General features: G+C 47.6%; 4 protein-coding genes and 1 non-coding gene across 7 annotated transcripts in view; 2 read left to right on the top strand and 3 right to left on the bottom strand.

Moving 5' to 3' along the window:
- Nucleotides 1-574: 574 nt before the first annotated feature.
- ppm1bb (protein phosphatase, Mg2+/Mn2+ dependent, 1Bb) lies at nucleotides 575-16,143 on the bottom strand. Of its 2 annotated transcripts, none has more exons than XM_076033492.1 (6): nucleotides 15,756-16,141; nucleotides 8,130-9,008; nucleotides 7,423-7,540; nucleotides 6,552-6,663; nucleotides 5,987-6,044; nucleotides 575-2,162 (listed from the first exon to the last, which is right to left on the bottom strand). In XM_076033492.1, exons 2-6 carry the CDS (start codon nucleotides 8,994-8,996, stop codon nucleotides 2,133-2,135), a joined length of 1,185 nt encoding a protein of 394 aa, XP_075889607.1. In that variant the 5' UTR covers nucleotides 8,997-9,008; nucleotides 15,756-16,141; the 3' UTR covers nucleotides 575-2,132. The 2 variants fall into 2 exon arrangements, with proteins under 2 accessions (XP_075889607.1, XP_075889605.1); XM_076033490.1 differs by lacking the exon at nucleotides 575-2,162 and adding an exon at nucleotides 2,726-4,618 and having other exon boundaries at nucleotides 15,756-16,143.
- A 3,572-nt stretch (nucleotides 16,144-19,715) lies between these two features.
- On the bottom strand, nucleotides 19,716-19,809 carry trnai-uau (transfer RNA isoleucine (anticodon UAU)). Its single transcript has 2 exons — nucleotides 19,772-19,809; nucleotides 19,716-19,751 (listed from the first exon to the last, which is right to left on the bottom strand). It is a non-coding gene; the product is annotated as a tRNA-Ile (tRNA).
- A 3,986-nt stretch (nucleotides 19,810-23,795) lies between these two features.
- On the bottom strand, nucleotides 23,796-52,497 carry mta3 (metastasis associated 1 family, member 3). 2 transcript variants are annotated; one of them, XM_076033488.1, is made up of 19 exons: nucleotides 52,225-52,497; nucleotides 48,483-48,550; nucleotides 46,415-46,508; nucleotides 39,948-40,074; nucleotides 39,796-39,859; nucleotides 39,087-39,204; nucleotides 38,613-38,715; nucleotides 37,411-37,510; nucleotides 36,564-36,752; nucleotides 34,912-34,986; nucleotides 34,196-34,254; nucleotides 33,912-34,030; nucleotides 32,687-32,844; nucleotides 31,746-31,968; nucleotides 29,531-29,623; nucleotides 29,238-29,399; nucleotides 27,817-27,848; nucleotides 27,605-27,723; nucleotides 23,796-24,468 (listed from the first exon to the last, which is right to left on the bottom strand). In XM_076033488.1, exons 1-19 carry the CDS (start codon nucleotides 52,250-52,252, stop codon nucleotides 24,297-24,299), a joined length of 2,103 nt encoding a protein of 700 aa, XP_075889603.1. In that variant the 5' UTR covers nucleotides 52,253-52,497; the 3' UTR covers nucleotides 23,796-24,296. The 2 variants fall into 2 exon arrangements, with proteins under 2 accessions (XP_075889603.1, XP_075889604.1); XM_076033489.1 differs by having other exon boundaries at nucleotides 24,346-24,468; nucleotides 27,595-27,723; nucleotides 52,225-52,494.
- A 1,247-nt stretch (nucleotides 52,498-53,744) lies between these two features.
- kcng3 (potassium voltage-gated channel, subfamily G, member 3) lies at nucleotides 53,745-58,655 on the top strand. Its single transcript, XM_076033487.1, has 2 exons — nucleotides 53,745-54,631; nucleotides 56,537-58,655. The coding sequence occupies exons 1-2, from the start codon at nucleotides 54,009-54,011 to the stop codon at nucleotides 57,180-57,182; spliced, it is 1,269 nt and encodes a 422-aa protein (XP_075889602.1). The 5' UTR covers nucleotides 53,745-54,008; the 3' UTR covers nucleotides 57,183-58,655.
- A 1,709-nt stretch (nucleotides 58,656-60,364) lies between these two features.
- Nucleotides 60,365-60,948, top strand: part of cox7a2l (cytochrome c oxidase subunit 7A2 like) — a 3,645-nt gene continuing 3,061 nt past the window's right edge. Inside the window, exon 1 of the mRNA XM_076033486.1 lies at nucleotides 60,365-60,524. Within this exon, the coding sequence (XP_075889601.1) occupies nucleotides 60,453-60,524 (72 nt within the window). The 5' untranslated portion in view covers nucleotides 60,365-60,452. The remainder of the gene's footprint in view (nucleotides 60,525-60,948) is intronic.

Genomic DNA, 60,948 nt, shown 5'->3' with positions numbered 1-60,948 from the left:
ATTAGATGATTTCTGACAAACTCTGTCACAAGTGCTGAACTATTTTTGGTATATTGGCCTGAACAGAAAAAAATGTTTGCGGTTGAATATTAAGCTTGAATGACTTCTGACTTCTCAGCCTAATGAGCCGCTCAAATTTAGCTGGATTATGGAGTTGTTTCAATGTATTTGCCAAAAGAATGATAACACTTTTAGTTTTAAAGAATCCTATAAAATACTTCTAAAACACTTGTTTACGTTACGTTTCTCATAAATCTGTTGAGCAAACACTCTTCTGAATTTCAAAACTCAAAAATGATTTGTGGCAAAAACAGTTGAAACACTCTTTCAAAACACATTCTGACTGAATTTCAATAGATTCCACTTGATCGGGGACTTCAGTGATCGCTCTCACATCACTGCTGAGGAACTTTAGACTTTTGGCAGTTTCAAAAGAATAAACTTTAAATGGACAAATAAATGCCCACATGTACTATTATTATTATTATTGTTATTATTATTATTATCAGGACCAACTCCCAGGATGCACTGCCTGGGCAGCCGGGCAGGTGAACACAACAGGCGGCCTCGGGGCTCCTTGATAGGTATTTTATTTCATATATAGACGCTTTCTGTAATCAAATGTGAGTGCAATCAAACAACAGCAATACAAACATTACCAATGCAGTCTGAGAACCAGGAACAGGGTTAAAACAGGGGGTTCACTCACGCTACATGGCGAGCAGCTACTAACCTCATGGACAACATTTAAAAATAATAATAATAATAATAATAATAATAATAATCCACCGTCAGGACAGTCCGCCGTCCGTCCGTCCGGCTGTCCGTCCGGCTGCACCTCGGACCGCGGTGAGGCGGGGGAGGGGGAGGAGGAGGCGGAAGAGGAGGGAGGAGGGGCTGCACATCTAACCCGCCTCCGGCTCCTCCTCTACCTCCTCCTAGCCCCGCCCACACCACACTCCACCCACCCTGCTGCCTCCATGAGTCCCGACTTCCTGTCAGATCTTGGTTGAAACAAGAGAACCTCCCTCTTCCCCCCGTTATCGTGATTATCGTCGTCATCCTCCTCCTCCTCTCAATAGTATCGACACCAAAAAGAAACAAAAAAAAAAAAAGGAAAAATCAAAAACCAAAAAAAAAAAAAAAATTTCAACTCGCACTTTGTCTTACAGCAGGAGCCAATCAGAGGTCCTTCAGGTGCGGTGGGCGTGGACACGCTGAGCCAGAGAGAGTCCTCATGCAGTGTCCTGCCAAGGTGGTGCGTCAACACACGTGCACAAGGTGGAAGCTGGGTGTTCACGGTGACCGTGTGTGTGTGTGTGTGTGTGTGTGTGTGTGTGGCTTAGTGTCAGAGACAGAGAGAGAGAGAGAGAGAGAGAGCTAGAGAGAGAGAGAGAGAGTGTGTCTGAAGGGGGAGGGGGGAGAAGCACAGGTGTTTTTAGGCAAAGTCTGATAAGATCCAGAAGCACAAAAAAATAAAAATTGAAAATGAAAATAAAAATAAAGAGTCCAGGAGCAGAAATGTTAACATACGGTCTTCATCCACCCATCATCTTCTCTCCACCCTCCTCCTTCTCTGAGACACTCGCTCACTCTCACACACGCACACGCACACACACGCACAAGCTTATAGGTCCTCCTGTCACTGTGAAGTCGGGCGTCAACATTCAAAGAAAAGAAAAAAAACACCTGGATGGTCAGAATCACAACTGGCTTCACTTCATTCAATCTGGACATTTCTGGGGGAAAAAAAGAAAACTTTCCTCCTGGTTTAAAGCAGTTTGCACGTGTGTGTGTGTGTGTGTCTGTGTGTGTGTGTGTGTGAAAACATGTGTCGTCTTTGTCCTGCTGCTGCAAACACACACGCACGCTCACTCACTCACTCACTCACGCACGCACGTACGTACAACCAACAAACGCACACTCAGGCACTCCAACACACACCACATGTCCTCTGGTTTTTGTTTCGTGGAGAAAAAGAACATGGCGCAATGGAGAGACTCCGCCTCCGCCTCCTCCTCCTCCTCCTCCTCCGAGGGCTGGGGGGAGGGAGGGGGAGGGTGGGGGTGGACGCACCGATCAGCGGGAGGGGTGGGGGTGGAGCGGGGGGAGGAGGGGGCACCTCGCCGCAGCTACCAGGGGTCCTCCATCTCACTGGCACTCTGAGAAGAGAGAGAGAGAGAGAGAGAGAGAGAGAGAGAGAGAGAGAGAGAGAGAGGACAGTCTGTCAGCGACGCAGCCAATGAGGGGCCGAGCAGTGAGGAGGGGGCGGGGCCGAGCGGGGAGGGCGGGGCCGCTTCTCTCGGCAAGCGAGACGCCGAGACAACGTCGGAGGGAAGCCGGCCAGTATTCATCTCTTCTTCCCCTCAACATGAAATGCGAATATTTCCATCAAATATGCGCTTCCTGTCCCGTTTTTGTGGCTAAATTTGATTCTTAGGTACAAAGCTGGAAGATGACATGCAATACGCTCAGACAGGAACAACTACCCCCCCCCAGTTGTTCCAGAGAAGAGTTCAATGTGGACTGTGGATGGTTGGAGCAGCAGTTAGGGCAGGCTAACTCGCTAGCTCACTGGGCCGTGCTGAGAGACGCTGCTGCTTTTATGAACACACACACACACACACACACACACACACACACACACACACACACACACACACACACACACACACACACACACACACACACACACACACACACACACACACACACACACACACACGAATCAAACCTGAAATCATCCTTTATTTGTTCATTTGTCACTTTAAACTGTGCAGCGCTGATGTGGCCCCATTGAAATTGCATTACAAATACAACTCAAACACACACACGCACGTACACACAGTTGATTAGACAGAAACTGATATTGAAGTGCCTCATATTGAACAGTTAAGTGCTGTACATGCTTGGGCAGAGTCACTGGCCGCTGCTGCACCGACTGACAACCTGCAGCTGCTTTCACACAAACTCCACACGGTTGGTCCAGGTGGGCTGAGGAACGCCTCCGATTGGTTAACACGACGGGACGAGGAAAAAAAAAACAAAACAGAGTTGACTCATTTTTTTTCCAGATGTCTGGCAAAAAAACAAGATTAAGAAACCAAAACTTCTGGAGTGGTTGGAAACCTTAAAGGTTGGCGTCGGCTTTGCAGACTCCGAGTTGGAAACAGCAGCTCTGATGTCACTCTGATGTCACTATTATTCTTCCTCAACGTTGACATTCCGCCATTATGTCCTCGCGGTGTGTGAAGTCCTGCATCGTCAGACCTGGTTTTAGTTCAGGCTGCTGGGTTTGGTCCACAGTCAGTCAGGTGCTGGATAAGAAGGAGGAACTCAAGCCTGGGGAACCTTCAGGACGTCCTGCGTTGCTCTACTGCTGCTTCGACTGTCGCACACTGCGGCAGCGTCGTCGCCGGCTCCCACAGCTAATCTCTTTTTTTTTTTGCGGGGTTTGGCAGCAGGGTGACAGGGGAGGAGATGCAGTGAGGTGAATGAGAAGCGCCCCCTACAGGCAAGAAAGCCACCAAGCCGCCGGCGACAGTGTGAGTGTCTGGGAGGAGCCCCAGCATCTCACACACACACACACACACACACACACACACACGCACGCACGCACACACACGCACACACACGCACACACACGCACACACACGCACACACAACATAGTCATATGTTTGCAGAAAGAGGGTTCCGAGTCTGTAGAGGGACTTGATCCAGTAGACGGTGCCGATGTTCAATACTGTGCAGTTGCAACGGAACCTTTGCTCCTTTGCTCCTTTTCTCCATCAGTCCATTAGCTGAAAGCAGGAAGAGGGGGCGGGGTCTGAGAGGGGGCGGGAGGGGAGGAGGAGTCAGCCAGAAGCCAGGAGAGGTGAAAAGAAGCCAGCACCCTGTGCCAAAGGTTTTCGATGCAGCTGGGGTTTTCATCTGCCACTTTTTTTCGCTGGAGCCGGTTGTGCGGGGCGGAGGTGTGGAACTGTCCAGCAGGGGGCGCCGCAGCAGCGCTAGTCTCTAACAGGAGGAGGGCGAACGCGTGGCTCGGGGGCCAGAACGTGAACAGACGGACATAAGAGGCGCCGCCGCGTTTTTTTACTCTTGGGCGAACTGACGCGTCGGTTCAGGTTCTGTGCCGGGAGGGGGGGGGGGGGTTGGAGGGGGAAGAGGGGGAAGAGGGGGAGGGGGGGAGGAGGCGGACACAGCTGATCAGCCTTCTGGGAGGGGGGAGGGGGGAGGGAGAGGGGATCAGGTGGACGGGGGGCTGGGCTCCAGGTCGGCCGTCTGCTGGCTGGCGTCCGGCTCCAGCGTGGTGGGAGAGGGCGGGGGGGAGGGGGGTGAGAGGGGGGAGGGGCGGGAGGCGGGCCACTCCTCCTGCCGGCCGTGGCGGCCGCCGCCACCGTCGTCGCTGCCGCCGTCCCCGTCGCCATCGGCGCCGTCGCCGCAGGTCCTCTCGCCGCCTTCCTCCCCCTGCAGGTGGTACGAGGCCAGGGACTCCTCCAGCACCGTGCGATACTGCCCCCGGTGGTGCAGGCGGAACTGCCGCAGAGCCTCCAGCAGGTGAGCCGCCGTGCCGCCACCTCCCTCCTCACTCTCCTCCTCCTCTCCCCCCGCACAGGCCTGGGGTGACACGCCAGGGGTCAGAGTCTGCAGGCAGGCAGCCACGCACGCACACCGCTGCCGCTGGCACACACACACACACACACACACACACACACACACACACACACACACACACACACACACACACACACACACACACACACACACACACACACGTATGGCTACACATACCCACTACCCTAAAGGTGGGAACGGCAGGTGCTTGAGCTGACCTCTGACCTCTGACCCAGAGTGTCTGTGTGTGTTGTAACTGGAGGGGGTAGCGTGTGGGTCGCATGGGTGTCTCCATTCAATCAGGCCACACACACACACACACACACACACACACACACACACACACACACACACACACACACACACACACACACACACACACACACACACACAGCTATGAAATGCTTTTCTTTGATTATTTCGGGCCAGAAGGTTTTGAGGGCCACCAGGTGGAAGCAGTGAGGAGTGCAGGTCGACGCGCTTGTGCAGAGTTTGAAGAGAAGAAAGAGTTGTTTTCACAGCAGCTTGCAAGGAGTAGGAAAGTTTGTCTGTTTTCAAATGGGAAGAACATGAGCGGTTTGAAAGAGCATTTCTGTGTTGAGGTCACGTAAATATGGACAACACGCCTGAGAAAACAAACTGGAATGATAAAAATAAAATATGAACGCTGCTACCAGGGGTGCTGGAGCTCCCGCCCACCAAACTGGTTAAAAACATCTGTTACAAACTGCAGCCCGAGCGCAGGAAGACGTTTGAAAGTGGATGGATGGATGTTAAAAAGTGCTTTTAAAAGGACCGTCGGTGAGTGATGGGAGGGGCCGAGAGACAGACAGACAGAGCAGCAGGAAGTGTGTTGACTGTGTGTGTGTGTGTGTGTTTCAAAGACACATTTGGCACCTGAGAGGACAACTAAACAGGATTTAAAAAATGGGGGGAGGGGTTATGACCTTTACGGCAGCCAGACACAAGGTGGCGACGGTGACATTTCAACTGCTGCCTTATGAAAAATAAATGAATCAACTGCCAGTGCAGTTAAACTCCTCATGGCGATTCAACTGAGAGGATTCCAATCAACTCAGACGGTCCGAGTTCTGGAGGCTTGAACTGAGGCGGTCAGGAGGTCCAGCTGGGATAATGGACAAACTCCCAGAGTTCCTCTGGGGCCTCGGAGGTCAACAGAAGGCTGAAAGCCTCCTGCTGGAACCCACGGAGGTCATCTCAGCTGACCTTCTCGCTCTGTCTCTCTCTCACACTCACACAGGAGTGACCTTGGCTCGGGCTGCCGTAGGTTTATGAGGTCAGACTGAGGCCGGGGGGGGAAATAGGTGGGGCTGAAGGGTGAGGAGGAAGTCTCGAAGAGCAAAAACTCACCCCTTCCTCTTCTTTGTGAGGGTTCAGCTTGTTGTACACGGCCTCGATCACACTTCGTCTGCAAAGACACACACACACACACACACACACACACACACACACACACACACACACACACACACACACACACACACACACACACACACACACACACACACACACACACACACACAGGTTGGGAGTCTAAAGGTGCAGTATGGAACGTTCAGGTATCTGCAAGTGTTGAGTTCAACAGCAGCTGCGTTTCCATGACGGGTTTTTCGCAAAACAAAAGCGATAATTTGAAGATTTGGGCAAAGTACAATTGTGATTTGCAGGCGTTTCCATTGAATGGTGCGAAGCGCATTAATTCCGTAAGAGCCGTAATTCTGGTAAATCTCGTCCCCCGAGAATTCTCGTAATTCTCGCGGGACGAGAACAGCGTTTGCTTTGGTTTGCTTACGTTTGTTTTGCCGTCAAGAACGGTTGTTATAATTTTGTGTTTTCTGTGCAAAGCGTTCATAGCACTTAACATCAGCCGTTCTGAAATATCTGTTGTGTGTGTGTGTGTGATGGCTGTACTTACTTGCTGGCCAGGCCTCCTCCAGGTGGGAGGTTGGGGATGTTCTCCGAGGCGATGCTCCTCAGGACAGACACCAGGTCGGGGACTCCGCCCTCGCCGCAGTTTCCCAGCAGCTCTGCAGCGCACAGAGGACGACACGACACAACGACACAGCAACACACAACGGTCAGTGCCTCCGACGTCCACTGGGGTGGGGGGAGGGGCGGGAGGAAGTTTCGAGCAGCCGCAGCTGGAGAAAGTCAGAGACTGCCTGCCGACCGTCAGCAGCAGCAGCAGCAGCAGCAGCAGCAGCAGCAGCAGCAGCAGACGCCTCTCAAATATTTGTTTTGCCTAAAGAATGTTGGTTTTGTGGCGGTGACGTGAGACTGAGCTCAGCGTGACGCCACTTCGGCTCCGTCTTGGTATCGGCAGGAAGTCGGAGCAGCAGGCCAAACATTTGCAGGCGTTTATATCACGAGGACTATACAGCCTCTGTCCTGCCATCATTCACTGTCTGCTGCTCGCAAGCCCCTTTCACCAAGTGTGGGCTGAGAATCAGCCCTTTGTGACATCACAAAGTGCACTGATAGTACTGCCCCTCTCCGCCCTCTGATACCGCCTTGGTTTTGTCCCCCGTTCCAAACAGGTGGGAGGTCCAACAAAGCTTCCGTTTTAAAAGAAGGCTGCAAACAGAGGGCTAAATGTGCTCAGTTCTGGAGATCTGCAGTGTTTTTGGAGAATTTATCATGTCTGGGATTTAAAGTCTAAGAAGCGGTTGTGCTTGAAATGTTTGTGGGTTTCACCTTTACCACTTCACCAGATGTGCGTGTTTGCCAAGTGAGGTGAAAAAACAGCGGATGAAAGTGGCTGCTGCCAGCCGGCGGTGTGAGCTCACCCTCCACACGGGTCTCCAGGTATTTGTCCAGCTCCTCTTCCTTTTTAACAGCCTCCTCGGAGACCTTGGGCGCTCCGGGGAAACAGACCACCACCACACTCATGTTGTCCCTGCTTCCCTGCAGGAGGACGGCGACACACACAGGAGAACGTCAGGGGGAAACCTCTGGCAGTCAACTCACAACCAGCTCAGCGAGAGGCAACGGTTACCGACTGTCAAACGTGACATCCAGCTTATTTCTTTATTTAGTTCTTACAAATTCAATTTATACAAAGATGTTCCTTTCAGTCAAATTCTGCCACATTTCCCATGATTTCGCACATATTTGCGATTCTGTCAGTAGCTGCTTTTTTTTTTCAAAATTAAAGCGATATTTCTAAAATTTTTCGACAAAGTGCAATTGCGACGTGCAGGTGTTTCCACTGAATGGCGTGAAGCGCATAAAGCGTAATTCTCGTAAAATCTCGTGGAACGAAATTACATTTGCTTTTGTCCGTTTCCGTTTGTTTGCTGTCAAGAACGGTTGTTACATTTTCCCCCTATGATTACTTGCAATAAATATTCTGCCTCCTCCGTCGTCCACGCTTCACGCGCCATTTTCACTTGATGTGAACTGGTCACGTGACCCACGTACGTCACGGAAACGCGGCTACAGTCACGCATGCGGTCAGCGGGGGGGGGGGGCAGCGGCGGGCGCGGGTTCTCACCTTGTGCAGGCAGGTGTCCACCACCGAGTTACACACCTTCTCCAGGTCTTCGCACACCCGCAGTCGCGAGCGCACAAAGTCACACAGCTCGTCGTTGGACATGACGTCCCAGATGCCGTCGCACGCCAGCACCACGAACTCGTCGCCCTCGGCCGCCCGCTCCAGCACGCACACCTCGGGCTCGGGGCTCACCAGCTGCTCCGTGGGGCCCTTGCCGTCCACGCATTTGTAGTCATAGTCGCCGAGGGCCCGGGACACGGCCAGGGAGCCGTTGACCCGCTGGATCATGACTGAGCCGCCGGCGTTCTGGATGCGCTCCTTCTCGCGGGGGTTGCAGGGCTTGTGGTCCTGCGTGGAGAAGCCCACCTTGGAGTCTCGACTCAGGACGGCGCGCGAGTCGCCGCAGTTGATGAAGTAGAGGTGGGAGGGGCTGAGCAGCACGCACACGGCGGTGGAGCCGCTGCGGTCCAGGCCCTGCCGCAGGTCGGAGAAGCTGCGCATGTACTCGTCAATGTTCAGGAAGCCCGAGCGGATGCCGTCCTTGACGCCCTCCACCGAGCCCGAGGCCGAGCCCGAGCCCGAGCCCGATCCCGAGCCCGAGGCCGAGCCGAAGTCGGCGCCGCCCGACAGGATGTGCTCCAGCAGGTGGCCGGAGCAGTAGTTGGCCACGCGGGAGCCGGCGTGGCCGTCGTACACGGCGAAGAAGGACCAGTCGGCCAGTCCGTGGGGGAGGCCCACCACGGCCGTGTGGGCGTCCTCCATCTCCACCCGCCAGCCCTGCATGGAGCTCAGGCCGTAGCGCAGGCCGTTCCCCTCGCCGTGGGCGCTGTGCTTCTCCGTCTTCGGCTTGTCCAGGAACGCACCCATCGCTGCCTACAGCTGGAGGGAGGGAGGGGGACGGACAGGCAGACAGACAGGCAGACGGACGGACAGGGTGAGACGATTGAACGGAGAATAAGACGGAAGACAATCGGTCTGGAGTTCAGCAGCTGAATGAGTCAGTAGCTGCATTTCCATTGATACAAAAATGTTCCTCGCCGTCCAGAAGATTTCAAGATTTCAGTCAAACTCTGCCACATTTCTCACGATTTTGCACATATGCAATTCTGTCAGTAGCAGCATTTCCATGACAGTCTATCGCAAAATAAAAGCATTATTTCTAAAAATTTCGACAAAGGACAATTGGGATTTGCAGGCGTTTCCATTGAATGGTGTGAACCATAATTCTCCACGAGAATTTGCCAGAATTACGTTTGCTTTTGTCTGTTTACGTTTGTTTGCCGTCAAGAATGGTTGTTCTATTTTTCTCTTTCATTAATTGTAAAAATATTCCATCTCCACCTCCTTCCAAACATAACACACCATTTTCACTTGAAGTGAACTGGTCACATGACCCCGTACATCACGTCCGGTGACGTGTAAATGCAAAGGAAAAAAAAGTGTTTCCATGACACTTCTGAGATTTACCTCTATATGGATACGTCTGAAAAACCACCTCATGAGAGCGTCAAAACCTTTTCGCCATATTTGAGAGGTTTGTCCAAGTTTAGCTGTTTCCATCACCAGTTTTTTATCGCAATATTTATGTTTAGCGCAATTCTAGGGGTCATGGAAACGCAGCTAGTGGTGTTTGAGTGAGTGGTTCAGTCGGCTGCTTCACGCTGGGAATTATTAAAGTTTTTTTTTGTTGTTGTTTTTTAATGAGTTGGCTGATACAGAGACCAGCAGAACCCCTTGGACAGCGAGACAGGAAAGGACCGCGTCGCTGTGGGCTCCTTTAACTGGGAACACAGGGTGAGTAATGCTATTAGCCGATTAGCCGGCTGGCTGCTCCTCGGCGAAACCTGGCGGACGTGAAGCTGCTCCGCCGTCGACCATCTGCAGACGACTCTGACCACCAGAGGACCATCTGTGACTGGTCACTACGACTGGCAGACAGACAGCCAGCTTTGTTTATCTTCAGGCCAGAATCAGAATGAGAAAAAAGCCCACTACAAACGGCGCTAACTGTTGAGCTGCCGGTCCAGGGAGTGGAGTCAGAGCTGCTCATTGATTGACTTTTCAAACAGAGCCGCCGCTGAGCTTATTCACAGGACTGATCCGTCCAGAACTGAGCCATCCAACCGGAGCACCAAACGCTCTGTTTCGGCCTCTCCAGAAATTCTGAGCGGCGCCGATCGATTGTGACCCAACAGTCAACAGCTGCTGCGGCAACGAGGCAACTGGCGGCGTGTTTCTGCTTCTTTATTTGGCACTCGTGAGCTCTTGAAATCAATAAAAAGCATTAAAATTGGAGGCGGCGCTGGCACATCCTCTCCTCCTGACGCATTGATTCCTCGCCGCGTGCGTTGCCTCCCACTTGGTCGCCCAAAAAAGGCTGCACCGTGCTCCCGATGATGGCGGCACTCTCCTGCGGAATGTGTGTGTGTGTCGGCAACGTGCATGTGTGAGGCGGTGGACGGTGGATGTGCGAGAAGACGACGCCCTATAAATAAACGGCCGGCTGGTCGGTGTGTGTTTCACACCGACCAGGGGCGGGGGGGGCGGGGGGGTTTGCTACGCCACTCAGACCTGCAGATCGCCGCTGATAGGCGGCCGCTCCGACAGGACCCACCCCCTACCGCACGCCGTCGCTCACATGGGGGCCCTGAGTTGATCATGTATGGAGCGAGCGCTGTGGCCACATATGTGAGAGTGAGAGAGAGAGAGAGAGAGAGAGAGCAAGAGAGACAAGCGTGTGTGTGTGTGTGTGTGTGTGTGTGTGTGTGTGTGTGTGTGTGTGTGTGTGTGTGTGTGTGTGTAACGTTCAGCGATTCTCGCTAAAAATAAAACAAACACGCTGCCGTCGCCTAGCAACCGCCCACCCTGCAGGGCAAACATCCAGGCTGGGCTTCATTCAGCGACATCCCCCTCACTCTCTCACACACATTCAGCTGCCTGGCGGAGAGAGAGAGAGAGCGAGCGAGAGAGAGAGAGAGCGAGGAATTGCATCATCCCTGCCATGGCGGCAGCAGCAGCAGTCAGACCCTGAAAGGAGACGTGCAGGCTGAAGCAGCACATGCAGCTAAATTTCTCCCGCTGACAGTGGTGTAATAGACTGAGGACAACAGAGCAACCCCCTGTACCACACACACACACACACACACACACACACACACACACACACACACACACACACACACACACTTTCTCCATTGAGATTTAAGACCAGAAGCCCTCGGCCACTTAACCTGCTTGAAATCTGCTGCTGCGCATTGAAGAAAAACACAAACGCCCCCTCATGCGAAGACGCACGCGTCTGCCAAAATCCACTGGCTGTGCAGTATGAAAAAAAAAAAGAAGAAGAAAAAAAAAAGAGGGAAGTGGAGGATCGCCGATTACGTAATCTCTGCAGAGAGGCCGAGTGGCGCCCGCACACGCTGAGAGCGAGGTTAGCACGCAGCTTCCGGCCGTGGCTGCCTGCAGCAGCAGCAGCAGCAGCAGCAGCAGCGGCAGCAGCGCTGGGACCCGACCAGCAGCTGTGACTGCGCTGGCTGTTACGGCACCGCAGCCAGCAGCGGGGACACCTTCATGAGCTCAGAGTGACTCCTGCTCGTCCTCGTGATGACATGTCAGGTGCCACCGCCACCGCCGCCGCCGCCTGGTCTTTCAATCACCACATCCAAGGGTCCCCGGAGAGGCTCCACTAACCTCCGAAACCGCATCACGTGCAGTTCGACGTGTCACTAGATTGACATTGCATCCAAACAGGGTAGGGAGGATAACAGAATAATATATATCCGCTGTTGCTACACAAACTATAGAGAGAAATGAAAAATGACAACCACCACTGCTGATTAAACTCCAGTGTCAGAGCGCAGCAGTGAGACGACCCTGCTGGAAGTCACGCTGGTGCCTCCTCTCACATCTTCATTTGGGATAAAATGCCTTTACACCCAACAAAATAACGCAGCATACACAGAAGACGACATGTAATCAACACGGAATGAACCCAGTAAACCAAATCAGCTGTTCCACTCCACTGACATCGGAGCAGATACTTTTCCCAGTACTGGGAACCAGTGACTGCACCAGTCGTCCCAGCTGGTCACAGTCAATCTCCCACTGACACTGAGTTTCACCTGCGCCTTGCTCTTCACACGGCTGCTGCCGGCCCAGATAAGATTATCAGCCCTGAGGCTCCCGCTATACCGCGCCTGGCTGCAACACGCTGTGATGTCACCTACTGGTCACCAGTTCGCCCCACCATCAGCTGATGGGGAAGGTGAAAAGTTCAGCAGTCCGGTGCAAATTTCCAAGTTTTCTCAGTTCAGCTTCACACAGAGCTGTGGCTGTGCATCACAGCCACAAGCAGGCAATAGAGTTGACTTTTTTTTTTGGAGGGAAATACAGGATTAAACATCTGATTTCTGTCTGAAATCACAGAACACTTTTTTTCATTGTCTGACGTGACCGTGGGAAGGAGGAGGAACATCTCTGCCTTGAGAGAGCGTTCCCAGGTTCCGTGCACATATTTCACCTCAGCAACAGCTGGGAAAAAGTTGCCAAAACGACAAATCTCTACATTTACGAGGTGCCCTGTAAACGGCCTCGTTAGATTCTCTCTGTAGATAAAAAAAAAACATATTACGGAAAAATATTAACCAACTAGTTCATTTGTTAAACTGTTTCACATTTGCGGAAACAACTCAATCAAAGTGCACAACAGATGAGAAAAAAATTATATTTACTGAGTGACAATGACACAGTGAAGACGGCAGGAAATGGTGCCTTAGCGAGCAGAGTCAGTAGCAGTAGCAGCAGCAGCAGCAGCGCGAGGCCTCCGCCCGGTGCGAGGGTCGACGTCAATCACCTGTTGCACCATGTGGCAGCCGTGAGGTCGAACTGAACTTTGGACAAAACCTGCGAGGAGCAGAGAAAAACCTCCAGAGGCCTCACCTGTCCATCCGGCAGTGTAACGCCTTCCTGCGCTAATTGAATGAAAAGATACCGCTCGAGACATTAGCCGCACCGCCGTCTCGAGCAGCACCCGAGCTAACGTCGACTTTCTCCATTTATTCTTCTTCACTTCCTGCTGTGTCCCAACACAACGCCAACAACGGCTGAAACCGTCGCGGATTGGCGTTCACTGGATTTGTGAACTCTCCGCTGTCCCACTGCGACGCAAGGAGGAGAAAACGCAAACCCAGATGCTGAACAGATGATCACACAGTTGAGAGCTGCATTTCAGAAGCAGACCAAAGAAACGAAATCAAAGAGCCGACGACCTCACGGCAATGAGACAACAGGCGGCATCCTCCACCTGCGGAGACCAGCAGCAGTGTTTTCATATTTACATGTGCGTCAAAGAGTGGAAAGAGTCACTCTGGGCCGCCAGTCGGCCCCTCCCTGGCGTTCAGCCTTCTATAGAAAATATTGTCACAAATGTGAAAAGAAAAAGACAAGGAAGTGTCGACTTCAACGGACATTCAGCCAACTGTGGCCTGACGTGTTAAACCAGAACATGGCCACACACACACACACACACACACACACACACACACACACACACACACACACACACACACACACACACACACGGTTGATGGTGTGGATCACAGCTGCGTTGAAACTGAGGGTTCCGACGTCTTCTCCAAAAGAACGTCACCTCACTTTGCAAGTGAAATGACGTTTTGCGTCCACCGAGGACGGCCGGGCTGAAGGCCCGATGAACGAGCGGGGACCCGAAGTAAACCAGACGTGTGAAAGTCTGAGTGGACCGTTTATCTGTTGAGCAAATGGAAAACGGAGCTGCCAAAACTTGGTGGCAGCTTTGTGCTATTTTCGCTGGCCCAACTGCAGCTGAAGGTGAAGTCAGGCATCAGAGGGAAATGTTGAGGAGGTTTCAGGTAATGACTAATAAAAACAAAACAAACAAAAAAAGAACCCCCGCTGACAACACATGACAAAGATAACAAAAACACAATCTAATAATCTTTTCTATCCGGCAATGCGTGGAAATGTTTCCGATCTCAGTTTCATGGTGGAAAAAGTAACAGACAGAAACTAACGTGCAGTCACTGCTGGAGCAGAGCTATTACACACCTCAGGCAACCTCCGAGGCACTGTAGACAGTCATATTCACAGTTCAATTTGGTTTACTCCCTAAACCTTCATTTATCTTTTGGCTTCAACCCTTTATAGAGCTGAAATATTTAGGAAATTAAAACTTTAACGCGGTATTTAGAGGTTAAGCCAGAACGTAGTTTTCTATTGTAACTTATCCTTGCTTTTCTATAACTTTTTTTTTTTTTTTAGGTTAGATGAAAGTGAAAACAGTTAAAATACAGTTCTTTTCCCATCTTGATTTTTTTCAAGTGATATAAGACAAAAAAAAAAAAATAGCAGAGAATCATCACTCAATTATGAAAACATCGATTTCCTTTTGAATATTCACACAGCGGTGAGAAACTTCGAACCAATTAAAAAACACATTTCTAGCAAGTGACCGACAAACTGAGTGACTTCAGATTCCTCGAGTCACCAGCAGCAAGAAAACTGTCCCAGTTGATGTAAATATACTCCCAAAATCACAAAGCCTCTAAATACTGACGTCACACGGTACCTGTCGTCGGTCACTACGAGGTGCTTGCAGCTACTTTGTGGGCAATATGTAAATATTTAAGAAGTGCTGTGACAAATGATGAGCAGCTGACCAGCTGGTGAAACCGAGGGAGCAGCAGCAGCAGCAGCAGCAGCGCACAAGGACGGGCTAAAAACCGCTGTGGCGGCTCCTGACAAACACTTTTCACCCCCTGCATCTCAGGTGAAGCGGCTGAGTAACATCACGGGCCTTAATAAACACACAGGCCATATGTTTATCACCCCCAGAAATACAGCAGCAGTCCACCCAGCAGGACTCGCTGCCTGCACCGCCTGGACACGAGTAACCGACACTTAGAAATAATCACATATTGCTGCTTCGTCTTCTTTTTCCTTCTCATTTCAAACTCTGTATACCTGCAGTACTTCTGTTCGACGCATCCGACCTCTTGACGACACATTTCAAGGATGAGCCGCTGGACTCGCCACCGCGGTGTCAGGCTAACGTCACCTCGCTAATCATGACCACCTGACGTGATATCGCAAAGTCGGGCTAAGATGTTTTTAGCTCGCCGCCGCTACGTTTACCTCGTTTTGCACCGAAAGCACAGCGGCGAACCGTGCTGCACCGTTTGACTGCCCGTGGCGGCATTCGCGTTTGCTTCCCCCACCCGGACTGTAGTTAGCGGCGCCGGTAGCGACCAAGTTACTTCGAAACTTGGCGTTGCTCGACAAGATTGCGCTATTTTTTTTGAAGACACGGTTTGTTTAAACGGACGTGTCGTCGGGGTGTGATGACGGCTGCGTGGACCCAGCTGGCTGTTTTTAGAGAGGCGTTTCTATGTTAAATACCGATCCACTGATCACATGCCCCAGTCCACTTCACAATGGTCCCTCTGCCGAAAGGCCTAGTGTGCCTGTGTTGACATGAGCTAACGCTAGCGGGCTAGCTGCTAGCCACCGCTGGGGCCAACGCAATCCCCCCTCCACCCTGTCAAACTCGTGCTAATGACGTTAGCACACGCACACTAGCATGGTACTTACGTTCTCCTGCTGCCGCGAATGTAGATCCACTCTCGACTGTTTGTCGGAATCTGCCGCTGGCGTGAAGATACGTCGTTAGCCAACCTGTCTGGAGAGCTAACGTTAGCTAGCTTAGCTGTGTTATGTTTCCTTATTTGACAAAAATGACAGAGATTGGCCTCAGAAGATCGGCGATAATTCCTTTCTTGGTGGTTCCCTGCTTGGACAGCGTTGATTTTTACGCATGTTTGACGCCAGTTCTGTCTCTCGCATTCAATCGAGACAATTCCGATCGTCCCTAAACAAGTACGGTCACTGAGAATTGGTTATATTATACAACACTGACTAATCTAGCACTTTCTTCAATTGAAAGGCCAGAGCTATCCTTCGACTTTGGGTGCTGAACAAGAGGAGGTGTTATTTTTGGCATACACTCTCTGATTGGTTGTCGTGGCGAGCCATACCGCCTGTTAATTGGCTAGATTCGCTGTCAATTAGCTATGCCCCTTATCCAAAGGTAGGTTCTCATTGGTCGATGACCGAAGTTGGATGACGCGATGTTCCTTTGGAATACACTTCAAAACTGTCTTGGCGTACACCGAAGCCAGCGCAGAGAGGCGGAGTTAGCGTGTAGGACGTGGACGTTTGGCGTCCAGTCGACGGTCCGTAGCGCCCAAAGAATCTTCGCAAATATTTAATATTAGAAATAAATAGGGACATAAATTTGCGACGGTGATGGAATATTATGATCTCATTTCCGCTTCTTTTTTAGGTAAAATCTCAGCAGCAGCGGCGCGTTTGTCTCCCAATGAATAACAAGCGCACCTAATAAAACTCGACGTTGAATAGTTTTAATTGAGACAATGGTCGCGTGTTAAATTGTAGCTTCAATTTGATCATAAATAATCTACAAGGTGTGCTGTTATATTTATGTTATTTACCTATGTATATATATATATATATATATATATATATATATATATATATATATATATATATATATATATATATATATATATATATACATATATATATATATATGTATATATATACATATATATATATATATGTATATATATATATATATATATATATATATATATATATATATATATATACACATATATATATATATATATATATATTTATGAAAGCTGACGAATCTCTTAAAACATTTTTAATGTTTTATGACTGCTGTACAAGTGACATATTGAACTTAATTTTGCAATGTAATAGTACGTCCAACTGTCATTTACAGTGCAGTTTGTCGCTCAAATTTTGGAATTGAGGATAATTTAGGATGATCTGATACTAAATTGCTATTACAGTTATTGTTTTGAGATACACAGTCGTAAAGCTCAGAGTCTGAGCTGATATCTTCATACGCAATGCCAATATTTTTAAGATGAAAAGTCAAATATTAAGATTAAGTTTTATCTTTTTTTATGAATTTTCATAGCCATGCGTCACTGCAAACTAGCAGACTATAGCAGACACTGCTATTCCAGTGTTGCTTTGAATGCATTATCAGCGTCAGGTTGCATGAGTAAGAAATATGAACCCTTTGATTCACATAAATAGATTCAAAGACAGGAAGACGTAGGGATGAAGACTGGGCCAAGACTTACATCACAGGGGGATATTTTAGTCTCTCAAATAAATGAAGTCAAATGTAGTCTGCAGTAAATACAAGTGGGGTGAGAAGGTTGAACACAGTGGAGAGATTTTTAGTCAGATAGTGTGTGTGTGTGTGTGTGTGTGTGTGTGTGTGTGTGTGTGTGTGTGTGTGTGTGTGTGTGTGTGTGTGTGTGTGTGTGTGTAAAACCGGGGTTTATCCGCTGTCATTTTGTGTTTGGCCCTCAGGATTAGACCTGTGTCTTATTAATGAAAAACTCATCATATATCCGAACAGCTCCCCAAGGAACCATCCAGGGTTATGAGACACAGTTTGGATTAAGGGCCTGTTGAGACGCTTTGTGTGTGTCTGTGTGTGTGCGCACACGGGCGCACGAGCATGTTACAGACAGATAGCCAGTGTGAGTGAGCCGAAGAGCTTCGGCAGAGTGGTATTTAATTTTCCAAGATAGGGGATTATCACCGGGAGAATTTGATCATTCTGCCCTGATCACGATGTTCAATCGCAGCTTATCCCAAATATTAAACTCTCTGCCTTTTGTCCCCTTTCCCTTCAATCCCCTACACGCACACACACACGCTCACACACACACGCATGCACACATCACACTCCAACCGGCAATCTTCTCATTGACTTAAAAGTGGCCAGCTGAGCCATTCTGCCAGTAACTGTGTGTGTGTGTGTGTGTGTGTGTGTGTGTGTGTGTGTGAGTGAGAGAGAGAGAGAGCGAGAGAGAGAGAGAGAGTGTGTTCAGCCACCAGCCACCTGGTGACCTCAGCGTATGGGTGAGGATGGACACTGGAAGGGATGGGCCGGATGGGGCTGTCTGATTGGCTGATGCTCGGCTTTAGCGTCTTATGGCAGCAGCTGAGGAGAGTAAATTAAAAAATATAGAAAAAAAACTGTTGGGTCTAATCCGGAGTGCCAAGAACAAGAGCCCCACACTCCAAAATCTGATCCCTCGTGTTTACATGGATCGGATGAGCTTAAGCACGCACACACTTGCACACATTCCCTCAAATTATGCACACACACACACACACACATGCTTACACACATACACACACACAAGTCCGACCCCCTCTGTTACTAAGTGCTCAATGATTGTGTCCCAGCTAGATAAGAAGGAGGGGGGGAGGGGGGGGGGGTGACGGGAGGTCCGAGGCCCTGATCTGCACTCTCATTTTCAGCCAGGAAGATCTGGACCCGAGACATCTGGGTCACATAATTACAGCAATCTTCCGCTTGTTCATTCCCAGCTTTAAAGGGCTTAACAGGACAGATACACACACACGTAAATAGGAGATAAGAAAACACACACACACACACACACACACACACACACACACCGGACACCAGAGAGGAGAGAAGGAATCAAAGAATTAGGTCTACCAGAAAGATTTATCGGTAGAAAGTGTATTTAGCGACCCCTGGTGGTTGTGGATCTGTCAGTTCAACAAAACTAATGCAACATGTCGGCAGACTGACCAAGTTGTAACCCAACACTGCAAGTCTGTCGCCACAACTAACCGAGTCGAAAATGTGATTGGCGTAGCTGGAGCGCCCTCCAGCGGTCACAGGACTTGTTTTCTTTTCCTCCCTACCTATAGCAGCTGCCTTGTGTCCTTTGACTGACAGAGGGCGCTGCCGGACCACACGTTGAGAAAACAGAGGCGAGTTTTGGTTTTTTTGCTTTTTAAAACATTATTGTGGTCAATTGTGTTTGCCTAAGAAATGTATTTTTTTCTTGACCTTACGTAAAAAAGAAACAGACAACGAAAGAAAATATAAAATGGGAAGAATGGGAAAACCAGAGTTACCACCGAGTGTCTGGCGGACTGATGACGTCAGTAAACGGTTTCGGCTGGCAGCGCGTGCCTCAGATGTTTATGTTTACTCATACAAGGAAGTAAAATGTCATCCATACGTTCATATGCTATTTTTTGCAGTTACTCTCAGCTGAGATTGTGAAACAAGGGGGAACCTTCGTGTGACGTCACAGCTGTGCCATCTCCGGTGTGCCCCCTCTGTCTGATTCTCCTGCAGTTTTCCGGTCAATATATATATAACATTATTGTGTTTTTTTTTGTTGTTGTTGTTTTTTTATTTTACTTTACTTTAATACCGAAGCTAAACTAAAGGTCGGGAAACTACCGTAGCCGCTTCTCGAAGGGCCGACTATAAACAATCCCTCCCACCACCCTCCGCAGCCGTTGTTAACGCTCCACGTTGGAAACAGAGAATTTGAAATGAAAAAATGACAAAGAGAAGCCGGAATTAAGACGTGTGTGTGCAAATGTATTGTTATTAAACATTCATGTGTAGCGGTTTCGGCGGCAAAAGACTGCTCCAGGTGAGGATCGAACTCACAACCTCGGCATTGCTCAGCAGAATACTGTCTTATAAGTACCGCGCGCTAACCGATTGCGCCACTGGAGCGACTGGCAATGTTCATGCGAAGTGTAGATATAATGGCTCATTCAGGACGTGAATTCTAAGACCTTTCTCTTTTTTCCCCCCAACACTCCGTAAAATGTCACGGATTATTAGACGTTTGTAGAGAGATGGGATATTGTGGTGAGCGGAAATAAACGTCCCCGGTCGATGACTCGGTAGAACACAGAGTGTTGCGTTCAGGGGCGAAGCGAACAATACGGACTTTTGAACAGCCGGTTTTTACGGCTTTAATGAAAGGTCAAAAGACTTGATCAATCATACAGGCCGATTACCGATTAACTGAGCCACGCGATTGTTATATTTCTATGTGCGGAATTAGTTTAGCGTTTTAAGGGCCTTTTATTCCGACATTTTAAAAAAAAATATATATATATATCTTTGTTTTTCATTTTTAGATTGTAGTGAAAGAGAATTATCTGCGGATGTCCAGAAAACAGCATGTTGAGCCCGGTGTTTAGTTTAGTGAGTTTATTTCGGTCGTTTTCAATATTGTACACGCTTTAAACATTAAACATAACAATGCAATAACTATTTATTGTGTTTACATCTCCCTGATGAAACTGACGTTTTGTTTAACCTACCCTCATGTAGTAGGGGACTAAATAATCTCTCGGAAGATGGACATATGTATTATTATCGTTGTTGTTCTTGTTGTTGTTGTTAAAGTTGCCCACTCAAATTTGAATTCAATGTCTGAAAGTCAGAGAAACCTCAACTTTAAAAAAATGAAACACAAAAATGTCCTTCCTACCTCTGAATTCTGCCTTATGGAGGAAAATGGAATCACTCGTCATCACCCTGCCTGGCTGGCAGTATTTTTGTTGTTAGTTTTTGAGCCTGGCTCGGGTGTGGCTGCTAACTTGAGATGTGACATCGCAGACAGTTGACCTCCAGCTTTGCACACACACACACACACACACACACACACACACACACACACACAGACAAATGTGGAGCAAATAAAGGAGGTGGAGGAAGGACTTCTCTCCTCTCTGAGTCTCCGACAGGAACACAGAGCAGACGGGTGATGTAAATTTTTCATAAAACGGGACATTTAACAAGCGTTCCTGCACCATGTTTCATGATCTTTACGTAAACTGAGTTTTCATTACATTGCTCTCGGGCCAAAATTAGAATATATACACACACACACACACACACACTGTCTGGGCCCCCCCAAAAAAGTCGCCACCAAAAATACAGGTCACACACTCTAATATATGCCTATTTCACACACTAGGCATTATGGGTGCATCACTTCATCTGCCTCTCTTCTTACCCTGATGCGCCCATCACTCTGGAACAGGGTAAACCTGGACTCATCGGACCACATGACCTTCTTCCATTGCTCCAGAGTCCAATTTTTATGCTCCCCAGCAAATTGAAGCCTTTTTTTTTTCTCCAGATTTACCCTGTTCCAGAGTGATGGGTGCATCAGGGTAAGAAGAGAGGCAGATGAAGTGATGCACCCATCATGCCTAGTGCCTACTGTACAAGCCTGTGTGGGGTTTCTGCAGTTGGTCAGGTCTAGGTTCAGCAACAGTATGTGCTCAAAGAATGAGGTCAGCTGACCACCTGAATAGACTGAATGACCAGGTTATTCCATCAATGGATTTTTTTCTTCCCTGATCACACGGCTATAATTCCAAGATAACAATGTCAGGATTTATCGGTCTCAAATTGTGAAAGAGTGGTTCAGGGAGCATGAGACATCATTTTCACACACGGATTGGCCACCACAGAGTCCAGACCCCATTGAGAATCTTTGGGATGTGCTAGAGAGGGCTTTGCGCAGCAGTCAGACTCTACCATCATCAATGCAAGATCTTGGTGAGAAATGAATGCAACACTGGATGGAAATCAATCAATCTTGTGACATTGCAGAAGCAATGCCACAGCGAATGCATGCCGTAATCAAAGCTAAAGGCGGGCCAACAAAATATTAGAATGTGTGACCTGTATTTTTGGTGGCGACTTTTCTTTTGGCCAGGCAGTGTGTGTGTGAGTGTGTGTGTGTCTGTGTGTGTATTTTTTTGGTCTGCGGGGTGTTGAAGGAAATAAACAGTCAAACAGACTAAAATCATCAACAACACATTTGGTGGCACAGCTGTGGAGGGGGAAGGGGAAAAACACCTTCAGGCGGCCTACAGGCTTCCCATGAAGGTGATGAATGTTGTATGAAGAGCCCTCATTCTTCAGTGCTGCCTGACTTTAGTGATGTTTATTTCTTCCTCTGTGTGTGTGTGTGTGTGTGTGTGTGTGTGTGTGTGTGTGTGTGTGTGTGTGTGTGCGCCATATATCACCCCCCCACACACACACACACACACACCAGCACAAAGACTCGCTCAGACTGGACACCAGGGGACGCCACTGCCCTGTTCTTGTTGCTGTTTTTTTTTTTTTATTATCATTGTTATCATCATTATTATTGTTCTCAGCATATTCATAGTTCAATACATGACATACAGGAAACACTAACATAAACATTCTGAATGAAAGAGAAGAAATTGTTGTGCGACCCGAGCGGCCGCTGCCACGGCCTCTCAGACATGCGGCGGCGAGGCCGTTTTCAAAAATCATGATGTCACACCTGGAGGCTGGACACGACGTGGCAGTCCTCCGGGTAGAGAGGACCACGTCTACAAGCTCGCTGACCTTGTGACCCCTTAAAGGCCTTGACACAGCGGATGAGGGAGAAATAAACAGGGCCAAAGTGAGAAATGTTCCTTTCAAAAGCAGTCACGCTGGCTGCAACAGAAACATGGACAAAGAAATTCACAAGATGATGGGGAACTTTGCGGGTTTGGCCTCCGATTACAACAAGGAATCACTTGAGAGAGGCAGAATCTCACCGTCTCAAAAAAAAACAACATGCAGAAGTGGCCACGGCTGCTCCTGGATGTGTCTAGGGTCTTTAACAGACGCCGGTCGTGTGGCGTCGTCCCCGTTAGTGTCAACAAGCAAAACTTGCAGAATTCAAAATGTTTGAGCTCATCAGCCACTGTTGATTATGTTTTTGGAGGTGATGTGAAAACACGTCCACACAACCTTTGTGAAAATTCAGACAAATCGAAATTCATCTAAAAAAAAAAAAAAAAATGGAACGATTGCTTTTTGCAGCATGTTTCTCACAATTTTAAGCGAAATTTAAAAAAAAAAAATCAATCAGCATTTTAAAAATGTGATTTTTAAGACAAATTATTCATCCGGTTCGAAAAGGCCTTTAATTCTGCGTCCGTGGCCGTGCTGATTGGCCGCTCAGCCAGTGAGAGTCCGACTGGTTGGCTGGCCAGTTCAGTGGGGTTCGCTCCACCTCAGCCTGAGGCCTCGGCGTCATCCAGCAGCAGCAGAGAGACCGAGGGAGAAGAGAAGTGTTGCAGTCCGGCCCTGAAGACCACACACCGTCCCTTTTTTTCCTTTTTTTTACACCTCTAAATGTTGCAGGTGCAAGTCATCCGCAGATGAGGAGGGGGCGTGTCCTCTCCTGCTGCAGGAAGTGCAACAGTCAGCAGGGTCGGGTCGGGTCGGGTCGGCACAGCCATAAGAAACAGGATGAGGAGATTTACAGCGGCGTGCTGAGATATACAGTATAATACAGAGCGGCGGGGGAGGGGAGGGGGAGGAGGGGGGGGGTTTCTTCTGGAGAGCTGACAAGGTTTCCCCTTCTCGTTCAGTATCTTTTTCCCTGCACACGATGGATTTTACAAAGTTCAGGAGGAGGAGGGTGTGGAAATGGCCGCGAGTCAAAAAAACAAAGATTTCAAGCAGCCGTTTAAGGAAACAAAAAGAACGAGGGGAGAAAAAAAACGAAAAGAGAAAACGAGGCTGCCGGGGACATTTTTTGTAGTAGTGCATATTTCCGCTAAGTTTGCCTCTTTTACGAATCTCTGTCAGCACACAATCAATCCCGCCCCATCCCACCCTGAATCCCCCCCCCCCCCACCCGCCCACCCCCCCGAAAAAAAAGTCCATACAAACTGCTGAAACTTCACAACAATTCACGATCGACACAAAGTTCACACAAGGTTTCCGCTTCCGTCATTTCTGTCCGTATCTCTGAGAAAAATCAAAGAACAAAGAAAAACAGGGAGGTCTCTCATCAGCATCCACGCAACCAACACACACACACACACAATCTCTCTCTCTCTCTCTCTCTCTCTCTCTCTCTCTCTCTCTCTCTCTCTCTCTCCCTTACACACACTCTGTCATTACATGTACAAACGCATTCCGACGACAGGTAGCACTCACACCTGGGGGAGGAGGAGGGGAGGAGGAGCAGGTTAGGTGGGGCGGGGGGGGAGTTCAGTTCTATTGCATCACATCCTTCCGGTGGTGAAGGGGCGTGTGACGGGGGCGCAGAGTGTCTGCGGAGCAGGTGCTGAGGGGGTGCGAGGTGGCGGTCGGTCGGTCGCAGTGAGCGCTGCCAGGTGGTGGCGGCGGCGGCGGCGGCAGGTCGGCCCTCCGGAAGGTCAGTCGTGGATGACGATGGGGCCTCGCATCCTCAGGCTGGGGTGAGGGTGAGGAGGGGCCAGGACCAGCCCCTGCGGCGGCCCCTGGGAGGCCCTACGCAGGGTGATCTGCTCGCAGGGCTGACGGCAGGCGTGCCTCAGCTGGGACCGCGACAGCATTCGCCTGGCCCTCCTGGAGGCGTGGACGACGGGGCGGGGCATGCGAGCAGCAGAGAGAGGAGAGGAGGAGAAGAAACAGGGATTCAGAGCAGATTTCGGCTTCGGCGCTAGTGAGACGCTCGTCGGGGTGGAATTCAGCGGCGTCGAGCAGGAGTCTTTGAAAAAAGAAACTAAACAGGAGCACCGCAACCACAATTTACAGCCACATGATGTTTTTTTGAAGAAAAGACATTTTTACATTTTTTTTAAGGTGCTGTATAAATAAGCTTTTCACTGCAATTTAACCCTGTTAGCAAACTTCAGCATTTAATCGATTAATCGATTCCGCCAAAATTTAACCACGTGCGTCTCAAATCTCAACTGGAAGCTGCTGGTTGCTACACGGCAGCTAGCAGGCTTTCTACTTTGCATTTCTACTTTTTTTTTCGCCCAGGAAATCACAGCGGGAGGGCTACACAGACAAAATTTCACCACAGCGCAACCGTCTGATTACATGTGCAGCCACAGCCAACGTTAGCATGCTAGCAAATACTAACATTAGCCAGCATGCTAACATATATTACCATGTAAGCACTGAATACAAATTTGCAATGTGTATATATTGTTATTTGTTATTATTATCGTTATTAGTGTGATTATTATCATTACTTTGCACTTATCAAGCGGGAAAAGCGCCATGTGTTCCAGGGAGCCGAGAAGCTCGAGAAGCTGCTGTGTAAGATCATGAAGTCTCACTCGCCGGCTCCATCCAACAAAAGGAGGGTCATTGAAAAATGTTCATTTCAGGGCAGAAGCAGAATTGATTCTGCTGCCGAAATGGAGCTCCTGACGTATAAATATAAATGTTACGAGGCCATGGAGAGTCGAGCCGTGACAGGATTTGCAGGCTTGTAAAAGGACTTGGAGGTGCTTTCCAGACTGAAAGGACAGGGGGAGAGGAGGAGGGAGAGACAGGAAGCCTGATTTCACAGACAGCGGCAGTTAACATGTTCAAAACATCACTGATTAAAATTTGTCGGAAGTGGACCGTGGATGCTTTAAAAGACAGTGTTTTAGTAGTCGAGCTTGGTCTTGGTCTCAAGGCCACTCTTTAAGAGTCTTGGACTCGGAGGCATTTTTACTGGGTCTTGTCTCAGGTGTCGGAACGGGCGCATTCAGGTTTTTTGATCAAGACCAGTCAAGACTCAGTCAACACTGCAATGACAGATAATAGTGGGAAAGAATCCAGCTGCTGCCATTTTACGCTCTGTTTGTGACACCCAGAGTGACACCCTGCCCCCTTAGTCCTGGTTCATTTATTTTTTTTTTTTTTATGAAGCAATGCCCAAAAAGGATTTTTTTTTTTTTCCCCCACAGACCGCAACACAAAATTAAACTTCAGGACGGCTCCAACCCGAAACACTCTTCATAATAATCTCTAATAGTCTCGGCTCATTCTGATTGGCTGATGCGGCATGTGGGTTACAGATGCACGATGGGAAGCGACAATGCGGTTGCTTCATGCTCTGCAGGAGCAAAAACGTGGAAGTGACTCAGAAGCCGGAAACCTTTATGTCTTCATGCACCTGGGGAGCAACTGCATTGAAAAAAAGGAGCCACCCTGCTGGATCCTGGTCCGAACACACAACACCTCACCAGGTGTGGAGGTGATCCTCCATACTGCAGCTGCCTGCTGTGAGATCCCTGCAGCTGATTGGCCGCAGCGCTCATCGGATTTACAGCGAGAGCAAAACGCTCCACAGAATTCTCTCTCTCTCTCTCTCTCTCTCTCTCTCTCTTCTCCCCCCCCCCCCCCACTCTCTCTCTCTCACACACACACACACACACACACACACACACACACACACACACACACATACATACACACATACATACATCACTCAGCCAAAATGGGCTGATGCTGATTGGTTCTCAGCATGACTGAGAGAGAAAGAGCAGCAGCAGCAGCAGCAGCAGCAGCAGCAGCAGCAGATTTTCCTCCGGCGGCACATTATCCAAAGCCGGGGCCGTTTGTCAGCTCAGCTGGGCCGCAGGGGGACGAGCAGCAAACAGAGGATCCACAGGCAAACACATCAAACTGTCTCATCTGCGCCCCTCTGCTGCCTCCCCTCCTGTTTTCTAATGTTCCTCTCGTGTTCCCGCCGCCAGACGCTGCTGTTTGCAGGAGGCGTACCGTTGTTCTAGTTCTGCATCAAACAGCCGACGGTAGTTGATGATTATTGGTTCCTGTTTCCCAATGTCTCACCTAACCTCAGGATCTCACCTGGTTCCTTCTACCTGCTGTGATGTCAAAATGTTAAAATCAGCAAACCCAGAGCAGACCCCCCCCCCCCCCCCCCGCAAGGCTCTGGTGTAACTACACAGAGACAGCAAAGATTTCCTGCGAAATCCAGAGCTGAGATCTGGACGGAGGAGCAGCAGAGGTTTTTCACCTGGAGCCGCCAGTCAGCTGACTATCCGGCTTCAGAGTCAATGAGGGAATCAGACGCAGTTGTTCAACAGCCGGATTATTGACCGCGACTCTCCTCTCAGAGCGCATCTGATGCTGCTCTCCACTCCCAACAGCACTTAAAAGTCTGGAGGACAATCACTGGCCGAGGCGACCAATCAGAGCAGCGCTGCTGCTGCTGCTGCTGCTGCTGCTGCTGCTGCTGCTGCTGCTGAGGGATCCGATCCATGAGAGTGCACCCCGGCCTGGACGGAGGTGTTGATTGTGTTTCCAGCCGGGGCCCAGCGGTGCTCGGCTCCCGGCTGCCTCGCCTGCTCTGGTTAGCGGCACTAATTTTAGCCTTGATGGTCGGGGGTGGGGTAGAGGCGAGGGTAGGGTTGGAGGGGGGGGCGGTGCCATGGCTCATCTAGACACCAGCCTAATGGAAGAACATCTTTCTCTCTCTTCTCACATGCAAACACTGAATCATTAGCAGCTCAAAGTGTGTGTGTGTGTGTGTGTGTGCGTGTGTGTGTGTGTGTGTGTGTGTGTGTGTGTGTGCGTGTGTGTGTGTGTGTACTCGGAGGTCAGGGCAGCATTAAAGATAACTCTCAGTCAGCTCTCACACTCTCAGCTCACGTCCTCGCGTCCACCGCCGTCGCTTCACACTCGCTCACACAATCAGCCAATCAGAGGTCAGAAAGGGGTCACCTTTGCTTACCTGGTCTCCCGGGTGACGAGGAAGAAGCTGTCGTCGGGGGCGTCGATCCAGTTGGGGCGTCTCTTGCGGATCATGACTCCGCCGCGGGTGCTTCCGCTGCCGCTGTTGCGGCCGTTGTGCTGCAAAAAACAAACAAAAACATTTGTCTGCAACCTTTATCGGCAGAGGCCGAAAAGCAGCGGCTCACTTCTTTCAAAGAGGAGGAGACCTACCAGGAGGGATCCAGCAGTTGTTCCTGGGTTCTCTGCAAGGCAGAGACAAAAACGCAAAAGTCTGCATCATGGTTCTGAAATGAGTATGAAAAGTGCTGTAACCACTAAATAAAACAAAACATTCGGATCGGGGTCCCTTTGCAGATTCATCTGTTTGAAAATGTGTTGTCATTCCCTCCAGTCAGCTGGTTTTGGTAAGAATCAGCAGAACCTCTGACCTGTGTCCACCAATCACACACACATTACTGCGCTGGATTTTTATTTTTTTCCAGTGAAGTTGCTCACAGGAGTTCAAATGCTGGCCCCAATCACATTTTCCATTTCCGTTGAGTGTGTCAGTGTCTGGCGACAGAGATGGAACAGCTCCTCGAGAACAAGTTCCATCATCATAATGGCGGCAGGTGTGTTTTGAGTGGAGAGCCATCAGAGGCTGTAGCTCTGCACTGACTGTGTGGACTGTTGAACAGCCTGCAGGTCAGAGATGGGAGGTAACAAAGTACATATACTTTGTTACTGTATATAAGTAGATTTCTTTTTTTTAAGGATCTTTTCTTTACTTTTAATATTTATTTTTCTGATGACTTTCTACATTGACTCCCTACATTTGTAGAGAAATATCTGTACTTTGCGCCTCTTACGTTAGAAAAACATGCTGGTTACTTTTGTGTTTGGAAGTGTTTAAAAGTTCAAGGTAATTCACTATTATTCATTCTAGTTGTTGCTTGAAGTGGAGCTATATGAACTCTGCTGTTGTGTAGTTCAATATCTAAGTGGATGTTTTTATTTTTTTATATATATATTTTTTTTTAAGGGGAAATTATTTTTACCTTGGCTTTGGGGTCACTGTTCAGTATGTTTTGAGTACAGAGGAAAAATAAACGTGTGGAAAATAAAATTGGTTATTGCTATTAGAAGTGTCAACATCCAATAATAGAAGTTGAAAAAAACATTGTATTGAGAGAAGCAAAGCTGTTCAAAATTCTGCAGATGCTTGTCAAGACCTCTGACCTCTGGTCAGTTCAGTCCAGATTATTCTGTTACAACATTTTACTTCTTTAAAAATCAACAAGTGTATTGTCTCATTAATGGCATTTAAAAATAAATAAAATAAAATAAATAAAACTTTTTCCATAAGTACATTTCAGAACCTGTACCTTCTTACTTTACTTGATAAAAAGAGTACTTTTACCAGATTATTTGTTTTTTACACAAGTATCCCAATTTTTGAAGTACAGAATGTGAGTACTTTTGCCACTTCTGCTGTAAGTAGAGCCAAATTCAGAAGCTTCTGGTATGAAAGGACACAGAACCCTGACGTTCTGACGCTGATCTTCTACTGGTGATCAACGCCATCAAGTCAGATCAAGTCTAACCGAGCGACGCGACCCCAGCAGCGGCCCTGCGGTTGGCGTGTGCACCACCTGAGCGCCTGTCCGGCTCAGTCCTGCTGTGGTGGTGGTAGCTGCGCTTTCCCAGCATGCCGTGGGGGCCGTGCGGGAGAGAGGAGAGGAGGCGTCTCGGGGGGGGCGTCTGCAGGCCGGCGGTGCGGTGGGAGCGAGGGGCGTGGCTGGCCGGGCGAGACTCTGGAAGGAGAGACAGCAGACTGGAGCTGCATCAGCTGACTCCCACCTGCAGCCTGGCGGCAGCCATCGGGCAGGGGGGCTCACGGCCAGGTGTGTGAGTGTGTGTGTGGACGTGCATGCTGCTGGTTTACCTAGGAACTGCAGAACACTGGTCAGAGTGCTGCGCTGGGCCGCTCTGGTTTTGGGCAGGCGTGTCCCCTGACCCTCCGACACCCTTAACATGTCTGAACACACACACACACACACACACACACAGACACACACACACACACACACACACAGTTGACAAATCAGTGCAGGGCTTCTAGAGGCTGCAAGAGAATCTCACTGTGACCCTCATCAGGTTTTCTGGATGCTCTCCATCAGTTCTTGCCGCTAATGTAGAGACCTGCTTGGAGACAGAACGGTGGATGATGCGTCCAGCCCGACGTTGACAGTCTGAATGAAAAGACCTTCAGGGTTTAAAGGTCATCACATTCAGGTCTCCCAAACTCGAAAGTGGAGCCACTGCCTCGCATGAATCTCTATCCAAAGAAAAAACTCTCTAGAGCCTCAGAAAAGAGCATATTTAGCCCTCTGTTTACAACCCTCCTGCTCAAACGCTGGGTACCAGCTTCCTGCTATTGTTGCTTTTGTGGAAGGGGGTGAAAGAGGGCGGAGCCACCACCTGGCCACGGGTGTTGAGAGTTGTTTTGCCCTCTGTGACATCACATAGGGCCCAGGTTCCTGATTCTGTTTAAGTACGCACTTCCTGAAAAGCAAAGCGAGCCAGGGTTCGTTCGCTGACGGGCTAAAAGAGACGGGTTATCATTGTGAAATATTGAAACCGCAATTTTTTATTTTTTTTTGCTCAGAACAGGACCTTTAAAGTGTGACAGAGTTGCCTGACGTGCTGATTCGCTGTCTTTCAGGGATGAAATCTTGCCCCACATGCACGTACATGAAGATGTGAGTCCATGCTGGCATGCACACAGACATGAAAAACAAAGTGCCGTGAGCATAACAAAACCAAAAACCAAAAAAATCACGATATGGATGTGGCGTCATGACAGCAGGCACTGGAGGTGGAGCCAATGTCCCTGTGAGTGTGGTGGAGTTGATGGACACGAGAAAACACGGGACACATGAAGCACAAGGACTCGGAGGAGATGCTTTCAGGTGTGACTTTATTCGAAGTCGACTCTCACATTCACACAGTGATGAAAGAGAAAGAAAGAAGGAGGCAAAACAAATGGAGGTAGAAGATGCAGAGTGTTTGCAGCAGCAGCTGTTAGAAAAATGAGGGATGTGTAGGGGGGGGGGGGAGGAGGGAAAGAGGTGGGGGGGGGAGCGGGGGGGGGCAAATGGCCCCTGAATGGAAAAATCCCCCCGCAGGATTTTACACGAGGCGACATGATGGATTCGTATGAATATTGCATGATCGGGACACAGGAAGGCGGAAGTGGGGGCGGCAGCGGAAGGGGGGCGGGGGGGCAGGGGGGGGGTTGCAGCTGATGGAGTCTAATTGGACCACCTGACCTACTGCGGCGGGGGCGGGGGTGGGGGCTACTAGAAGGTCCTGACATCATCTCTCCGAGCTCCCTTCTCTTCAAGTTGCGACAGTCACAGTTCGCCTCGCCTCACAGACACCACGGCGGCGGACATGGATGTGCAAAAAGGAAATGGAGGTGTGGAAAACGAAACAGAGTGAAAGAAAAAAAAAAAGTGGAGAAGGGCTGCGCAGACTGAGGCTTCAGTCTTTCCTCACAGAGGCGGCACGACCAGACGCCAGCGGCGCTGCGCAAAAAAATAGAGCTTTGTCCTAACAAAATACACTGCGTCTCTGCAGCCGACCGCTGCACAGACTGGACTCACACCACTGCCACTGGCTCCTGACACCGTGCACGTGTGTGCATGTGTGCGTGTGCGTGTGTGTGTGTGTTTGTGTGTGTGCGTGCGTGCGTGCGTGTGTGACGTGAGCAAACTGAGGATTGGAACAGATGAAAAGAGTGAAGTAAAGCAAATCAAAACACAAATGAAAAAAGATGATCGGAACTCAACAGTTATGAGGACAGGCAGTCTTTATTGGAAACGGGGGGAGGGGGAGAGGGGGGGGAGGCGGGAGAATACAAAAAACCCAAAAAATATTAATAATAACAGTAACAATAAAAACGGAGACAGACGAGGGGGGAGGGGCTGATGAGGGGGCAGGCTGGGTGGGTGGGTGGGTGGGGTTGGGAGTGACTGTGTGTGTGAGTGTTTGTGTTGTATCTGCAGGTGTATGTGTGTGTACATGTGTGTGTGTGTGTGTGTGTGTGTGTGTGTGTCCACGTGGCAGAAGTTAGGAGGAATTGAAAGAGCTCTTACACTCTGCCTTTATGGCCCCACAGTTAATGGGCACAAAGGGCCGGCGCGCGGCGCGACGCAGCCTGATGATGTCACGACACATGTGCCGGGCCAGCTTGGTGAGGCGGGTGGCCTGCAGCAGGAAGGCCTGCTTGGTCTTCATGGAGGACTTGGGGCTGCCGCTGTTCCGCATGGGCACCAGGTGGTTGGACTGGCGGGGGCCGTGGCTCCGCGAGCGCGGCTCCTGGGCGGAGACGAGAGAGAGGTCACGGCACACGATCGATTCAAATCAGAGGGTTTCTCCAGTCGGAGCTCTTCCACTGCCGGCCTGATGAAGGAGGAGTCTGAAACACTCAGTGGATTTCTTCTGATCAAAACGGGACGTGACTGCATGGATGCATCGTAAGAACTGCATACCGGACCGCCAATATGGCGGTGCAGTGATTTGTCTTCTAGTGGCCACGCGAGGTACTGCAGCCAAAAGTCCCATGCAGCCCAAAAGACCGAAATACAAAATTTAACGCCTGTAAAACAATTGACAGGGCACCTCTGAACTAAAACGGTTCATAATAAATATTTCTTTGTAGATTTGTAAATGATGGACTTTCAATCTTTCTAAAAGTCCATAAAATCAGCAGAAAATGTTTTTATATTCCCAGCATGATGTCAACTGCTGCTGTGTCTCGGCTAGTTCTGATTGGCTCATGCATCCTGATGCATCACGTGAGTTACAGAGGCATGATGGGAAGTTACACTACGGCCACATGCTCCATGGGGTCGCATGGTGCAGATGTAACCCAGAAGTTACTTTAAAATGGTGGAATATTTCAGCATGTAATGAAACTAATAATAATACATTTTATTTATGAAGCCCTTTTAATTAGGATATCTCAAAGTGCTACCGATAAAAACAAAAGGCTTGTTACCAGCAGGACGTGCGAGACAAAGCCTGCCAGACTTACGGTGCTGGCCGGGCTCGGGGAGGTCCTCTCCTCGGGGGCTTCCACCCTGCTCGGCATCTTCAGCCCTCCGTACTTCTTCCAGTACATCCAGCAGGACACACACAGGCGGCACTGCATGTTGGGAGGCCCCCACGAGTACCACTGCGCCGACTGCATGGCTGTTCATTTGCAGAGAAAAAAAAGGGAGGCATCAAAAGGCAGTAAGAAGCAGCGTGAGGGGAGAAATAAAAGACGCTCGTCCTATTGATTTCTGCTGCGAGGTCTCCTGCGTCTCACTCGACCGCGGGGTTAATGTCGTACATCACAGTGTCGGGCCGCTCACAATCTGCTGGCTAATGAGATTACAAGTGTTTGTGTTTGCGCCAGTCCACTCAGTGCCACACTCTCTCTCTCTCTCTGTGGACACCAATTGTTTCCTGAACTCAACGCAGGATTTTTTTTTTCCCTAGGAGGAAATAGAGATAACCACGCCCCAAACTCTTCTGATTGGTCCCTGCAAAGTCTCTTCTTCTTTAGGGTCACAGGCCTGGTAGTAATTTAGAATAATGATTGACAACCTGCTGACACAAGTAAACAACTTGGGTTGTTGTTGGTTTTTTTTGCAAACTTTGTCATCATGCCAAGTTGTCAACACTGCAAGCAGCCAGGAAGCGCAGACTTTGAAAGTCCACTTATGGAGACTCAACTATAGCACTTTTCATTCCTTGAAATGCAGCTAAAAGGTCTTTACAGAGTGTAACAAAAGTAGAAACGATTAACAAAGAAGAAATGAAAAGCAAAAACATCCAACGATAAAAACATTTAAAACTTCACTATGAGAACGAAACACTTTGAAGACCGTGCTGACATGAATAACAGCATTAAAATGTAAAAACAAGAGTGAAGAAATGGCTCTGGAGCTGCTTTGTGTTGTCCACACAGGCTACAAATTGTTTGAAGTGAACTGTTGCCTCTAGCACGCATAATCAATATGATCATCGTCCAGCCACCAAAGGTGGCGCACTCGAGGTAGATATGTGAGAGATTCAGTGGCGACCAATCAAATGAGTTGGGGTGAGTTTGGGGCGTGATTATCTCCATTTCCTCCTAGGGAAAAATAAACCTTGCGCTCTGAACAATCAGCCACGTTGAAAGCCAAGAAGTGCAGAGGACTCCAGCACGAGCAGATGCTGGCTGGTGATAATGACAATGACGATAATACTAATAATAATAATGTAAAACTCACTGTAGCAGCTCTCGCAGGCTCTGCCGCCGCCCGCTGCGTGGTAGGCCACGGGGCCCGCCCCGTTCACCGTGGCCATCTTCCCATTGGTCACCGAGATCTGGTTGGGGTTGGGCTTGTTGCTGTCAGGGAGGAAGCAGGAAGCAGGAAGCAGATATTTATTTATTTATTTATTTTAAATAAAAAAGTATGGGATTGATTTGCAACCTGCCGAAGGCAATTTAAGATCAGACAGCTGAGTCAAGTATGAGCGGCTGCGGCTGCAGCTGCGGCTGCGTGCCACTTACTAGGTGGGGATGTAAACCTGCTTCAGTTTGCTCTCGGCCTCCGCTGCCTTCAGCCGCTTCTGCTCAGACACACAAAGAACACAGCATGGCGGCATCGTCAGCGACAGTGAGCAACGTGAGGATGGAGGAGGAAGAGGCGGAGCTAGAGTTGGTCAGAGAATCTGAGGAGGGTTTAAATCACCAGCACAACCAAAAATATATATATATTTTTTTTTTTTAAAGGCTGGGATGTTTCCTTCTCATTGCTATTGGTCCTATCAAACAGAGGCTTTTTCCTGCCACTTTCAGATGTTTTTCCTCGCCACTTTATTTGTCCACCATTTGCTCATTAATCTGATCATTAGCGTCATGCTACATTGCAACAACAGCATAGAAATTACAAATACAGCGAATGTGGTTTTTGTGTTTTTCACGTCGGTTTGTGCTGAAGAGCCTGTTAAAAAATGTTGGTGGCATCACTGGTTTCTTTCTTTCCATAGAAGACAAAAAGTTCAGGATTTCCAGAAGAGTACATTTTTTTCATTCTACAGACTAAAAGTTAAGAGTTTTAACTCCTGCAACATTTTGGACTCTCTGCAGGACAGTTTGTGTCTTCCGCCAGAACTCGGTGCCACTTGGTGAAATGAAAACAGATTCAGATTTGAAAAAACAACAAGAGGATCTCATTGCACAAAAACGAATGTAATCCAGTTGAGGTGTGGCGAAAACCGTCTCACCTGCTGCACGTATCTGTCTGTGGTCTTCCACATGTAGTAGTACTCTATGATACTGGTCAGTGACTTCCAGGGCAGCTTGGCGGTGGGAACAGGAAGAGGAGGAGGAGGAGGAGAAGAGTGGACAGAGACACACAGGCAGCAAATTAATGACATTAATATTCGGGTTCTTGCCATCTGGGTGCAAAAACACGCATGTATATTCATTAGGTGCAAAATGGCAACAGGACCACAGACGCTGAACACTTCTGACCACACACACACACACACACACACACACACACACACACACACACACACACACACACACACACACACTGATTCAATCATCCAATAATATTCATGAGCACCTGGTTCGGACACACACACACACACACACACACACACACACACACACACACACACACACACACACACACACACACACACACACACACACACACACACACACACACACACCCCTTCCTTTATTTTAAAGAGAAGCTAAATAGGAGGAAGGAAATGTTTTCTTTAAATGAGAGTGTCTCCCCCTGCAGGCCGGGAGGGCGGCAGTAAAAATGTATGAAACACTTTCAGATCCATTTTGGAACAGCGAGTCCCTCCGACTTAAAGTTAATCAGCGTTTCCATCACGAGCGCTTCCCGGACCTGCCGGGGGATTCCAAAGCTCATCACAAACTTTTTGGTCGTATTTCATGTAAAAACCTTCCAGGAGTGCTCAGCCAGACCTGCCGCCCGCCTGCAGCGGAGGAGGAGAGCTGTGTGTTTATTCAACAGGCGTCGGTTGGACTTAATCCTGGCAGCACGGCGACTTTCTCAGCCGACGCAAACAACAAACTGGATGTGAAAATGGCGCGGCACGTTTTTCCAGTTCTCCCAGTTGTGCCAGTTCTCCCAGTCCTTCCAACAGTTGGGACCAAAAGAACAACACTTTCCTGCCAACAGGTGCCGAGGTTCACGCGACGGCTTCGTGTTGTTGGAGTTTTTGTTTTTTTTAACCTTCTGCCTTTTTCCTCATTTTCTTCTAGTCGAGAAAACTTGGCGCTGTGTTTCGGGCCATGGGACCAGCAGCTCGAAGAATCTGACGCTTCAATCTAAAGAAATTCCTTCTTTTTTTTATTTGAAATGACTGAAACTGTCTTAGGGAGTCGGCCGTTGATTTGACATCCGTCTGACCTCCTGCAGGCACGATCAATCAATCAGCTTTATTTATATAGCACATTTAAAAAATCATGGGGAGCCAAGGTGCTCTGTGTTGATCCATAAAAATACATTTAAATTTAAGTTAAAAAATAAATAAAAGAAGAAAATAAAGAATGATTTGTTGTATTTTTACTCTAATTTTATGTCTCCTGTGTCCCTGTTTTTATATACAATGTGTCCTATTTGTGTGTTTTTAATGGTTTTTAACATCAGGCCAGAGGACTGTGGTTAAAAATTAGCCTCTGGCTAACACTGGCACATTGACAGGAATGTAAATCAATGTGCATTGTCCTCTTCAAAAAATGTGATGTGCTCACGTCTCCCAGTCTGATGTTGTCTCTCTCACACACACACACACACACACACACACACACACACACACACACACACACACACACACACACACACACACACACACACTTCTAGACACGCAAAACATTTCCGCAGACTCACAAAGTCTTGTCGGATGTCGTTGAAGTCTTTGCCATATTTCTCTAGCGCTTCCTCGAACATGGCCGCCTCAGAGGCACTCCACTCCTCCATCTCGTCCCTGCAGAGGACGGGGCCGCCTGCCGGCACCAGCACGCTGAGGGCGCTGGACAGGTCGTAGTTGTGGCGGTGCAGCGTGTCCATGGCGTGGAACTGCATCGCAGAGAGAGAGGAAGGGTTGGGGGGGACGTTTGTCAAACAAGAGTGTCAATAGCAGGGTTGTAGTTTTTTTACATGTCCTGTGATATATTTTTTTCCTCTTATGAGTTGGGTCACCAAAACACTCCATCCATCTGCTTCGGCCCCCTATGTCACATTTTAGAACCCATTGTCGCCCACAGGTCAAAAAGTTTGCCCACCCCTGCACTAGTCACTTCCCATTATTCCTCTGTAACTCATGTGAGGCATCAGGACACATCAGCCAATCAGAACGAGCCAAGACACGGCAACACAAAGGAAGCCATGGCGTCTTGCCAGGAATATAAAACTCTGTTCTGGCCTTTACAAATTTACAAAGATTAACACTCAAAAAATATAAAACAGAAAGATTTATTATGAACCTTGTTTCAGGTCAAAGGTCATCCTATCAATCATTTTACAGGTCTGTTTTTGTACTACATTTTGTATTTGTTGTGGGGAAAAATACTTTTGGCTGCAGTACCTAAAGAGGCCTCTGGGGGAGAAGATTGTGTACAACAATGACGGCAGTCCGACATACAGTTCTTGCAGCGGCCTCTGTGTTTGTATGTGTGTTTGTGTGTGTGTGTGTGTGTGTGTGTGTGTGTGTGTGTGTGTGTGTGGCACAACTCACCAGTGTGATGTCGCGCGACGCTGCGGCTGCACTCATGTGTAAGCTGGGCTGTCGGACCGAACTGCTGCAGTCCAGCGCTCGGGCGAAGGTTCCGACCGCCCTGGAAGAACACAGAGCGATCAGCGGAGCTCTTCACTCACTCACTCACGCCAGCAACTACACATTAAGAGTCAATCCGAGCACGAGGGATTGGGTTCGGGTGGGGTGGGGTGGGGTGGTGGGGCAGATGAGCAGCTCATTAATTGAACATTGTCCACCAGCTGCACTAATTCAAACAGACAAACAGAGTCAATAGCAATAAATCAACACCGATGCTCAGCGTCTCTCATTAAAACAAATGGATGAATTTACATACATTTCAGCTGAACAATACATCAAAGTAACGGCTTTCACACTGAGGCTGCTTTGTATAGTGCGTCCAGTAATTTCTTTTAAACAATATTACTGTGTATTTATTAAGGGGAGCGCTTCAGCAGCAGCAGCAGACAAGATGTGCAGAGGAAGAGACTATTGGAACAATCAAACGGTCTGATTATGAATGAAGTGAGTCAGGAGGAGGGTTCAGTTGGTTTCCGCCTGATTTGTGCAAAGCGCCTTGAGACGCCTTTGGTCTAGCACTTTACAAGTAAAAGTTGTTGTATTTTTCCCTTCTGATGCCTTATATGGGAGGTCCCCAAACTCCGGGCCACGGACCCCGTCGGCGATTCTTCCGCGGGACTTCAACGCGATCTCCAACCAGCGCAATGTTTTTAAGGGGACTGCTGATGTTTTCAACAAGTACAGAAAGAACGAATGTGAGATGCAGATGTGTGTCAGTGTTGGGAGTGAAATTATGGAGTGGACTCAAAACTGTGTAATTCTCTTTTGGGAATTTAAGAAAGCCTTCAAAGCGTAAAATAATAAAAGACTACATGGCAAAGTGAACGTGAATGAAAACCTAAAGCGGTGAAAGTCAGTGCAGTTCATTCTTTTCCTTATTAAAAATGTTCTGGGTTATCCGTGATTATTAAAGATGGATGGTACAGGATAGGCACAAACAGGCCTTGGGCTTCAGCCCACTCCTTTTCTGGTTGCGTATTGTGATCTTTTATGTTTACCCTTTCCTTTTTATTTCTGTTTTGTTGTCACCGAAATAAAGTCATTCACTCAGTCATTCATTTATTCAAAGCTGATTGATTGATTGAGCAAATGAGGCGTCTTACCGTGCCACCACTAGGAACTGGTCGATCTGTTTGTTGGTGAGGGGACACTCGGGGTCCCACAGCTTCTCCTCCAGCTTGGCCTGGTCCCTGTCGTCCGGCTCCCCTGCAGGACGACAGAAGGGCGGCGGTCACCAACAAAATCCCCAGGAAAGCCGGAACATTTTCATCGACGCCCGGGTGTCAGGAGTCCAAGATTCTGGATGATTTATGGCTTTCATCTCCGCACTGGCTCCCCTCTCTGTGGAAGATCTCAGTGATGGAGGCAGTTTGAGTCAATCGCACCACAATGGTGCCGCTTGTTCCCGTCAAGTGCGGACAAAGGCCGGACCTTTGACGGAGCGTTTTTGTTTTACCGCCACGAGGAAAACAGCTGTGGCATTAATCTCGGTCGAAACACGCCGACCGTGATGGTGTCAGGCGGCGGCGGAGAGAAGAGATGATGAACGTGATCAGGGTGCAGTTAGTAGGACCGACCCTCCTGCAGCATCTCCGGTACGTCTGCCTGGAACCGCGGCCCCACTCGGATCTCTCCTTTGTCCGCTAGCAGCGTCTTCTGTGTCGGGTCGTACACCAGCGAGTAGAAGAATGTATCCTGAGAAAGAGGTAGGGATAGAGATGGAGACCTTCCTCTGTCACAGTATTCTTTTATTTATTTATTTTTAAGAAAGACACTCGTGTTCCCCTCGTGATGACAGCACAATAAAAGTCTGCAGACATTCAGCAGCTCATTCTGTTCATTCAGCCTGTTGTCAAACTGAAACCATCTCATCTCTCAGACAGAGAGACAAAAACGAGAACATGTCTGGTTGGTGGATCAGCAAAAAAAACAATACAAAAAATCTGAACAAACATCGTTTTGATAAGTAACTGAATGCTTTAGAAGATCACAGCTTTGGGACGCATTTTTGCAGCTTTATAGAATTTTTTTCTACATTTCAAGGACCAAAAAAAATAAAAAAAATAGTTGACATTCTGAAATGTTTCTGTGTGTCTGCATGATTTTATGTGTTTAATGTGTTTTTTGTTTCTTCTTGGTTAAACGTAATAATTGTCACATTTTGGAAAATCTAAAAATAATAATCATAAATGTTTATAACTATTTTATGATAATACATTCATCACCATAAATACCAGTTTTCATTTATGTATTTATTTCTATTTCACACTTTCCACTCTGACTTACCTCTTTGTCAAGGTATGAAAGCACTGATTCAGTCTCGTTCAACAGAGCCACGCTGCACTTCCCCCTGGAGAGGTGAAGACAGAGAGGGGGAGGAAGTGAGACACAGGAAGTGAGGCGTGCAGGGGTCTGAGTGGTGGACGGCCCCGCCCTACCTGATGTGGGTGGCGGGGAGGCTCTCGTACTGCCGGGACAGGAAGAGCTCTCTGTGGCGAAGCTGGTGCTTCTGTTTGTCTGTGAGATCCGCCTCCGCCGGGCTCTCCTTCTCCTCCTCCAGCTCCTCTGCGAGACGACAACAGACCCACGCGGTTAAAACGCTTCACAGATACAGAAGAGAAGGCTCCGGCTTGTCGAGGGGGCGAGCGGAGAGGCGACGGGCGCAGCAGAAGCCAGGCCGCTTCGGATGCATCGGAATCTGATGATCGCTGTAGATTTACGGCCAAATCAGCTGATTGACCCACTTGTCCTCCGGCGGGGTGGCGCAGCATTGAAATGTTCCAGGGCAAGTCTTCAAATTGGAAAACGATAGAGTTTCTCTCTCTCTCTCTCTCTCTCAGCAACTCCAAACTGGAGCCGCCACTGTCGCCGTCGCTGCCTGAAACAGAGTGATTCATATTCTGCGCAGGATCGAATCAGCAGAACGCCGTCTTACAAGCTGTTCTCATCAATAAACACCAGGCGACCCGCCCCAAGCGCTGCAAATTTCTGGATGATCATTATAATCACACGGCGGGCGTGTCGTTAAATGAAGATGAGGAGCCGGCGGCGCCTCCAGAGGCCTCCGGTGGCCAGCAGCTATCCAACGTCCAGAACTCTGGTCGCAGTTCTGCTCAGTGAGACTACGTGGACGGTTTGTAGAACCCTGCGAGGCCTCGGAGGTCACCGTGGAAAACCTCAGGCTTGATAATATCCAGCAGAGTGGAGTGTTTCAGTCAGTCGGACAATATAAAACCGACTTGGGTTTCATGAACAACACTCAGCTCAGGGCGACTGGAGCTCACGAGGTAGAGCAGGTTGTCCAATGACCGAAAGGTTGGTGGTTCAAATCCCACTCCATGGGGCTGGCAGCACCTTGGATGGCAGCAGCCACCCATTGGTATGAGTGTGTGAGTGAACGGATGAATGAGAGGCCACTGTAAAGCACGTTGGGGTACCATGAAGGTGCTGGAAAGCGCTAAATAAGTGCAGTCCAATTACTATTTTGGGAGAAAACCTGATTGGTAATTGGTGCAAACTGCCCTTCAGAAATAAATGCACAAGACAAGATACAGGAAGTGCAGCAGAGTCCAGCTAGTCTAGGCTTCAGAAGAGACCAATTGATCAGAAATGGTCCAATGGAAAAATACAACGAAAGATTCTCTCAGTTCAGCCAAAAGGCATCAGCACATCTGATCACACCAACCTGACAGATGCTGTGAACTCAACTCAACAAAACAGATCATGAAGATAAATCATCCGGGCCGTTGAGTGTACCCGTGGCCTCGTTCCACGACTGGTATGGAAGATGAGTCCAGGAAGAAGCCTTCAGTCTGAGGCACCACGTCATAGTTTTATAATGGCAGCTTGTTTCTAAAAATAACATCATAAAACTGCTGCATCGTCAAGCTCCAACACAAAAAAAAGCAGCAGCAGTTTAGAGTGGGTCAAGAATTGCAGGAAGTTATTTGCGCCACATCGCAGTCTGAACATCAGGCACAGTCACATCCGCCCCATTTTCATCCAAACTTGGACCGCAAATTGATCCACCGGCATCCTTAATGTCCCGTTTCTCAGCTGCACAGCCTCTTTCATTCTTGACACAGCTTTTCATCATTTTTTGCAACACAATAAAGCCATCAAGTGGAGAGAGCGGGAGAGAAAACATGGGCCATTATCCTCAGAGTAAAAATGACTTTGCACTTTAGCCTCTCCATTTCTGACTGATGACCACTTTCTTTTTTCCATTGGATACAATAGCAGACGTCTCAGGTTCCAAGCGAAAAATAAAATCATCAGCCGCAAAGAACGACCGACTCAAGTCCTGAACTTGAACCAAAGTCTTTTTGTCAAGGCGGCAGCTCCTAAACTGCAGAGACGAGTCGCTCGGTGTGAAAGAGGATAATGTCGGCGCTCTCTTGGTTGCAGTCATAGGCTCATGATGTATTGCTGGCTGGAAGCAGTGATGCTGGGGGTTGTTGTTTTGTTCTCATGCACCATGATGAATGTATGTTGGAAACCAGAAAGTAGAGCAGTGATGGAGCTGCTCTCCTCTCTGGACGAGGAGGCAGCGGCATGGATGGATTTCAAGAACTGGATAACAGACTGTGGCCACTGAAGGTACTGCAGCCAAAAAAAAACATTTTTCCCCAGAGACCATAATACAAAAAAATTAAATGCCTGTAAAATGGATGACCGGGGGACCTGACCTGAAACACAGTTCATAATAAATCTTCGAGCCATGTTTTAATCTTTCTAAAAACATTTTATAAAAGCCAGAAAATCACCAGAGAACAGATTTATATTCCTAGCGTGACGTCACAGCGTCATACGTGCTGCTTTGTCCCGGCTCCCTCTGATTGGCTGATGCGTCCTGATGCATCACATGTGCCACAGGATGGGAAGTGACACTGTTGCTACGTGCTCTGTGGCGCTGCATAATGCGGAAGTGGCCCTGAAGCCATTTCAAAATGGTGGACTTCATCGGCACCTGCGGCAGGTGAGCAACTCCATTGAAATGAATGGGAGGGCGTACTGGACACTGGGTGGCGGCTGCAGACAATGCATAGGAAGTTACTCTTGCTGTTTTAAATCGGTGTTGCATGTCTCCTCAGCAGCACAAACTGTAGCCAGCAGCACCAGTCGGACTCTTACACAGTACTGACTGACTGACTGACTGATTTGACCGAAACCTTTTATTGGCTGGTTGACTCGGCTGTCTGAGCAGCGACAGATAAGAGTGTGAAAAAGCACAGTCAATAAGAAACAACACAGAAGAACACAGAAGAACAACAGAAGGCATCAAACAAAAGCTGAGCACCCTCATCACGGTGGGAAACATCAAAGCTCCGGCGTGTGGAGGGGTGTCACTTCCTGTCAGTGAATCATTTAAAAAAAAAAAAAAAATAAAAAAAACTGCAAAAAACAAAGCATCTAAGTGCTGCTTAGCTTGTGGCTCAGCTCAGATCTTCTTCTGGCCTGCTACCGTTTCTCTTCCAAAAAAACAACACGGTGTGTTGCACGTACGTGCTGCTGTGTCTCGTCTCGTTCTGATTGGCTGATGTGGCCTGATGCATCCCGGGAGTTACAGAGGCATGATGGGAAGGGGAGTGTCACTTTCCCTCGTACTTCTGCTCCATGCGCTATGGTGCCTGCATAATGCGGAAGTAACCCGGAAGGCAAAATCTTTTCCGGGTTACGCGCCAGGTGAGAAACTCCATTGAAATGAACAGGCCACATTGTTGGATGCTGTGGGCCTGGTTAACACGTGAGAAACTAGTATTGCAGTCAAGAACGCACCAACCGAGACCAAGGGCCAATTCCAATTCCTCCCTTAACTCCTCAATCTCAACCCTCGCCCTTAACCCTCAATCTTGGCCCTCAAAAATAAGTGTAAGGGCTTAGAAATGGGACACCCCTTAAGTGCAGTTACGTCTTCAGACTGTGGGGGGCGGCTTTACGCCAAAGCTACGTCCAGTCTGTCAAGAAGACGACAACGACGAAGAAGAAGGAGAAAAAGAAAAAGACGGTGAAAAAGGAAGAAGTCCTCCTTCGCTACACAAAGAGGTATACAAGTAATGTGAAGCCGGGACCGCCAGTCCGGTTGACAAACCTCGTAAAGTAAAAAAAAAAAATGTTACGCAACAACGATGTAAATAATCCATAAAAAAGTCTTAAACTAAGACAATACAATGGTTTCGTAATATTTATATCTTTATTAACTCAGAAAATACTTCCATTTGTAGCTCGCTTTTACATCGCAATCTTTTTCGACGATGTCTTGGCGAAAATACGCAATGCCTTCTGGGTAGCCCTTACTCCCAAGGGTGGTGCCGGAGAATCTCAATATTGAGGGCGATACAGCCCTTAAACTCGTCCCTCAACTTGACGTTCTTAGAATCGGGACAGCACTTGCACCTCGCGGGAGCGCGCATTTTTGAGATTGAGGGTTGAGATTGAGGGTTAAGGGAGGAATTGGAATTCACCCCAAGATTATCATATGCACAGAATATCAAGATTGAGACAAGACCGAGACACTTGGAGTTCGAGGCCAAGACTTTATACATCAAAGAAAGAAAAAAAAAACAACAAAACAGAAAAAATGTTTCTTCTTTTATAAATCCAAGTTTGCAAGGTATCTTTTAATACTTTGCTTTACCATTTTGCGGCTTTGACAACTATTTGAATCATTGTCACTTTTTCCACATCTTTGCTTCATAAAATTAAAAAAGAAATAAATGAACTAGGAAGAAGAGACCAAGACCAAGACCATCATCATCATCATCAGCAGCAGCAGCAGCGATGATGTTGATGATGGCAGCCAACACGGACTTCTTTATTCTGTCGCTTTCTGCATTTGGCTTCACATCGCAGACGTGGGTCTGCACAGTTCAACCTCTGGCTCAGTAGAGTCGGCGTTAGGCTGCAGATCGCACCTCCATGTCCCACCATGGCGCCGCCGCTATTCATTATGAATGTGACCATTACGCTCGTCACCACAGGCGGAGAGCAGCCGATACATTTTAATGCATGACGGCTCTCTAAAGAAACATTTTCCCGCCTGTCAGTGCAGCGAGGGGAGGAGACAAACGCCTCCCCGACGCCTCCGCTGTTTGGCGCCGGCTGATTCCGGTTCAGTACATTTCATCCCCACCCACCCTGTAATGAAGTGCACTTTACCTGCGCGACTTCTCCTTGTGCCAGGGAGACATTCTCATTCCACTGACTTGAAGCGGCCAGCCCGGCGTAATGTGTGTAGTAAGGCACCGCGGTAAATGCATATAGGTTTCTTTCGGCAAACAACCCCGTTTCTTCTCGAGGCGCCAAATTGATTTTTTGAATTATTAAGATATGAAGGCAAAACACCAGGAGAGCTCAGGCCGTCTTGCCACAAGACTTGCTTCTCAATCGTTCCTCTGCAGGTCTGAGTCACAGTCAGGCTGGGTCTTATTGAGGAAGGTTAAGAAAAAAAAAAGTGTTCAATGAACAAAAAAAAAGTGTACTTGATGACGTTTTCTTTTTTTTCATTCTCATAAAAAAATCAGTGGAGGACACTGACTCAAGGCTTCCTGCACGGAGCAAATGCATTCGATAAGAAGATACCAAACGGCCTCAAATGGCCTTTTTATGAGGTTAAGTGGTTACCTGCTGAAGGTATGGGGAGACGGAAGTAAAAATATATAAAATAATAATGATAAAAAAAAAAAAAATCACAGAGCCAGAACATAGAAAATGTCAAGACACGACTGGCGTGCTGTGAAAAGCCCAGAATGACATTTTCTCCCCCAGGGCACAGCCGGAAATAACGGTAGCAGTGGCCTACAATTCCAGAACTTTGGTTCAAGACAGCAGTGGATTATATTGACTTAAAAAGCAGTGCTCTCTAAATATTTATTTTTGCATTCTTATTGCCAGGATATTGTAATAAATATGTTATAAACATGTGTGTCACATTGACATAAAACCTAATGAGTTTTTCAAACCCACCCACGAATCCATCTTCTATGCCCACTTCCCCCAGCACTCAGGGTCGCTGGGGTCATGGGATCAAAGGCAGGGCAACACCCTGGCCTGTCTGGGTGGCCGGTCAGGAAAACACTCAAGTATAAGTTCTGTTCTCTCATGAAGTTCTTGGAATAATTTTGCAGATATAATTGGCAGGTGTTATTTCACATGATCAAGTAAAACAGGTGCGGAACAGGTCCCTTGAATGGGTCAGTTAAAATAGACGAGTGAAGGGGTCAATGTGAAGGGTTTGAGTGAGTGGGTTTGGTGAAAGGGTCAGCAGAACAGAGTCAGGTCAACTGGTCAGTTGAAGGGTTTAGGTCATGGGGTCAAACTCTGGCCCGTGGGCCAAATTTAGCGCACAGTGCAATTATATTTGGCCAGCAAGGCAATACAAACTCACTACTAGAGCTGGCCCACCGGTATTATACAGCACATGTACCACTAATACCACAAATCCCAGAATGCTCTGCAGGGAAATTTGGCATGTCAAACGGGACAGGACGTTCTATCAAGGATATCATTATTATTACAACTTCATTGGTTGACTGTTACTTTATTTTTAAATGTATTATTATCCAGTGGAAAGGGTTACTGTTGAAATTTATATCAGAAGCGAATAAGTAAATAAAAGAGGCATTCAATTTTTACAAGTTTTATTACATTTGAAAGTCGATTTTGCATGTGTGCTATATGAAGTTATTATTGTATAGTATTAAGCTTTGCTTGTTCCATATTTAAATTGAAGCAGAACTTGTTTGGGTCCATTAAAAGGTTGACTGTTCTACCTGGAGGAAGATTTTTTTCAATACATATCAATGTCTAGACTTTGGCCCCACTATGTATTTGAGTGCGTCACCCCTGGTTTAGGTGAGCGGCTCAGTTGAACTGAGGCGGGTGTGTGGCGGGAGCAGCTACTCACTTGCATGCTTGTCGGCGAGCTGGATGAGGCTGTGCGAGATGTCTCTCCTCCTGTAGAAACAAACTACCTTGGCCTCCACGTTGCCGCTCGCCGTCTGGAACACAGAGGGAGGCAACAGGACTAAAATAGGTGCCAGCAGTCCCAGTCCCCCGACCACCACCAACACCACCACCACCACCACCACAGTGCTGCACAAACCCTCTGATTTCCCAGGAGAGCCGGCTCCTCCGAGCTGCCGTGACAAGCCCGCTGGGGCAGCAGTGCCACTTTTTGATCACATGATTGATCGACCTTCTGACTGGCTGAATAAACAGGGTCTGACGGGCTTAAGGAGTCGCCGGCTGTTCAGCACTTTGACTGATGGACGGTGAGTGGATGTGATGTGTGATTAGAAGACAGACGCGGAAGGTTTAGTGCAGGTGATAACCATGAAGAGCTGGACACCATTAAAGGAAAACACCACAACAACTGAAAGAAAAAAGGTGTGATGCACAGCCACCCACAACCACACATGGACTTCTGTGTGTGTGTGTGTGTGTGTGTGTGTGTGTGTGTGTGTGTGTGTGTGTGTGTGTGTGTGTGTGTGTGTGTGCGAGAGAGTGTGTGTGAGAGAGAAAGAGAAAGAGAGAGGCAGTTTAAGCATCCCGTATCAAACTGAGCATTTTTAACACCCTTTTTCCTTCTAATCCTAAGAAAACAAACATTTAACTGTTTCAGTGCTTTCTAAAATTATCTTAATCTCCAGCATAATCCATATTCAGGCACACTTGTCCTCTTCATTCAATAAAAGGAACCTGTTTATTTTAGTATATTCACAAAGACGTGACAAAAAGGTTTTTTTAATCAGTGATGACTTAAAGAAGTGGAAATACGTTTTCCAATACCCTTAAAATTTGATGATTAAATTACTTTAATTATTAAATCATCATGATTACATATTTTTCAGAAAATGTTTTTTTGTCTGTTTGGCTGCATCAGAGGCACATAAACAAATGATTTTGTTGTTTACAGTCAATAAGACAAAAAAACAAAACAAATTCTACTCTGGATGTGGCTGAATGTTGGCGACTCCACTGAAATCAACAGCACTGAAATACTTACGGTTGATTTTTAGGACAATACAACACATCACAAATCCATAAGGTGTCCAAAACATTTTTTCCGACCACCCTGTGTGTCTGTGTGTGTCTGTGTGTGTGTGTGTGTGTGTGTGTGTGTGTCTGCTTCAGATCAGCCCCGTTTCAGAAAACACATTGCTTTTGCAAATGAAGGTTCAGAATCTTTGGGTGTTTTCAGAGGAACGCATCGGTTTCCGGTGGAATGTTATTATATATTCTGACAGGGAGGCCCCAACACCTGAAGATCTGGCAACGGTCCTGCAGGTATAGGTGGATCTTTCAGTCTCCAGCGTAACAATGTAAAAATGAATGTTTCTTTCGCCGCCGTGTGCTCACTCACCACAGTGCCCTCTGACATCAGCATCAGGGTGGGAACCGTGGAAAACACCTGTCGCCCTTTTTCAATCTAAATCTAATCTCACACACGCAGTGTGTTTAAAAGGAGGGTCTCTGTGAAGAGAATTGCACTTAAGATGTAGCGAGTGCGGAAGTCCAATTGTTTTTGTTGGAGTGGCTGGCTGAGGGATGTCACAGACTCGATTAGCATGGAGCGCGCACCATCTATGCTGCAGGACGTGCACCAACTAGATGATCCAGATGGTCTGTGGACACTTATTGAGGAATATTTGAACATAGGAGATGCAGTCCAAGGACGAATGTCTACTTAAGTAAGCTTGCTGACTACTGTTTATGATTATGTCAATACAATGTTGTAACTCCTGGCCAATGTCTCCGTAGTGTGTGTGTGTGTGTGTGTGTGTGTGTGTGTGTGTGTGTGTGTGTGTGGTGTCTTGTCGTCTTTGTTAGATTTTGTAAAAATTCAAAGGCAAACCCCGGTGGGCTGGGGGCAGTAACTACCAGGAATCCTGGCTATTTGCCTTCAGGGTTCAAGCAAAGTAGTAAAACAGTAAAACACACACACACACACACCAAGGGGCTCCTCGCCTTACCTTGTTCAGCTCTTCTATCCGCCGGATCAGGTAAGGGTTACTGGAGGAGTTTTCAAAGAAGACGTAATCTGCAGAGAGCAAAAAAGGAAACAAAGCATTATCGTCACCGCGGTGTGACATCTGAGGCGCAGCTCCACATTGTTGTTCAAATTGCAGAAAATTCACCTTTTGAATGCATGTTTTCGCATTACTGCCGGACCAAATGTGGTCGTTTGTGAAATTTATTCACAGACACGTTGGTTTAAGAATAATTCATACCTCGTCCTGATTCCAGTCAACTTGCATCCTAAACTCTGTATCAGCAAAATGTTTTGCTATAATTGAGAGCAGAGTAAAGAACTAAAGGGACAAGCTGGTGTTGTATACTGAAACCACGACCAGGTTGCTGAAACTGACAAGCAGTGTGCATGTCTGCTTTATTTAACACCACCAATGAAATATGTACGTGAATCATTTCAGTCTCTACAAATTAGTTGGTAAAGATTTCCAGATGCAGCATTTATTGATACATATGAAGGTTGTTTTTTTTCTGCCACTGAAGAAATTCTTCAGTTTGAGCAATTTTATTTAATTCCATAACTAATTACTTTAACTTAAAGGGACCAATGTGCAATTGAATTAAGAGAAAATATTTAAATATGTTTTGAGTTACGTGAAATGACTATGAAATAAATAAATTTACTTCCAATTCACTCAGAAAAAGCACTTACAGGAGATGTTGGCAATAAAAGAGTGAGTCCCCTTGTAGAGGTGGCTTTCTAGGTCGGGAATAAACGTTGAAATGGTTTGCAAAACACTTTGTGATTTTGACCATTAGATGCTGAAATACCTTCCATAAAGTAACATGTGTCAGAGCTGCAATGACAGCAAATGAATTACTTTATCAATCCCACAGTGGGTAAATTGGCCTAATTACAGCAGCATTTACAGAGCATGAGAAAACAAAGGAAAACAATTTAAAAAAAAAAAAAGTGTATAAAAGAAAAGTAAATCTAACATTCTCTTTCTTATGCAGTCAAAATGTGATAGTTCAACGTGAAGTTGTCATACTGTCAGTCTTGCACCGGCTGGTTCCCACATCTGAGTGTTCTCGCTCGTTCGTCATATCGTCTAAAGCCAAAAGTGGCAAAAAAAACACCCACACTGGAGGCCACACGTTTTCTCTGAACTGCTCAGCAAGTGCACCACTATGTTGTTACTCGTTCACACACGCACGCACACGCACCCACGCGCACTCGCACACAAATTAACGTGCAACAAATCAGCACGATCCGCATGAAGCACAGAATAGCGTGATTGCATCACATCAGCAAAAAGCAGCAACAAATCTTGTGTCTTGTGTTCCAGCAAGCACATACGGTCATTCAAAGCTAATTGTACCCATAACAAATAAACAAATGCTCTATTCACATCGGTGGGGATTACTTGATTCTTCTTGAACGGAACCTTGTCAAAACGACACCACAAGTCAATGACAACAGGTTCTGGAACTTCCCCATATGTTTATTATTATTGGTTTCATTCACACACATTGACAATGTGCTTCAGCATGAATGGATTTTAGGTTCTCACAAGTTACAAGGCTGTCTTTCATTACTTAAGCAACACAAAACAAACAGTGAGGCATCGCTTAGCCACAATTAGCTCAATTGTGAAAAAGCAGCATCAATACAGCACTTACAGCAGGTATCTGCACTGAACTAAACAAAAAAAATCTGCTTTGAAATTTCAAAGTTCCGAATTTTGTTTTGTTTGGACAAAAATTATTGGCAACAATATTATTACTTAAAAAAACAACAACAACTAGTCAGCTCATGTAATCAGTCCCCTGTTTATTAGCGCTGCGACAGGAAACCTCAAGGTTGTCCGGCAAGTTAGGACAAAGAAAATTAACAACCAACTATACCGGTGCAAGCAGGTTTGTTTGGTTTGGTTTTTTTTAAGGCGTAAGAAACAATCTATATGTTAGAAACAAACAGAGGGGAGGCTCGCCTGAGTGACAAGTTTCTGGGAAAGCTCACCAAAATCCGCACCTTGCTGCCTGTGATACAGAGCAGTTTAACTAACTGGGTAGTAGCTGAAAGAACGCTCCCTTGAAATTCTCACTAAAACGCCCTTTAACTGGCCTGAGTGCAGACAAACATCTCGGAGAAGAGTTAAACATGATGTTATTGGCTTGTACCCAGAGGTGACAGTCGCTTCTGCTCAGGAGTTCCAGACACTTCTATCGCTACTCAAAGAGAATCCGCTCTGTCAATTCTTCATCTCGTAAAAAAAAAAAGTGCTAGAATGGACCGATCTCACCGCTGACCTAAAAGTTCACCCCGACTTCCACCTGTTTCTTGCCAGACAAGAGACCGAGGACAATCTACTGTGGGTTACACACCGTGTGGATCGCACGTGCTGCTTTTGTTGATGTTTTTTTTTGCTGTGCCATGTGAACACAGCATCCCGCCATACATTACACTGAGTTTGTATTTTGTAATCACTGCATAGTTTCAGCCCATCCTCCTGCCAAAAGGACTGCAAATGGAAATCGGCACGCTTTCATCTGGCACAAAGTATTAAAGTATAAAATTGGGTTGTTTTTTTTAATATATATATATGTATATATAATGGTCGTAGATAAAACAAACTAAATGCACTGAACTTGATTTGCAGAGAGCAGGAAAAAAAAAAGCACCTTTAGTGAGCAAAATGGACAAGGAAAAAAGCTGATGCTGCACACCGACACCAGATTAAACAACACCGATAAACAAAACAGGGCCAGCAGTTGTAATGTAGTAATAATAACTGGGTGCAAATGGCTTAAATCGATTTGAGTGCAAGCATGCTAGAATTATATACCGGCGGTGGGTTTAGACTCTGAATGGAGGTGCAGCCTCCGACCTGACGCTGCGACGCCATGAAGCGACGCTGCTGCTGCTACTAGCATTTACCTTTAATTTAATGCCGGACTGCAGTGAATTGCTAATAGGCTAGCTGGGTGAGACAATCTGCTAATTGATGGTTGTTGGTGGTGCTCCGGTGCACCCAGGTGTATGCAGTGTAACCACAACTGGCGGTACACCTTGACTCATATGGCAGGATTGTGTCTTTTTGAGTGGTAAAAAATGAAAGAGGGAAGGAGAGGGTGCCAGACAAATGGCGCTCTGACTGCTGCGATGTGGTGGTAATGAGCGGAGCCGTCGGTGATGCTAACGTTAGCCTCAATAAGGAGTCGCACTAATGGCTGCGTGCCAGAAGAGGCAAATACAAAGGCAGCCTCGCACTAGCTCGTGTAAAACACAGCCCGAAATACACGTCCGCCCCAGAGCCGCTGCTAAGCATCAACTACCGAACCAACCCCCCGTGTCGTTACCTCCCACCCCCACCTAAAAAAAAACTGAAGGCAAACGGGGACGGCCACCGTCCTATAAAAAAAAAATGTTTACATTGTGAGCTAGCCGCTTAGCAGCGCTGGCGGCTAACTGCCATGGCCACGGCAGACGCCAGGGCAGGCCTGACCCATTTTCGCTCCCAAATATTTGGTGAAAATTCTCACCTTCCCAACTGCAACCCGTCGCGGCTCTTCCGCCACGAACGGGCAGAGTCGAGAGCTCGGCGCTTTTGGGAAACGAAAAGGAAAAAGCGGGCAGCCATGCAACGGCAGACACGAGCGGCGGGATGCGAGCGGAAGAGCGAGTTTGTGTGTGCGTGTGTGAGTGTGTGTGTGATGGAAGGTCCACATTGGTATACATACCTCCGACCCGGTACATGTTGGCCGCCATTTCTGCCCTCCCGGAGCGTACACCATAAAACTACGAGGAATGAATAAATTAATTAAAAAAAGTCAGTTTGTTAAAAACGACCCGGGTGCGATGCATTAAATGCGTCGAGGCTCCGGATGTGTGCCCAGTCGGCAGTCGGGAGGGTTTCTCTCTCTCTTTCTTTTTTTTTTGAACGCCAGCCCCCCTCCTGCTCGGATTCACTGTTCTCTTTACAATACAGTGAAGTCACGGCGGCAGCCAAACGGCGTCGGATCAACCCGAAAAACCACCGACTGGTGACGTTGAGGAGGGCTCCCGCGCACGCGCACAAAAGAAAGATAGCAAGAAGAAGAAGGGGGGCGGGGGGGGCTCACGAACGGCCAGACACGCATACAGACACGCACCACGCAACTTCTTCGACTTTCCCACGATTCTGCAGAGCTCTGCTGAAAAGCTTGTGAAAAGAAAAAAAACAAACAGTTGTGTCATTTTGATACTGTTGAGACAATAAAATAAAAACAAAACAAAATACATGTAATGTGATGATTCTACCTTGTAACGTAATATTAAAATCACTTTCCCCCCTGAGATACTAAGTCATTTTTTCCTGAAAGTTGCTCATTAATGTGAGATATTGTGTCGATGGTAAATAGTTTGTTGACATTACACAGTTTGCTTTAATGTGTTTGCTTTGTTTATGTTTGGTTTTTTTTCGAACGTTTCTCTTTTTTTTCTCATGACAATTGCAAAAAGGTGTTTCCATGTGGTCCGAATGCCAGCAAGGCTTTGATCATTTTAGAAACGTATCAATTTACGTGATGAAACTGAGGAAAGTTGAGGTCACTGGAGAGATAAAAAACAGTTCACATTTTTGTATTGGTATTATATGTATGTATTTGTATTGGTATTATATGTATTGTTTTTTTGTTTTTTTGTTTTTATCAGACCTGGATTTTATCTCCTGGATTCCAGTGTATCAGACTTCACAAAATATCCAGAAATCATAAATTGCTCTCTTATTACAGCCTCCTGCTAAACTGAGCCTTTGTTGGAAGAGAAGAAAAACAAGGTGGTCTCTGAGGGCCAAGACAAGACAAGTGAGACAAGTCTAGGGGTGTTGTCATGAAGATGAGTGCAGCATCACTGATGTATAGACAAGTAAGTATAGAATAAAAACATTTAAAAATAAAAAATAAAAAATAAAAAAACATAGTGACCTTTTCTTAGAACAGGGACTTAAATTAAGTAAAGGGAATTTTGCAGGATGTTGGACCTTTAAAATCAGTGTCAGGCTACCACATTGAAAATGCAAACAATCCTGATTGACGCTTGTTGCTGTTTTCATTGTTCTGAAGCCGTCACGCATGACAGGAAAACACACCGCTGAGAAAGTTTATCCTTCTTTTACAGGCGACAATGTTGACGTGTGTCTTGATCCTTTTTTTTTTTTTTCTCCCCCTCTTGTCTCGGTTGAGTCCGTGTGTGTGTGACATCATAATGGGACTGGCTCCCCCTTGACTGGGGTGGAGAGCCTCCTCCACTAGGAGGAGGAGTAGGACGGAGGGACTCAGTCACCGGCAGACACGGAGCTGAGCGCAGGGCCACCTCCGCTCAGCGCGCACCACGCCCCGGGGACACGGACCACTTGGATCCCCATCAGCAGCACCAGCAGCACCAACTCCAGCACCAGCACCAGCACCAGCACCAGCACCAGCACCAAACATGCGTCCGAACTTGTGATTACGGAGATGTGACGCGGAGCTCGAATGTTGCCGACATGAAGTTTGGAAAGAGCATCTGTGTGCTCAACGTGGGGGGAACCCGCTACGCCTTCACCCGGGAGGTGATCCGGGATTTCCCTCTCCGGCGCGTCAGCCGCCTCCATGCCTGCGCCACCGAGAAAGAGGTGCTGGAACTGTGCGACGACTACGACCGGGACCGCAACGAGTTCTTCTTCGACCGACACGCGCAGGCGTTCGTCTTCATCATGTTGTACGTGCGCTCCGGCAAACTCCGCTTCGTGCCCGGCGAATGTGAGCTCTCCTTCTACGCCGAGATGCTCTACTGGGGGCTGGAGAGCGCGCACTTGGACTCGTGCTGCCAGAAGCGCCTGGATGACAGGATGTCCGAGATGGGGCTGGACGTGTCCGAGGAGGACGGCCGAGTTTTGGACGACCGGGTCCAGAGCCCAGACGAGCCGGTGCAGGTGGCTCCTCTCGCGGGTCCCGCCAAATGGTTGGAGAAGCTCCGCAAAGCCTTCGAGGAGCCCAACTCGTCGGTCGGGGCGCAGCTGCTGGCGTCGGTGTCCGTCATGTTCGTGATCGTCTCCATGGTCATGCTGTGCGCCAGCACCCTGCCAGACTGGGACACCGCCAAGAGGAAGACGGTGGAGGAGCACAAGTAGGCGCAAAATAAAATACAATGAATTAATAGAAGCGAGTCCTACGCGTGTATTACTCACGTATAAGTACTCTTTTATTTGAAATTAGATTATTTTGTTCAAAAGTAGCCATGTTGTGACATTAACATTACGAATGTGAACGATACGCAAATACAAAGGAGATATTGCTCAGTGAAAACCATTTGCCATTAATCATTGTCAAAATATTGGACCATTTTGGTCGGCTCAGTTCTTTCGAGCTCTTCCCATCCAATGTGTCACCCAAAAGGCTGAAACCTTTTTTGTTTTGTTTTGTTTTGTTTTTTTGCTTTTTTTTGTTTTTCCTTTATTAGCTTGTTAGACTGATTATAAATAAAATCAATGCCAAGCGGGATTCTTGTCCGCTGGGATGTTGTGTTTGTGTTAGGTGACAGGATGGCCCTTCATTACAACACAGGGGTCCTCACATGTCAACCGTGTTCCCAAAGAGGACTGGTCAATATATCTACCAAAAGCAGAGCGCTAATTCTATTATCGAACGTCCATCTTCATCAGCCTCCTCCTACACCTCCTTCACCTCCTCTTCCTCCCATTGATGTGAAAAACCATTATTGACTCAAAGACATCTGATTAATGTCATGTTCTTAATATTGCAGAGGATAATGAGATCATTGAAGGGGCTTAACGGAAGAATCATGTGATAATGCCACTTAGCCAAGCTCACCTTCTGTCTGGGTTTATCATTTATTGGACGAGGAGACCCTTTTACTTCCAGACCGTGTCTGCCACAGGTGGCATTTTATTCTGTTCTAGAAAATGTTGTTGTTGTTGTTGTTTGATTTTAAAGTGCAGTTTCCCCATGCATGACAGATTGAAGGGCTTTTCTGTTACCTGAAGTGCTCCAGTATCAAATCAGTCATATTAAACTTTTCTTTTAGTCCAGATGAAACTGCCCCTAGTGGAGCTGCTCTGGTGGAGCTGTACTGGTTGAGTTGCACTAACGGAGAACTGCACCGGTGCAGACCCACCTGGGGCCGTTTCGTCTAGCTTTAAAGTCTAGTCTGATCTCATAGTGAAGCACTCCGGGAAACAGAAAAAAACATTCTCACCTTCAGTTTCATAAACATTTCGGTTTTCAGTACGTGATAAAGTATAAATCTACACGCTGGCCATTTAAGAATGATGGTTTTGGTTTTTGTGAAGGACTCGCATTTGTCTTTCGTCAAAACTCTTACCCAATCAGTCTCCTGCTCTTTGCAAATCGTCACCATTTTGGTCCCTGCTCGGCACACTTGGAACCCCAACAGAGCAGGGACCAAAATGGTGACGATTGAACCAGTGGAAACGACCACAAACCGACCCTGGCTGAGCCAAGCCGAGCCAAGGTATGCTTGTGGAAACATTCCCTAAGATAGCTGCACTGGAGGAGCTGCACTGGTGGAGCTGCACTGGTGGAGCTGCACTGGTGGAGCGCTCCAGTGTGGTGCCGACTGTGTAGATGCAGTGATGTTTCCCCGGGGCTCTGGGCTATTTTCCCGTCCTGCCCGCTCTGGCTGTTGTGAGCGAGCACTGCCTCTCTCACTATAATTTGGTTTGATTGCCTTCGTTGCGCTAATCAATGCGCTAATCATGTGCTCTGCTTCTGTCACTCTCTTTCTCTCTCTCTCTCTCCCTCACTCTCTGTTTGAGTGTTAATGGTCTCACTGCCTTGTCCTGGTAGTTTTCTTCTCGTCCTGCTTCATCCTGTTCCAGTTTACTGGGTTTACGTCTCGATTGCATCAGATGTCATAAATATTTGATTTAAAGTAACATATCTCATCTTCTTCACACACTTCCTATCAACACTTTATATCTGTCTCTAGCTCCACCTCAGCTACTGTATTTCCTGGTTGCTCAATGTCCAACACCCTCCTCCCCCTCTGCAGGATCGTGGAGGCCGTTTGCATTGGCTGGTTCACGGCCGAGTGCATTTTGCGCTTCCTGGTGGCCAGGAACAAGTGGGACTTCCTCCGCAAGCCGCTCAACATCATCGACGTGATCGCCATCTCGCCTTACTACGTCACCATGGCACTGGCCCGGGCAGGGATGCCGGGTGCCAGCCTGGGAGCGGCCGGTGTGATCCTGCGCGTCCTGAGGATGATGCGCGTGTTCTGGCTGATGAAGCTGGCCAGGCACTTCCTGGGCCTGCAGACTCTGGGCCTGACGCTCACGCGCTGCTACCGGGAGATGGTGATGCTGATGGTGTTTGTCTGCGTCGCCATGGCGATATACAGCGCCCTGGCCCAGCTGCTGGAGCACGGACTGGACCTGGGAGTGCAGAACCCGGACTATGCCACCATTCCCGCCGCCGCCTGGTGGGTCATCATCTCCATGACGACGGTGGGATACGGGGACGTGTACCCCGTCACGGTGGGGGGCCGGCTTCTGGGCGGGATGTGCGTGGTGAGCGGGATCGTCCTCCTGGCGCTGCCCATCACCTTCATCTACCACAGCTTCGTGCAGTGCTACCACGAACTGAAGCTGCGCTCTGCCAGATGCGCACGCAGCCTGTCGTCAGAGATACTGCAATGAACCAGTTTTGTTGGCGTTTATTTTTTCCTACCCGGCAGTCCAGCCAACTTTGAGCAAAGCAGCGCAGCCGCTCATCAGCACAAAGCATGGATCAACTTTCCTACCTGTCCTGCTTCTGCGCCGCACCTGATTTTTGTTTGCCATCTCAATTATCCAACCAGCATGCTCTTGTTTGAGCAGATGAATAGACACACAAACGATTATTTATTTAAACACACACTGTCGCTGTCAATCCAGTTTCAGTTGTGGCCCCTGTTTACACTGTATCCCCATGGTTACGGTGGTGGATCGGGTTCTTTATGTGCTGCGGTGTGTCAGAGTGTGCTGCTGGTTTATTTACCCGGCCTATAATTTGATCTAAGCTTCGCACCCAGATGGTCCGAGCTACACAAGATTGATGTGTGACCTAGATGCATCCTGTTAAACCTGTGAAACACAGGAAGGAAGGGAGGGAGGGAACAAGTGGGTGCTTGGCTTTGCATGTGGGAGGGGCCGGAGTCCAAGGATAATGGAATATGGTCAGCAAGGACTGCGAGGCGGCCGATGAATAAGGGGCGAGAGTTGTGACAGGAGGAGTGGAGTGTGAAACGGAGGGTGACAGATTGCGGCACCAAAAAAAAAAAAAATAATAGATAAAAGAAATGACAGCGGCGACACAATGTGGAGCAGCTCAGCGGGAACGAAGGGACACGGCGTCGACGGCATCTCCGCTCATGAGTGAGTGAATGAATGAATGAATGGCATTTTGTGTTCCTGCGTCTCCAAGGCAACCTCATCCTTCAACATGTCAATCATGAAGTGGTTTGATTTGTGTGCAAATGGGCACGCACACTCGCCTCGGCAGCCTCCTGGTGGCATTTCTCCACTGCCGTCTTTATAGAATTTGAAAGGTGAGGAAAAAAATAGCGCTATGACGGAGATCATGGTTGTGACATGCATGATTCAGACGTGTTTGTCTGTCAGCGTGCCATGAAGAAGACACGTGATCCAAAGAAACAAGTCCACACCTCTCCCACACACAACAGTCTTTCTGTGCATTTCTCCTCCTCTTGTTCCTGTTGCAAACACACACACACACGCACTCACACAGCGGATGAGTTTCCGTTAGCGCTAAAATTTAAGTATTTATTATTTGTCTGACTGTTTTGTTTGTGTTTGTGTCCACATTTGTCACTGCCTCCTCATGAGCTGCACAGTCTTTTACTTCAGTTTGTGTTCTAGAAGGTGCGTATCTCAGTATCTCTGTTGTCATGTTATCACTGTGATTGTTCTATATTGTACATACAGTCATTAAAAAAATAAATGGTGATCCGTTCTCGATCTGGCCTGCTGTATTATTAGCTGTGTCGCCCCCAGACGGGTGGATTTTTGGCCCAGTCTAATTAAAACCATCAGTCAAAGCGTTTTTTTCATCAGTAGACGGTGGACCTGTCGCTCATGTGATCAATGTGTGAGCTTTTAGAATAAAATTACTCGCAGCAAAATGTATTTTGAATTATTTATCATGAATGAAACTGCACCGCAAAAGTGATTAAACTTTAATGCATTATTGAAAAATGTTTAAGAAAAAAAGAAAAAAAAAAAGAAACCTGGAGCCTTACATCTGGAGCTGATGACAACCCAACAAATGCAACACAGGAGTATGAGAAACACTCGAGCCTGTATGCAAGGAACCTCATCAGGGTGATAAAAAGGTGACTAGCTATTATGCTGGCAGTTGGCAAGATGCTGTTAATAAAGGAAAATCGTTGAGTGGGGTTTCGCAGCTGCAACTTATTGTATATCATTCTAAATTGGCCCACTGTTTTCGTTTGATGTTTCATATAACCCTGTGTACACAGTAGTCAGCAGGAGCCATCAGAGAAGAAGTGGGAAACCCTAGATGTTTCAATGAGGTGCTTCCAGTTTTGAACACTGTGGCACCTTGAGAAGAGACGTGATGGTGTTTTTTTTTTTTTTTTTGTAGTGCCTGAGAAACTGATTCTGGCAAACTGCCTGGTGTGATTCATCTTGAGGGGGCTGCAATTTTTCAACAAGTTTCAGGAAAATCCCTGTCATAGAAAAAGTGGTGCACAGAGCGACTCTGTAGAATATATTTGCTTTTGGGAAGTTTTGCGGCCTTTGTGTGACTCTCAGTATCGATTTTTTTTTTCATAGGTTTTGGTCTGATTATGTTGCTGCTCATTCCCAGATGAAGAAGGAACAGGTCACGAGTGCAGGGCTTATAGAGCCAATCCTTCAGAAAATAAAAACAAAAAAACTGAATTAAGTTAATGTTTACTCTTACCTTGCTCTGTCTTTCGGGATGCAGGTGCTGTAATGCACAATTGTGGATCCATTACTTTGTAATGTCACAGAGGGCACTGATAGCTTTACCAGGGTGGTGACAACATCCTTAGACAAGTGTTGGTTTCGTTCCCTTAGGCGCATCATGGTTGCCTTGCATCATGGTTCTGCGCTTTCCAACCAAGCATCACTCTTTCCAAGAAGCTACAGGGAAGGAAGCCAACATTTTCACAGGAGGATACTGTTGTCTGATGTATTGAAATTATCCTTAATGCAAGACCATTTCACTCAAGTCAGGGATTTAAAAAAACAACAACTTCTGACTCAAATTATAACGTCAGACCTTGATTGTAACTTTACATGCAGGATAATGTGAGGATTCATGTAATGAAGCATGGGGCTTGGTTGTCCTTGTGGTCCAACAAAAGAAATAAACCTTTTACACTCAAAAGAAAGAAAAGAAGAAAAAAAAGTTTCTAATCAGATACCAGATTAAACACCAGTGGCAGGTTTAGTCTGTGATTCCCACCAGGACATCGATTCTAACAAAGTACAATTAAAAAAAAAAAAAAAAAAAAAAAAATGTCACCAAACACCCTCTTTTTTCAGGACATTTCATGTTTTCATGTCCTGTTTTCCTATGTAAAGTTGAAATGTCTTTTAAATGAAAAAATATATATTTTCTATCCATACAGAAAAGTTCTACTTTAAACATATCTGTAAGTACACTTTAAGTGTCATTTGAGTATCTAATTGCCGGACCAAGCGTCCTGGTTGTCGGTTATCAAAACATTGTCACCCTAAAATAAACGTAGATGCAGTATTAGGCTATGTGGCCGTTGAGCGACCTAACGGACATTTTACACCGGCAGCGTTGGGGCAGCCCGTCACAACGTCATTCTCCCTCGACTGCAACGGTAGCAAAGCCCTCAATTTGTCGATCGTGTGCAAGAAGACACCTTTTCCCCGTCCTTCAGGACTAAAATGTACTACAAATTCAGCGGGATCACACAAAAGCTGGCGGGATCGGCTCCCGCCGCCGCCTACAACCCTCAGGTAGGACCGGGTCGATGTCTGCGGTTGAAATATCCACTCGTTATCCGCCGGGATGACCTTCATGTCGTAATGTGTTTCAGCGCATTTCCGTAGCTGCCGAAGCGGGTCTACCCAGATTCCCGCAGTGTTGTTGTTCTCCCCTAGATGTATTTTGGTGTTTGTTTCGCCACCTTTAGCGAATCTTTGTCCATTTAGATAATGTCTCGGCTTTCACCTTTATCAAATAAGCTGGCCGATTGTTAGAAGACTTATCGGGCCATAATATAGGAGCCCTGGCCCTTTTTTGAAAATGCTAATTCCTGCCGCCACTAACAGGCTTATCACAGAAATGTCACCGGACCTTTTAGTCTGAAAGGTTATTCTCTGTGTTTGGGTTTCGGCTCTTTGCTCGACTTTACAGCTCTTTTCGAAATTCAATGGCGGC

This window comes from Nelusetta ayraudi, unplaced genomic scaffold (assembly GCF_046127955.1).
Source record: "Nelusetta ayraudi isolate G7.1 ecotype Tasmania unplaced genomic scaffold, CSIRO-AGI_Nayr_v1 ptg000042l, whole genome shotgun sequence".
Taxonomy (NCBI): domain Eukaryota; kingdom Metazoa; phylum Chordata; class Actinopteri; order Tetraodontiformes; family Monacanthidae; genus Nelusetta; species Nelusetta ayraudi.
The sequence above is the reverse complement of the archived record's forward strand: the minus strand, read 5'-3'. Positions and strand labels throughout refer to the sequence as shown.

Bases quoted from the DNA above. Each gene is read 5' to 3' on its own strand.
- ppm1bb (XM_076033490.1), bottom strand. From the start codon at position 8,996: ATGGGTGCGTTCCTGGACAAGCCGAAGACGGAGAAGCACAGCGCCCAC. The intron at 6,664-7,422 runs GTGAGCTCACAC...TGTGCGCTGCAG, and splicing joins CCTGGAGACCCGTGTGGAGG to AGCTGCTGGGAAACTGCGGC. The intron at 4,619-5,986 runs GTGAGTTTTTGC...GTGTCACCCCAG, and splicing joins CTCACAAAGAAGAGGAAGGG to GCCTGTGCGGGGGGAGAGGA.
- mta3 (XM_076033488.1), bottom strand. From the start codon at position 52,252: ATGGCGGCCAACATGTACCGGGTCGGAG. The intron at 48,551-52,224 runs GTATGTATACCA...TGCTCTCTGCAG, and splicing joins CAACATGTACCGGGTCGGAG to ATTACGTCTTCTTTGAAAAC. The intron at 37,511-38,612 runs GTAAGACGCCTC...GTGTTCTTCCAG, and splicing joins CAGTTCCTAGTGGTGGCACG to GGCGGTCGGAACCTTCGCCC.
- kcng3 (XM_076033487.1), top strand. From the start codon at position 54,009: ATGAAGTTTGGAAAGAGCATCTGTGTGCTCAACGTGGGGGGAACCCGC. The intron at 54,632-56,536 runs GTAGGCGCAAAA...CCCCCTCTGCAG, and splicing joins AAGACGGTGGAGGAGCACAA to GATCGTGGAGGCCGTTTGCA.